The 71,337-nt window shown below is 45.8% G+C and overlaps 2 protein-coding genes across 2 annotated transcripts in view; one reads left to right on the forward strand and one right to left on the reverse strand.

Moving 5' to 3' along the window:
* The first annotated feature begins 2,365 nt into the window (after positions 1–2,365).
* GNAI3 (G protein subunit alpha i3) lies at positions 2,366–55,931 on the forward strand. Its single transcript, XM_073320293.1, has 9 exons — positions 2,366–2,599; positions 39,719–39,761; positions 39,879–40,020; positions 41,712–41,869; positions 49,256–49,384; positions 52,691–52,820; positions 53,414–53,567; positions 54,446–54,644; positions 54,753–55,931. Exons 1-8 carry the CDS (start codon positions 2,482–2,484, stop codon positions 54,634–54,636), a joined length of 1,065 nt encoding a protein of 354 aa, XP_073176394.1. The 5' UTR covers positions 2,366–2,481; the 3' UTR covers positions 54,637–54,644; positions 54,753–55,931.
* Positions 55,932–59,831: 3,900 nt separating this feature from the next.
* Positions 59,832–71,337, reverse strand: part of GNAT2 (G protein subunit alpha transducin 2) — a 20,360-nt gene continuing 8,854 nt past the window's right edge. Inside the window, exons 4-8 of the mRNA XM_073320361.1 lie at positions 70,173–70,330; positions 68,471–68,599; positions 68,021–68,150; positions 60,545–60,698; positions 59,832–60,022 (exon numbers count right to left, since the gene is read on the reverse strand). Coding sequence (XP_073176462.1) covers positions 59,832–60,022; positions 60,545–60,698; positions 68,021–68,150; positions 68,471–68,599; positions 70,173–70,330 — 762 coding nt within the window. The remainder of the gene's footprint in view (positions 60,023–60,544; positions 60,699–68,020; positions 68,151–68,470; positions 68,600–70,172; positions 70,331–71,337) is intronic.

Genomic DNA, 71,337 nt, shown 5'->3' on the forward strand with positions numbered 1-71,337 from the left:
AACGCTCCACAAGTTTAAAAGTGGGAGAAGACAATTGTACCTTCTCTGGGCACATGGTCCCCACCGCCACCCCCAGTCCTCCAGATGCATTTGCAGCCTGCTCCCTCTTCACTGTTGGTAAGGATCTGGCTGTGAGGGGTACCCTATAGGAGCTTAGCTAGATTGCCACAAATGGGGCCCTGCATAGCAGCCAATGTGCCATCAGCCCCTGGTGCTGTAGGGAGGCTGGGCCCAGCACAAAAGCGAAAAAGCGGCCTATTGGCAGCCCCGGTGACAGCTGCTCTGGCCCTGCAGTAGTCTGTCCATCTCATGCCCCCTGATCCAGCTTGATTACTCCTTTCTGTCCATCCTTTTCAGGGCATGTAGAATCCTGCAATGGGGTAGCACTGTAAGTTAGGAGATGGGCCTTCTGGGTCTTCCCTTGCCCAGATTTTTCCCTGTTCATGGGGAGGGTTTATGTCTGCTTCACTCCCCCCACCTTGGGGTTGGTAGGGGAACCCAGGCTATGCCAGCCCTCTTCACCAGGTTCCAGTCCAGGGAGGCAGCTAAATCCTGTGCCCAAAGTGCTACTCTGCTACCTCCCTGGGTCGCTTCCTCACCAGTCCCGTTTCCCAATGATAAAACAATAACCATGAAATAACTGGTTTCCGAGTGTTAACCGTGTTAGTCTGTATCAGCAAAAACAAGGAGGAGTCCTTGTGGCACCTTAAAGACTAACAAATTTATCTGAGCATAAGCTTTCCTGGGCTAAAACCCACTTCATCAGATTCATGGAGTGAAAAATACAGTAGGGAGGTATAAATACACAGCACATGAAAAGATGGGAGTTATCTTACCGAGTGGGGGGGGGTCAGTGCTAACGAGGCCAACTCAGTCAGGGTGGATGTGGCCCATTCCCAACTCACACCTTCTTGTCAACTGTTGAGAATGGGCCACATCCACCCTGATTGGCCTCGTTAGCACTGACCCCCCACTTGGTAAATTGGCTTGCACTAATCCTGGGCCATCTAGGCCCAGATCACCTGCTTAACCCCTTCCTTACCAGTGTGGGGTTTGTATACCCTTGTCACACACTCCAAAGGGAAACAATGAGCTGGGCAGACAAAGAGCAAGCAGCAGATGATGTTTTGTAGCTCAGAGCCCTACTTTGTGTTGAGTCCATGGCCCATGTTGGCCGCAGTGCTCGGTATGCAGGTGCCTGAGGTAAAAGGACTAATGCACATCCCTTGCCAGCTGAGTAGCTGGAGACTTCATACATTCCAAGGCCAGAAGGGACAACTGTGATTGTCTTATCTGACCTCCTGTATAACACAGGCCAGAGAACTGCCTCCAAATAATTCTAGAGCAGAGCTTTTAAAAAAAATAGCCCATCTCAATTTAAAAATGGGCAGTGATGGAGAATCGACCATGACCCTTGGTAAATTGTTCCACTGGTTAATTACTCTATTAAAATGTGTACCTTATTTCCAGTCTGAATTGTCTAGTTTCAACTTCCAGCCATCAGATAGTATTAGACAGTAGTTCTCAAACTTTTGTACTGGCGATCCCTTTCACACAGCAAGCCTCTGAGTGCAACCCCCCTTATAAATTAAAAACACTTTTTTATATATTTAACACCATTATAAATGCTGGAGGCAAAGTGGTGTGTAGGGTGGAGGCTGACAGCTCATGACCCTCCATGTAATAACCTCACGACCCCCTGAGGGGTCCCGACTCCCAGTTTGAGAACTCCTGGTGTTAGACTTTTCTCTGCTATATTGAAGAGCCCATTATTTGTGCAGTTTTACACCTATCCCCTAGCGGTGGTGTAACCATTGTAATGAACTGAGGTGGGTGCATGTACTGGAGTGAGCTACATTTAATATTGCCGTCTGCGGGATGGAATCAGCACCCACACTATTTGCCATAAGCTCCATGCTGCCAGCCGTCAAGGGCAATTTGCTATTAGCGCGAGCAGCAGGGATTTGGGCTTTTGGAGCTGGGTGCTGGCCCCACTGTCCCTGCCTGGTTCCAAGTGGGAGTGGCATGCAGCACAGAGCCACTGGTGAGTTCCCGGTGCCCGGAGTGTACAGTGGAAACCTAGTCCCACGAGAGACACCAGCCCACAGGGGCGTGCAGCCCCCTGCTTCAATCCTTTGCCGTGCACACAGGCCCCCAGTGCAGACCGCGGGCCGGGCCAAACGATGCTCCCATGCAGCACATAAGACTACAAGTCCCAATATGCAACGCGGCGGGGGCGTCTCCGGACAGATCCCAGCGTGCAACGCTCTAAACCCGTGGGCCGTGGCCGCTGGTGCGCATGGAGAACTACATTTCCCAGAGTGCGCCGCGCCCCCAGCCGCGGCTCGCGGCAGGCGGCCCCGGAGCGGATATCCGGCGCCGCCTCACACAGCGCCGCTCTCGGGCTGCCGGGCTGAGGAGAGCGAGAGGCGCAGCCCGGAGCCCCCCGAGCGGTGCGGAGCGGCCCGGCCCGGCCCCGCCATGGGCTGCACGCTGAGCGCCGAGGACAAGGCGGCGGTGGAGCGGAGCAAGATGATCGACCGCAACCTGCGGGAGGACGGCGAGAAGGCGTCCAAGGAGGTGAAGCTGCTGCTGCTCGGTGAGGAGGGGCCGGCGGGGGGGAGGCCGGGCGCTGCCGCCGCGGGGGGGGAGGGGCGCGGTCCCGGGGGGGGGGGGCGCCGCCGCCGCGCTCTCGGGCCGCGCACGGCGCTGGGCCTGCGGCCGAGCGAGCCCCCGGGGCGCGCTGCCGGGGCTGGCTGTCCCGCTCCCGGCCGGGGTCCCGGCTCCAGGGCTGGGGCGGGCGGCGGCGCGGGGCGGCTGGCCGGGGCGAGCTTTCTGGGCAGGCGGCGGACTTGGCAGCTGGGCTCGCTGGTGGAGCGCGCGGGCTTGGGAAACAGGCTCCGCTCCGGGAGGCGGCTCTGCCAGCGCCCCGCTCCGGGTCCGAGCGGCTCCTTTTCCCCGGCAAAGGTGCTCGTGCCCGGCAGCTGGTGGGGTCGCCAGCCCTTGTGGCTGGCGCTTGGTGCATCAGCCGAAACAGAGGCCGGCTCCTGTCGTGACTAAGGCTGCGTCTGCGCTCGTGCTTCTGTCCGCAAAACCCTGGTCAGGCGGGGCGTGAAAAACCCTCTCCCTGGCCGACACAACTGTCACCAACAAAAGCAACGGTGTGGCCGGGAGAGCGTCTTCTGCCGACACAGCTAATGCTGCTCATGGGGGATGGTTTAATTATGCCGCCAGGAGAGCTCTGCCCCGCCGGCATAGAGCGGCTACATGAGAGATCTTGCTGCGGCACATCTGTGTCGCAGTAAAGTCCCTAGTGGAGACATGGCCAGCTGGTCTCCACAGTGCTTGCAGGAGTGAAGTAGAATGTTTTCTTGTCACCAAAGTCAGCGCTCTGGACATGTGCAGGAAGCATATCCTCTGAGTAAGGAGATGCTATTTTTAAATATGGTCACTTTTGTGATGGTAACATTTTAAGGTGCTTCCATTCAGTATTTACTTATTGGAGATCGCTGATTTCTGTTTTTTCAATATAGTTCTTTGAATAGATAAATATTTTGGGGCTACAAATAAAGTGCCATGTTCTGTCTGGTTTTTATTAACCCTATTGGAGGCTTGTGCATAGGGGTGAAAGGAAGCAAATGAAAATTGAAGATTGCCTATTAGGGGAAAATTGCTGAATAGTGAGCTGTAGCTCACGAAAGTTTATGCTCAAATAAATTTGTTAATCTCTGAGGTGCCACAAGTCCTCCTTTTCACAGCGGCAGTCCCATTTCTTGAGTCATTTAAAATGAGCTAAAGAATCAAGTGTGAGGAACAACCTTGCATTTATTAGGGTGGAAGGTGGATTAGCTGATTTCTATATTTCATAATCAGTTGCTTTGTGAAGTTTGCAGTTCCAGTTAGAGACATGGTATAGCTCTGGTGTGTGTATTGATCTACTTAGCGTGTACTAAGTGAGCTTCTCTCATTTGTGTGGAAAATGTTACACTAAGATTTTTCAGTGTGCTGGCTGTGTTAGACTATATCAGCAAAAACAACGAGGAGTACTTGTGACCCCTTAAGAGACTAACAAATTTATTTGGGCATAAACCCACGAAGGCTTATGTTTTTACTAAGATTTCTGGTTTCCTAATGGGAGGCAGCCATGGGAATCCTAAGAGCAACATGTGTATTGCTTAACTTATTTTTCACCTGTATGAACTGTGTGAGGCACTGAGGTTCGTGGTTCTTTGTGTGCATAGAACATTTTTTTTGATTGGCTGTATGTGGTGATAAGTCTTCCTCCTTGAGGGTTTGTTCCTTTGTTAGTAAGTAGGAGTTTCAAAATGGGATTAGTAACCTTTTTGATACTAGTGGCACCTTAGAGACTAACCAATTTATTTGAGCATGAGCTCACGAAAGCTCATGCTTAAATAAATTGGTTAGTCTCTAAGGTGCCACAAGTACTCCTTTTCTTTTTGCGAATACAGACTAACACGGCTGTTACTCTGAAACCTTTTTGATACTGTGTACGTGGGGTTTTTTATGTGCCATGGTGCTGGAATACAGCTTACACTGAAATACCAAGGAATTTGCAATGATGTCAGCAGTTATGCCTGTACACAAGAGCCCTAAGTAATATACAGAAAAGCTGTCCAAATAATCAAAACACATAGCAATGTTCACACAGAGTGGAAGAGACTTTGAAAAGCATGAATGGTGGTTATGCACCTAATTTCTGTTGTCTTTCAGTGGCTGTTAATTGGCCTAACGGCAATTTGTGCTTTCAAAAATGTCTCGGTATAACTCATATTTTAAAAAAATCCGAGTTTAGTAAGGTCTCTGAATTAAAGGATTCTACAAAGATATTTGCTCTCTATGTATTTGGTAACATACAGCTAAAACAGATCAATCAATTGCTAGGATAAAATGCATGCTTTAGTCATTTCATTAAAATTTCAGAAAGCTAGATGAATCACATGTGAATTTTAAACAGTTTGAGATAGCATTTTTCTTTAAAAAATTAATATAAAAATGTCTAGGTTGAAGCAACGTAGCTCATTTCATTAAATTGTAAGAGACCTTTGGAGTGTTTAATAACTGGAGCAAGGCACTCAGTGCCGCTACAGAGTAGTTGAGAAGAAATGTTGCTTTATGTAAAGTCCAAACCCACTCTGTAATCATCTTTTTAAAATTCAGAAATACTTTGAATGAAGGTGAGAACACTCCATATACATCTTCCCAGCATCTCTTCAAATAAGTGGCCTAGTTTTGCTCTTCTCTGCAGAATTATGTAGGTTGGGAAAGCTCACATAGGCAAGGTCTAGTCATTTTCCCCTCCCTCAGTCTTTTAACAGAATCTTCAGTATTATGACACTTCTAAATTACTACATTGTTCAAAATGTGGGTTACACCATATCTCAGGATTCTAAATGCATTTGACTTCTTCCCCGCCCCTTTTGAAAAGAGTGATTCTAGAATTTTTGGACTAGCCTTTTTTCAGCTACACATCCTGTTACTACAGGCCCTTTTTGTTCTTCTGGGTTTCTACTTTTCTTTTTTGCAGTTGCTTTGGTTTTGCCCTTCTTGAGAGCAGCCCAGAACTGGAAGAAAAATAGGGTTCTAGGTTGTCTGGTCTTGCTCACTAAGCCCTTTCACAGCTGAATTATATAACTCTCTCACAAGAGACTATATAAGACTATATATATATATATATATATATAAGACTCTCACAAGTCTTGGGAGACAGGCCAGTCCTTGCCTACAGACAGCCCCGCAACCTGAAGCAAATACTCACCAACAACCACATACCACACAACAGAACCACTAACCCAGGAACTTATCCTTGCAACAAAGCCCGTTGCCAATTGTGCCCACATATCTATTCAGGGGACACCATCACAGGGCCTAATAACATCAGCCACACTATCAGAGGCTCGTTCACCTGCACATCCACCAATGTGATCTATGCCATCATGTGCCAGCAATGCCCCTCTGCCATGTACATTGGTCAAACTGGACAGTCTCTACGTAAAAGAATAAATGGACACAAATCAGATGTCAAGAATTATAACATTCATAAACCAGTCGGAGAACACTTCAATCTCTCTGGTCACGCAATCACAGACATGAAGGTCGCTATCTTAAAACAAAAAAACTTCAAATCCAGACTCCAGCGAGAAACTGCTGAATTGGAATTCATTTGCAAATTGGATACTATTAATTTAGGCTTAAATAGAGACTGGGAGTGGCTAAGTCATTATGCAAGGTAGCCTGTTTCCTCTTGTTTTTTCCTACCCCCCCCCCCCCAGATGTTCTGGTTTAACTTGGATTTAAACCTGGAGAATGGTCAGTTTAGATGAGCTATTACCAGCAGGAGAGTGAGTTTGTGTGTGTATGGGGGTGGGGGGGATGTGAGAAAACCTTGATCTATGCAGGAAATAGCCCGACTTGATTATGTAAAGAGTTGTCACTTTGGATGGGCTAGCACCAGCAGGAGAGTGAATTTGTGTGGGGGGGTGGAGGGTGAGAAAACCTGGATTTGTGCTGGAAATGGCCCACCTGTTGATCACTTTAGATAAGCTATTACCAGCAGGACAGTGGGGTGGGAGGAGGTATTGTTTCATGATTTCTGTGTGTATATAAAGTCTGCTGCAGTTTCCACGGTAAACATCTGATGAAGTGAGCTGTAGCTCACGAAAGCTCATGCTCAAATAAATTGGTTAGTCTCTAAGGTGCCACAAGTACTCCTTTTCTTTTTGCGAATACAGACTAACACGGCTGTTCCTCTGAAATAACCATATTTGCATTTCTGTAGCACCTTTCATACAAGGGTGTCCAATTACTTTACAAATAATGCTTGTTTCGCAACCCTGCCTGTTAGGTAGCAATGTGTTACACCAATTTTAGACATAAGGAAATGTGAGAAGCGTAGTGACTTGCCCAAGATCACACAAGACCTTGTCTGCACTAGGTAATTGTCCTCTTGCTGACTTACTGTTAATGGGTCTTTTTGAACCAGTGCTGAAAATGGCTTTAACTGGTGGTGGACACCAGTCTTCAGCAACATTATAGAAAACATTGTTGACATCTATTGTCGACAGCTGATCAGTCTCCTAGCATATGGGAGACTGTGGAGAACCTGTGGGAGAGTAGGGAATAGAATCAAGGAGTCCTTGCTCAGACCTCTGCTCTAGACAACACTCCCTCCTTTCTATTAGTTTGTAACCAGTTCCTCCAAGAAAATGCTACTGTGCAGGAACAGACATACAATTTAGCTGCCGTATAATTCTATCGGATTTTCCTGTGATGATGAGCAGCAAAGTGTGGGAGGGTATGGAAATTGTATGTTTTTTACCTACTCAGTGTAACTCCTACCATGTGCTGTAAGTATGGCCCTTCATTTTCAGTTTTTGTTTTATTTAATTTTTCCTGGGAATTTATCAGTGTCTATTACCACAACAACAAAAACAGGTGAAAATGTGTGTGAAAAACTATTTATTTTTGGGGGAGTAAATATCAAGGTTTATTTTGGTGTATGGAAAGTATTCAGTAGATTAATGCTTTGAATTCCATTCATCAGTGTGGTTTGCTGCAGAACTAAAACAGAACAAAACCTGAGTTTAAGAAAACAATGTATCTCTAATCCACAAATAAAACTTTTTATTTGAATAAATAGTTTATTATTGTAGACTTAGAAGTATTAGCCTATAAATATTTACATTTAATAATTGGGTCACACCATTTGCAGCACATACACTCAACTTCATCCTTTTCTCATTTTGTGTTTTTAAAACTTTTGAATAATTCCTTGAGTTCTGAAACTTATTCCAATACAGATTTTTGTTTTCTTTCCATTTTAGTGTGTCAGATCTTTAAATCGTTACCTGCTAACAACTTGAAATGTGGATGTGGTGAACATCAGATTCATCAGTATTTTCAGATGCGCACGCACTTCAGAGCTTGCGTGTGAGCCTGTTTGTTGTGTGTATCTTCTAAACTAATACATAGCCTTCCTTCAACAGGCAGCTTTGCATATACTAATATATTATCGTAATACAGATATCTCATGCAATATATTATGTTCCTAATAAAACAAGTTTATTATATTTGAATGACACAAGAGTATGGTGAAGATTGGAAAAAACTGAATACTTTTTGTAAAACCTGTGAAATTTTCAGTAAAAATGGGTTTATACTGAAAATGAAGGGGCTTAGCTGTAAGTTATGCCATACTGTACATTTCAACACTTTAAATTTACTGTATTGCTGCTTTTTTTAGGAAAAAAAGCGTTCATGCAATATCAAGTGACAAATACATTACTGGCTGTAGAAGGCAGTTCCATTGTTGAATCCAGTCAGTATCACTTCTCTGAATGGAACATTCTGCTAGATGGCATCTTTGCCAACGCATCCCGTTTGAACTGTTCATACATAACATGCATTTTACCCGTCTTTTTTCCCCCTAATTCCGTGGTACTTGAACATAATTTAAAAACACATACAAAATAATTGAAACAGAAGCCCATCCTAAAAAACCCTGACCTACGTAACCAGTTAACCAAAGAGACATCCTACAAAACACCCCCCACCTTCTCTAGGGACCTGAGCCACCAGTTATTTCTTAGCCCTTCCCTGAGCTCAAGGTAACAGGCTTTGTGTTGTGCCATGAAGTTCAACAAGTTTGGGCTATTTCTGACCAAAGGGCTGGAGGATGAATTCCAAGGGTGAGGGCCATTCGTTGAAAATGCCTTGCCACTACTTCCATGTAAACTAGGAAGTCAAGTGCTTTAGTGCCACAGCTGATCAGCTCTGGACAGTACCTCAAAAACAGGGTGTCTAGGGTTTCACAGGGCAAAATTCTCAAACTCCGCCTAAAACTGGAGGGCAGACAGTGGAAATTACAGTGCACTAATGTAACAAGGTCATCTAATACAAGTTGGGTTTCTATACAATACCTAAATCTCAACCCAGATTGTGAGGAGGCTTGTCTAAGGCATTCTGTTTCATGAAAGTTCTTCTTACACCTCCAGAACTTCGTTGAGTGACCCAGGGAATTGTCATGTCCCCTCCATATTCTCTCTTCCACCCTCTCCCGCCAAAAGAGCTGAAGTATTTACCTACAAAACATTTACTCAGTCATCACAGTGTGAAAGGCTTTAATCCTCTTGAGGTTGAGGAGAAAGCCCTGATCCATCAGGCTATCTGCCAGTCAGAGTAAATCTGCTGTCAGAGACTTTATGGCATAAGAATAAAAAAAGTGGTGATCTGTGAGCTTTGGAATGAGACTTGTGCCCTGGTGCTTTTTAGTCTTCTCTCTTGCTTCTTGGGTCATCTGTAGACCATTTGTGTGGAAGAGCTAAGATGGACATTTCTGGGGTCATCATCATATTAATAGCTGAGGACAAACAATTTGTAAAGTACTGCTTAACCATTGGTAGATCGATATTTCCTGCCCCTCAGAAGCTTTCTGAGCATGCTTGCTCCATTAATCTTCGAGGCATAGCATCAAACAGGTTTTGTTCAACTAGAAAGGGGTGCCCCAAAGACAAGTCCTCTTCTCTGTAAGTTAAACAAATTGCTACCAAGTTAATCCCCTGACAGAAAGCATTTTATATTCCTTGTGTATGTAAGATTCAAAAGCAATCTCATAATGATTTTAAAAGTGTCTACAATTTAAATATTTACAGGTAGTTGGTATGCATTCTGTTCTATAGTGACTTTGCTATGTCCCATTTCATAAGTAGTACAATGGGGACATTCCTGTTGCATCCAACTTCCTCAATTTTTAATGTCATAACTTTCTGCTGTTTGCATCTGATTTCTAATCTTATTTCAGTGGTTAAACTGGTCACAACCCCCAGATTGGCTCGTGAAAGATAATCCGGGTGGGGAAGGTCACAAGCACGGAACGCTTCATTAGTCTGTGGCCATTACACTGGGATGCTGTAAGAGTGCTCATGTAGCCATGTTATGCCAATGGGAGAGTGCTCTCCTGTTGATATAATAGCTACCACCGATCATTGAGCTGGTTTTATGTCCACAGGAGAGCTTTTCCTGCCAACATAGCGCTGTGCACACGAGAGCTTATACCAGCAAAACATAGGTCACTCAGGGGTATGGTTTTTTCACACCCCTGAGTGACAAAAATTTTGCCAACATGAGCGCTAGCGTAAACATGGCCTAAAGCAAAGAAAATCTCCCTCCTTTTCACACCATGCCCTAGTACCTTTTTAAGATCAAGTCTTCTGTCTGCTCTTATGACAGACACAAATTATATAGGCTTAGCAATGCATTGATGATTTTGATGCCATTTATTATAAAAATAGAGTAAAAAAATAAGGGGCTTGTGTCATAAATATAAAGGGAAGGGTAAACCCCTTTGAAATCCCTCCTGGCCAGGGGAAAGCTCCTCTCACCTGTAAAGGGTTAAGAAGCTAAAGGTAACCTCGCTGGCACCTGACCAAAATGACCAATGAGGAGACAAGATACTTTCAAAAGCTGGGAGGAGGGAGAGAAACAAAGGGTCTGTGTCTGTCTGTATGCTGGGTCTTTGCTGGGGATAGACCAGGAATGGAGTCTTAGAACTTTTAGTAAGTAATCTAGCTAGGTATGTGTTAGATTATGATTTCCTTAAATGGCTGAGAAAAGAATTGTGCTGAATAGAATAACTATTTCTGTCTGTAAAAAGAAAAGGAGGACTTGTGGCACCTTGTGTATCTTTTTTGTAACTTAAGGTTTTGCCTAGAGGGGTTCTCTATGTTTTTTAATCTAATTACCCTGTAAGATATCTACCATCCTGATTTTACAGGGGGGATTTCTTTATTTCTATTTACTTCTATTTTTTATTAAAAGTCTTCTTGTAAAAAACTGAATGTTTTTTCATTGTTCTCAGATCCAAGGGTTTGGGTCTGTGGTCACCTATGCAAATTGGTGAGGCTTTTTATCCAACATTTCCCAGGAAAGGGGGGGTGCAAGTGTTGGGAGGATTGTTCATTGTTCTTAAGATCCAAGGATCTGGGTCTGTAGTCACCTAGGCAAATTGGTGAGGCTTTTTACCAAACCTTGTCCAGGAAGTGGGGTGCAAGGTTTTGGGAAGTATTTTGGGGGGAAGGACGCGTCCAAACAGCTCTTCCTCAGTAACCAGTATTAGTTTGGTGGTGGTATAGCGGCCAGTCCAAGGACAACGGGTGGAATATTTTGTACGTTGGGGAAGTTTTGACCTAAGCTGGTAAAGATAAGCTTAGGAGGTTTTTCATGCAGGTCCCCACATCTGTACCCTAGAGTTCAGAGTGGGGGAGGAACCTTGACAGCTTGTGAATTTTTTTTACCTCAAATGAGGGGTTGCCAACCTGAAAAGATTGAGAATAACTGCTTTATTAGATAGGCTGTTACTCTGAAACCTTTCTTTTTGCTTTATTTGATCTGGCTGTCAGAGTATGAGTGTATGTGACTACTACATATGGCATGTTTAGGTTACTTCAAGAATGAATATTTTTAATTTAGTTCTTATGTCATTCAATAGAAAAAAGCCTTTGTAAAAGGACATTAAGAGGAAGACTTTAGTCATATGATTGGGTAGATGTTTGAAGTGCTTCCAACTAAAAGATTGACTAGGGAATGCTGCAACATTTTAGTCCCTTTCATTCTCCTGCATATTTAAGTATGACAGCAGGGCTTGATGTAAACCTGTGTAGGTGAGAAAGAGGTAGCTAAAGCAGTTTACCTGGGAGATGTTTGTTTGCTCGCTCTTTTGTCAAACAATATGTTTAGTGCTTTTCATGACTATTATCAATAGGTGTTTTGTGCTCCATGTTGGTAACATGGGTTTAATGAGCTTTAAATGCTCCCAAGGCTGTAGTGTGAAGTGCTGCAAAAACAACTACAAAACAAAAAGGCAAGGATGATGGTGGTATTATGCATAGTTCAAGATATGTAGAAGTGGTCTCTAATGCTTTAGTTGTATTAAAAAAATCTTTCTCTGGAGAGGAAATGAGACCCTGCTGAGATTTTGCGAGCTTATGGATTTGCTGTTATCGACCAGGGACATAACTGTGCTCGTGCAAGCCCCTAGTATAGATGGATACAGCTAGTATTTGCACTGGTGGAGCTTATGCCAGTTGGCCACTGATGGCTGGAATTAGAGCAAACCCTGGTGTGGATAAGGCCCTGAAATCCCACGCACTTGAGTAATAAGGCTTTGAGCAATCTATCAGGTTTGTGAAGGCCATTCTTTACGTTTGGGCTTAATTTTGTGTGCTGAAGATGTGCTCCATTGTCAATATTCATGTGGAAACTAACAATTCTGCTATAAATCAAGTTTTATCTATTTTCTACTACTATCTGTTGGATTCAATCTTCTTGCTGCCCATACCTAATCATTATGGTGTGTTGCTAGTGATGGTTAGTAACAAGTTCATACTGCTTCAGTGATGAATGCTGCAATTTGAATAATATTGCACATAGTTTTTGAATGCAGAGAGCCTTCCAGCATAATCAAATATCCTGTTTTTGCTGATATGCTCATAGGCTATAAAGGGAATAAGCAACTTTACTATGTTGCAGAACTTTAGAGTGATCCTCTGAGAATCATGGAAGACTATCTACATCGGAGATCCTGTCTAACTGTAAAGCTGAACTGGTTACAACACAATTGTTCCTTAACCCCATTACAACATGGCCAACAAGTTGTAATGGAGCTAAGACCTTACTTTATTCCCGTAACCATGTTGAAACCTCTAGGCTACAACTTTTAGTGCTTTTATAGCTGAATCTGGAGATGGACAGTTCTGATCCAGTTCCGAGAATTGGTTAAAGCAGTTCCACAGAAGACTTAGGTTTGAATTAGGGATAATGCATCTTGTTTAGACACCCACCCACCCCAAAATAATTAGTTTCCTCTTCTGCAGTTTATCTAAAAATCTATTTATAATGTTAATTCCATATACCAATATTTCTTTGCCTGACCTTTAGTTAGAGAGTAGGTTCTCTAGTCCACCCTTGTATTTTCTAATTGCTAAATCAAGTTTCCTAATCTGTAATGTCCTGATATGTCTGTTGCCTTTTTTGAAAGGCTTCTGTGGATTTTACTTAAACATTATGAAAGGTCACAAGTTGTAATATTTTTCACCATGTATAAAGTGTAAATTTTATCTATATCTTTGAATTCAGCATTTTTCTGCTTCCCATTGGCCACCCTGTCTTAAAGTGACCTCATTTGTGAAATAGTATTACATGGAACTCTTAAATAAGTTTCTAGCCTGTTTTTATGCTGCCCTGGACAGATTGGCTCTTGTTCCATTTAGTTTATTTGGGTTTTTTTTGATTGGCAGGCATGACCATTGCGCTCAAATATAATACACAATAACTATGCCAAGTACTTCCCAGTTTTCCTACAGGGCACCCTCTCAAGTATAATGTCAAAAGCCTTGAGGCAGTTGTTACACATTCAGTCCCTTAAGTAAAAAGTAGGTTAATAAAACAGTGCCATGAACATTTTAAATGCCCAAAAGTAACAGTATTTTGAATGTTAACTTTAATGTCTTTGATACATATACAGTGTAATGGTTCCATAACCTGGTTTGTGCAATTAAAATTGAGATGGATTGGATGACCTAATACTATATTGCTATATTTAACTTCTGTGCCTAATATTAACTCTAATTACTTTGCTGCTGTGAATTTTCAATGTGTTATATGAACTTAAATTATTGTATTTAATTTCCTATCTTTGAAAAATCTGTTTCCTGCAGAAATAAATGCACATGATTATCTGCTTCAATAGTTAGTAATAGGGGAGATGCACAAACTGTTTGCATTGGGCCATCTTTTAACCTAACGCTTTTACAGAAGAGGAGGCGGTGTCTTGTTATCCCACAAGAGGTGGATGTAATATTTTTGCCTTTGGCTTCTGACTTAAGAGGCTATCTGACTTAGAGATATGTTGGTGTGATGAATGCATCCTGTTATATTGTGATTAACTTCCTTCCTTCGTAACAACCTCAGCTTTTAATGGAGCAGCATGGGTGTTAGTTTGACACAGTGGCCATATGATTAGCCCTTTTTCTAAGGGTATGTCTACACTACAAAATTAGGTCGAATTTATAGAAGTTGGTTTTTTAGATATCGTTTTTATATAATCGATTGTGTCCCCCCACACAATCCTCTAAGTGCATTAAGTGCACTAACTCGGCGGAGTGCTTCCACAGTACTGAGGCTAGCATCGACTTCCGGAATGTTGCACTTTGGGTAGCTGTCCCACAGTTCCTGCAATCTCCGCAGGAGCCAACTGGGGGGGGAGCTTTTCTTGACCTGCTGCTCACAAACTGGGAAGAATTAGTGGGGGAAGCAAAAGTGGACGAGAATTTGGGAGGCAGTGACCATGAGTTGGTTGAGTTCAGGATCCTGACACAAGGAAGAAAGGTAAGCAGCAGGATACGGACCCTGGACTTCAGGAAAGCAGACTTCGACTCCCTCGGGGAACGGATGGGTAGGATCCCCTGGGGGACTAACATGAAGGGGAAAGGAGTCTGGGAGAGCTGGCTGTATTTCAAGGAATCCCTGTTGAGGTTACAGGGACAAACCATCCCGATGTGTCGAAAGAATAGTAAATATGGCAGGCCACTAGCTTGGCTTAACGGTGAAATCCTAGTGGATCTTAAACATAAAAAAGAAGCTTACAAGAAGTGGAAGGTTGGACATATGACCAGGGAAGAGTATAAAAATATTGCTCGGGCATGTAGGAATGAAATCAGGAGGGCCAAATCGCACCTGGAGCTGCAGCTAGCAAGAGATGTCAAGAGTAACAAGAAGGGTTTCTTCAGGTATGTTGGCAACAAGAAGAAAGCCAAGGAAAGTGTGGGCCCCTTAATGAATGAGGGAGGCAACCTAGTGACAGAGGATGTGGAAAAAGCTAATGTACTCAATGCTTTTTTTGCCTCTGTCTTCATGAACAAGGTCAGCTCCCAGACTGCTGCGCTGGGCATCACAGCATGGGGAGTAGATGGCCAGCCCTCTGTGGAGAAAGAGGTGGTTAGGGACGATTTAGAAAAGCTGGACGTGCACAAGTCCATGGGGCCGGACGAGTTGCATCCGAGAGTGCTAAAGGAATTGGCAGCTGTGATTGCAGAGCCATTGGCCATTATCTTTGAAAACTTGTGACGAACAGGGGAAGTCCCGGATGACTGGAAAAAGGCTAATGTAGTGCCAATCTCTAAAAAAGGGAAGAAGGAGGATCCTGGAAACTACAGGCAAGTCAGCCTCACCTCAGTCCCCGGAAAAATCATGGAGTAGGTCCTCAAAGAATCAATCCTGAAGCACTTACATGAGAGGAACGTGATCAGGAACAGTCAGCATGGATTCACCAAGAGCAAGTCATGCCTGACTAATCTAATCGCCTTCTATGATGAGATTACTGGTTCTGTGGATGAAGGGAAAGCAGTGGATGTATTGTTTCTTGACTTTAGCAAAGCTTTTGACACGGTCTCCTACAGTATTCTTGTCAGCAAGTTAAAGAACTATGGGCTGGATGAATGCACTATAAGGTGGGTAGAAAGTTGGCTAGATTGTCAGGCTCAACGGGTAGTGATCAATGGCTCCATGTCTAGTTGGCAGCCGGTATCAAGTGGAGTGCCCCAGGGGTCGGTCCTGGGGCCGGTTTTGTTCAATATCTTCATAAATGATCTGGAGGATGGTGTGGATTGCACTCTCAGCAAATTTGCGGATGATACTAAACTAGGAGGAGTGGTAGATACGCTGGAGGGCAGGGATAGGATACAGAGGGACCTAGACAAATTGGAGGATTGGGCCAAAAGAAATCTGATGAGGTTCAATAAGGATAAGTGCAGGGTCTTGCACTTAGGATGGAAGAACCCAATGCACCGCTACAGACTAGGGACCGAATGGCTAGGCAGCAGTTCTGCGGAAAAGGACCTAGGGGTGACAGTGGACGAGAAGCTGGATATGAGTCAGCAGTGTGCCCTTGTTGCCAAGAAGGCCAATGGCATTTTGGAATGTATAAGTAGGGGCATAACGAGCAGATCGAGGGACGTGATCGTCCCCCTCTATTCGGCATTGGTGAGGCCTCATCTGGAGTACTGTGTCCAGTTTTGGGCCCCACACTACAAGAAGGATGTGGAAAAATTGGAAAGAGCCCAGTGAAGGGCAACAAAAATGATTAGGGGTCTGGAACACATGACTTATGAGGAGAGGCTGAGGGAACTGGGATTGTTTAGTCTGCAGAAGAGAAGAATGAGGGGGGATTTGATAGCTGCTTTCAACTACCTGAGAGGTGGTTCCAGAGAGGATGGTTCTAGACTATTCTCAGTGGTGGAAGAGGACAGGACAAGGAGTAATGGTCTCAAGTTGCAGTGGGGGAGGTTTAGGTTGGATATTAGGAAAAACTTATTCACTAGGAGGGTGGTGAAACAGTGGAATGCGTTACCTAGGGAGGTGGTGGAATCTCCTTCGTTAGAAGATTTTAAGGTCAGGCTTGACAAAGCCCTTGCTGGGATGGTTTAATTGGGGATTGGTCTTGCTTTGAGCCGGGGGTTGGACTAGATGACCTCCTGAGGTCCCTTCCAACCCTGATATTCTATGATTCCGCTGCTCATTGGAATTCTGGGTTGAGATCCCAATGCCTGATGGGGCAAAAAACTTTGTCGTGTGTGGTTCTGGGTACATGTCATCAGGCCCTCCATCACTCAGTGAAAGCAACGGCAGACAATCGTTTCCCACCTTTTTTCCTGAGTTACCTGTGCAGATGCCATACCACGGCATCCATGGAGCCCGCTCAGCTCACTGTCACCGTATGTCTCCTGGGTGCTGGCAGACGCAGTATTGCATTGCTTCATAGCAGTAGCAACTCATTGCCTTGTGGCAGCAGACGGTGCAATAGGCCTGAAAACCATCGTCATCATGTCTGAGGTGCTCCTGGCTGCCTCGGTAAGGTCGGTCAGGAGCACCTGGGCAGACATGGGTGCAGGGACTAAATTAGGAGTGACTCGACCAGGTCATTCTCTTTAGTCCTGCAGGCAGTCCTATTGCACCATCTCCTGCTGGGCAGGCAGGAGATGAGGATGGCTAGCAGTCCTACTGCACCGTCTGCTGCCAGCCAAAGATCTAAAGGATAGACGGAGTGGATCAAAATAAGAAATAGACCAGATTTGTTTTGTATTCATTTGCTCCCACCTCCGTCCCTCCATGAAATCAACGGCTGACAATTGTTTTGGTGAGGTCTGTCAGGGGCACCTTGAAAACTTTAATGGAGATTCAGTCCTGCCTGAAATACCAGAGGGAGGGATAGCTTAGTGGGTTGAGCATTGGCCTGCTAAACCCAGGTTTTTGAGTTCCATCTTTGAGGGGGCCATTCTGTGTGACAGTTTTTGTTTCTCCTTGATGTAAAGCCACCCGCTTTGTTTGTTTTAATTCCCTGTAAGCCATGTCGTCAGTTGCCCCTCCCTCCGTCAGAAAATTGTTCCGCGCCTTTTTTCTGTGCAGATGCCATACCATGGTAAGGATGGAGCACGCTCAGATCACTTTGGCAATTAGGAGCACATTAAACACCATGCGCATTATCCAGCAGTATATGCTGTACCAGAACCTGGCAAAGCGAAACTGGGCGAGTAGGTGACGTCAGCGCGGTGACGAGAGTGATGAGGACATGGACACAGACTTCTCTCAAAGCACGGGCCCAGGCAATGTGGGCATCATGGTGCTAATGGGGCAGGTTCATGCGGTGGAGCCCTGATTCTGTGCCCGGGAAACAAGCACAGACTGGTGGGACCACATAGTGTTGCAGTTCTGGGACGATTCCCAGTGGCTGCGAAACTTTCACATGCGTAAGGGCACTTTCATGGATCTTTGTGACTTGTTTTCTCCTGCCCTGAGGTGCAAGAATACCAAGATGAGAGCAGCCCTCACAGTTGAGAAGCGAGTGGGGATAGCCCTGTGGAAGCTTGCAACGACAGACAGCTACCAGTCAGTCAGGAATCAATTTGGAGTGGGCAAATCTACTGTGGGGGCTGCTGTGATGCAAGTAGCCAATGCAATCAAAGATCTGCTGATTTCAAGGGTAGTGACCCTGGGAAATGTGCAGGTCATAGGGAATCCCATTGCAGCAAAGCCATCCACTAACTGTGGTGGCGCCATAGACGGAATCCATATCCCTATCTTGGCACCGGAGCACCAAATTGGCGAGTACATAAACCGCAAGGGGTACTTTTCAGTAGTGCTGCAAGCACTGGTGGATCACAAGGGATGTTTCACCAACATCAACGTGGGATGACTAGGAAAGGTACATGACGCTCGCATCTTTAGGAACGCGGGGCTCTTTGAGCAGTTGCAAGAAGGAGCTTATTTCCCAGACCAGAAAATAACCCTTGGGGATGTTGAAATGCCTATAGTTCTCCTTGGGGACCCAGCCTACACCTTAATTCCATGGCTCATAAAGCCGTACACAGGCAGCCTGGACAGTAGTCAGGAGCTGTTCAACTACAGGCTGAGCAAGTGCAGAATGGTGGTAGAATGTGCATTTGGACATTTAAAAGTGCGCTGGCGCAGTTTACTGACTCAGTTAGACCTCAGTGAAACCAATATTCCCATTGTTGTTACTGCTTGCTGTGCACTCCACGATATCTGTGAGAGTAAGGGGGAGACGTTTATGGCGGGGTGAGAGGTTGAGGCAAATCGCCTTGCCGCTGGTTACGCGCAGCTAGACACCAGGGTGGTTAAAAGAGCACAGGAGGGCGCGGGGTGCATCAGAGAAGCTTTGAAAACCAGTTTCATGACTGGCCAGGCTACGGTGTGAAAGTTTTGTTTGTTTGTTCTTGATGAAACCCCCCGCCCCTTGGTTCACTCTACTTCCCTGTAAGCTAACCACCCTCCCCTCCTCCCTTCGATTACCACTTGCAGAGGCAATAAAGTCATTGTTGCTTCACATTCATGCATTCTTTATTAATTCATCACACAAATAGGGGGATGACTGCCATGGTAGCCCGGGAGGGGTGGTGGAGGAGAGAAGCACTAGGAGGGGTGGTGGAGGAGGAAAGGACAAGGCCACACAGCACTTCAAAAGTTTAAAACTTATTGAATGCCAGCCTTCTGTTGCTTGGGCAATCCTCTGGGGTGGAGTGGCTGGAGGGCTCCCCACCGCTTTCTTGGGCGTCTGGGTGAGGAGGCTATGGAACTTGGGGAGGAGGGTGGTTGGTTACACAGGGGCTGTAGCGGCGGTCCGTGCTCCTGCTGCCTTTCCTGCAGCGCAACCGTATGCTGGAGCATATTGATCCTCCAGAAGCCTCAGCACTGAATCCTGCCTCCTCTCATCATGCTGCTGCCACCTTTCAGCTTCAGCCCTCTCTTCATCCCGCTACTTACTCTCTTCAGCCTGCCACCTCTCCTCCCAGTCATTTTGTGCTTTCCTGCACTGTGACATTGTCTGCCTCCACACATTCGTCTGTGCTCTGTCAGTGGGGGAGGACTGCATGAGCTCAGAGAACATTTCATCGCGAGTGCGGTTTTTTTCGCCTTCTAATCTTCACTAGCCTCTGGGAAGGAGAGGATCCTGTGGTCCTTGAAACACATGCAATTGGTGGAGGGGAAAAAAAAGGGACAGTGGTATTTAAAAAGACACATTTTATAGAACAATGGGTACACTCTCTCATGGTAAACCTTGCTGTTAACATTACATACATAGCACATGTGCTTTCATTCCAAGGTCGCATTTTACCTCCCCCACCATGTGGCTAGCCCCTCTCCCCTCCCCATGGCTAACAGCGGGGAACATTTCTGTTCAGCCACAGACAAACAGCCCAGCAGGAACGGGCACCTCTGAATGTCCCCTTAAGAAAAGCACCCTATTTCAACCAAGTGAGCATGAATGATATCACTCTCCTGAGGATAACAGAGAGATAAAGAACGGATGTTGTATGAACGCCAGCAAACATACCCTGCAATGCTTTGTTCTACAATGATTCCCGAGTACGTGCTACTGGCCTGGAGTGGTAAAGTGTCCTACCAGGGAATAAGGCTGCCCTCCCCAGAAACCTTTTGCAAAGGCTTTGGGAGTACATCCAGGAGAGCTGCGAATGCCAGGGCAAATTAATCATTAAACATGCTTGCTTTTAAACCATGTATATTATTTTAAAAGGTACACTCACCAGAGGTCCCTTCTCCGCCTGGTGGGTCCGGGAGGCAGCCCTGGGTGGGTTCGGGGGGTACTGGCTCCAGGTCCAGGGTGAGAAACAGTTCCTGCCTGTTGGGAAAACCAGTTTCTCCACTTGCTTACTGTGAGCTATCTACAACCTCATCATCATCTTCCTTGTCCCCAAAACCTGCTTCCATCTCCATTGAAGGAGTCAAACAACATAGCTGGGGTAGTGGTGGCTGAACCCCCTAGAATGGCATGCAGCTCATCATAGAAGTGGCATGCTTGGGGCTCTGACCCGGAGCGACTGTTTGCCTCTCTGGTTTTCTGGTAGGCTTGCCTCAGCTCCTTAAGTTTCACGCGACACTGCTTCAGGTCCCTGTTATGGCCTCTCTCCTTCATGCACTGGGAGATTTTGACAAATGTTTTGACATTTCGAAAACTGGAACGGAGTTCTGATAGCACGGATTCCTCGCCCCATACAGCGATCAGATCCCGTACCTCCCGTTGGCTCCATGCTGGAGCTCTTTTGCGATTCTGGGACTCGGTCATGGTCACCTCTGCTGATGAGCTCTTCACTCCCCTGCAGCTTGCCACGCTGGCCAAACAGGAAATGAAACTCAAAAGTTCGCGGGCCTTTTCCTGTCTACCTGGCCAGTGCATCTGAGTTGAGAGTGCTGTCCAGAGCGGTCACAATGGGGCACTCTGGGATAGCTCCTGGAGGCCAATACCGTCTAATTGCATCCACAGTACCCCAAATTCGACCTGGCAAGGCCGATTTCAGCGCTAATCCCCTTGTCAGGGGTGGAGTAAGGAAATTGATTTTAAGAGCCCTTTAAGTCGGGGGAAAAAAAGGGCTTCGTTGTGTGGATGGGTGCGGGTTAAATCGATTAAATGCTGCTAAATTCGATCTCCACTCTTATTGTAGGCCAGGGCTAATTGACAGTAGGTCTGGCTATCTGACCTGCTTTGCTCTCTTCCTGATGGCCTCACTTCCTCTTCCCTCGACCTTGTCTGCTTTAGCTGCAGTCCTTAAGTAGCACATGGTTTCTAGTTCTGTCATGGAAGAGTTTATAGCAAGTCACACTGATTCTAAACGCTGTCATTGATTTAGAGAAAAGAATGCTGCTTCTAAACCTTCAAGTATTTTGGGGACTTAAACCTGGAAAGTAGTGTACTAGAAAGTGTAAGCCTTTCTGTGTGTGAAGGGAAGTATTCAAGTTCAGTTGCTGGGGAGAAACATCAAATAAGGGATGAGAAAGGGAGATAACATCCCTTTGGGTCTGAAGACTTGACTTAAGTTGCTCCCACTCCAGTCATAACTTTTCTTCAGCTACTGTCGAAAGACACACATTACTCTCCAGAGTTATTGGAAATCTTGTTACAGAAATATAAGGCTGACTTTGGTCTCCCTTAGCATACCAGAAGAAAGATTGTGCATTTTAGATCGTGCGTGTGGCCTGTGACCAAAGCAGGGGAATTTGACAAAATTTGAGGCAAATAAAATAAGCTGTTTCTCACCTATGGACCTTAGAGGAAAAATGATGCCATGAATTTTTTAAAAAGTCTAGCACTTGACCTCTTAACTCCAATACAACTAGGCCTTGACATTTCAGATTTATTTAGGAGCCCTTGATGAAATGGAATGCATAGGATTATTCATGCAAAAGTTTATTCATGGTGGAAATAGGAACCTATGAACATTTTGTCAACTTTCAGTGAACTTCACCAAATTTTCCAAAGGTTGCCGCGTCTGCCCCTTTCTGGAATGGTCTGGCGCACTTTGCAAAGTTTGGCCACAGGAGTCCTGCAGAGATTATAAACCAAATATGGACTGTTGCTGCGGTAGAAACTGTGCTCGGACTCCTATAGAATTTAAAGACCTCCTAAGATCCCTTGCTTGGCTGTCATGGTGCCCACCTCCACCCCTCGGTATTCCAGGTGTCTTTGCAGTTTCTAGGAGGAAGTGGTCTCAACAAGGACCAGATTTCTCTGTAGAAATTTTCCAACCCTGTCCAGCTTTTCCCACTCCCTTTCACAGCCCAGGTTAATGCAGTCTTGAGTTGGTTCCCAAACAAAGACTTTAGACTAATGATTGGTCACTGCTTCCAAAACAATGATGATGTTTACTGGGTAAAAAGTGCCAGTATCTAAAAGGCATATTTAATTTCTGGTCCAGGACAATGGGGTGGCTTCAAATTTTTTTTTTTACTATTGCATTCATTTAATTTTCTGTACCCAGAATATTGAAACACCCAATCATCTAATTGCTATCCAAAGCTGTTTCTTGGCAGTTTACTGTTTGGCTGTCGCTTCCCAGTTAACTGATCAATTTTGACTTCTTGTGAGGTTTGGATTTTTCTTCGTTTCAGGAAGGCATCTGGCTTCCTTTAAGGAAGTGAATGGTTGATGATGTCCCCTTTGCATAAATGCACTCACTGATGACATTACTAATGTGGAGCTCATCACAAAGCTGCAGTGTACAGTGCTCCCCACTGAAGCCAATGAGAGTTCTGTGCCTGGGCTTTTGTTTAGCCTCTATGGGTATATCTACGCTGCTATTAGATACCTGCACCTGGCCCGTGCCTGCTGGCTCAAGCTGTGGGCCTGTTTAATTGCAGTGTAGCTGTTCAGGCTTGGGCTGAAGCCAGTGGTCTGGGACTCTCCTACTTCACAGGGTCCAAGAACCTGGACATCTACACCGCAATTAAACGGTCTCTTAGCCTGAGCTCCGTGAGCCTACCTGAGTCAGCTGGCATGGGACAGCCATGGGTTTTTAATTGCAGTATAGACATACCCTGTGGGATCTTAAATAACTGTTACAGAAATGTGTAACTAGGGATAGACTTGCTGTTCTACCCCTCAGCATAATGGTGAAAGAAGCCCTACAATACAAATTCTAATAGTTGACCATGCATGAAATATCCCTTTTAAAGACCTTGATGCAGGCTCTTGGGTTTTTTGTGGATAGGGGTGGAGTGGATGTCTGCCTGTGGGAGCACCTGAGATTTTGGCCTGGTTTCCATAGGGAGCTAAAGCAATTCTGTCACAGGCTTCCCGATTACCTGATAACCTAGCAGTGAGGACTCTGGTTCTAAACAAGCTACCCTTTGGTGTGAACCTATTGCTATGGTGGCTTTTTTCACATTGCTTGGTAATTTGAGTTCTGTCTCATTTTGAATCATCTCTTCTTTGCACTTTTGCATGTATGCAAACAGAGCGCTGGGGTTCATTGTCCTCATACTGCTAATTTTGAAGAAGGGAATTGAGACTTCTGTTCTCCACGTAATTATAATGTCCCTGCTCTGAAATTGGTTAACCAGAGTCAGCTTAGATTTCTCATGCTGAAATGTGATCTTGTGGGTAGCTGTTCTAATCAAAGCAAAAGGAACAGCCTCACTTACATTTTTGCTCGTGAAAATGTCTAAATAATGCTTCTGAATTCCAATTATTTTTGAGCCCAGTAAAATACAGACTCTTATTTTCTGAGCTCTAAGCTTTTGAAAGCTTTATAATTTTTACCTCTGTTCGGGATCTGTCTCTGATCCCTAAGTAAGAGGATGCATGCAGAACCCACAAGAACATCAGATGTAATGTTATCCAATCACACTAGCCTACTCGAAAAACTGATATTTGGCAAGAGAGATCACAGTAGAAAAGTTTTTTCTGTTTGTATTTAAATTCCTACTTAGTAATCTAGAGGTGGTTGTCTTGTACTTTAGGGTTAAGTTTTCAAGTCACGTTTAAACAGAATATACATCATAATAACTGAAGCTGGCTGAAAGCAGTAAATAAAGGATAGTGATTAAACATCAAATTATTGAGTTGGTTGGGACAGTCTTGGTACAGAATTGGGTCCGCTTGTAAGTGATCTGGAAAAAGAAGGAAAATTGAAATGTGAGGACGACGAGAGGACCAGGTGGCCTAAGATGTTTTCTCTAACTACTTTTTCGATTTAAATTTCTACCTTCTTAGAAGGAATCAGATAATGAGATGCGCTCTCATCTGATAGTTTGAGGACCACTTCTCCCCCCTCCCCTTTTGAGATACAATGGGGGCTGACTTGCGATGAGGGGAAGATTTAAACAAAAGGAAATATACATTTTTTTAAAATTAGAATGTCCTTATAGCCTATCCTGGAAGTTATTGATACCTGTTATTTCACTGACAAAGTGTCATAAAATTATGCTATCGCATATTCAGCATTGACTGTGCTGCAGAAATAGATAGCTTTAAGATAAATTGAGGAAACTTCAATAGCAAACACAGCAATGGGAAATGTGTCATTTGAGAATGCACCTGAAAGTAGTCTGCATGAGAATTCCTGCTGCCAGAGCTTTTTGTGGTGGGGATAGTCTGTTTTTTTTTTTTTACAAAACTGTATACAATGCAGCTCAAAATACATTGAAGCTATTCTTCAAATATCCCCTCCGTTTGTAAGGGGAATTTAGAGGATCACTGTCAAAATAAAATGAATTTGTGTGTCCCCCTGCGCCCAGTGTGGAAATTCCAAAAGGGAATATACAGAATATTGGAACCACTAAATTCTTAGGCCTAACCTTAAATATTTTTCTTTATTGAAAGCATGAGAAGCAGTGGAAGAAGAGCACAGCAAAGTTCTCAGAGTGATAGACATTCCTGATGTCATCTCTGTTGAAATGCACACAGCTCAGAAATGATGGGCAGCCATTTTGGCAACTGAAGTACAGAGGGAAGAGAACCAGAGAGCTAGCTTACTAAATGGAAGATATTTTTGTAAGGAAAAAATCACATTGATTCTTAAAAGAGCATTACTAAAGTCATCTGTGAAAGCTGAAGTTTTTGAGTGTTTCATTAGCCTCATTGCTTTTCAGTCTTGGAGTATCTTTTGTGGCAGATGTCTGCTCATAATCTTGAAGAAAAGAAACTTGCTTTGAGACCTGATGTAAAGTCCTCTTTCTGTTTCTGTTGTTTGCCTTAGCAGCAGGCTCCAGATAGATATCCTATACTGTCTGAGACTGAACTGGAAGTACCTCCGTATTTGATGTGTAAGTGATGAATGAGGCTGAGTCACATGAAATACTGTTTAAAATATTGAACTGCGTTTCATTACTTCTCGCCTTGGGTTGGGTCAAAGACAGAACAGCTGAAAACTCATTGCTGGTACTTTGCCTCAACAGCACAGAGCTGCTCTTGATGAAATACATCTCAGGGTATGTCTACATGATGAAATTAGGTCTATTTTATAGAAGTCGATTTTTAGAAATTGATTTTATACAGTCGGTTGTGTGTGTCCTCACTAAGCGCATTAAGTCCTCAATACCGTGGCTAGCATTGACTTACAGAGTGGTGCACTGTTCCTGCAGTCTCCACTGCCTATTGGATTTCTGGGTTAAGCTCCCAGTGCCTGATGGGGCAAAAATATTGTCGCGGGTGGTTTTGGGTACATGTCATCAGTCGCCTCTCCCTCCGTGAAAGCAACGGCAGACAATCGTTTTGTGCCTTTTTTCCTGGGTTATCCATGCAGACACCATACCACGGCAAGCATGGAGCCTGCTCTGCTCACCACTGCTGTTGTGAGCATCGTAAACATCTCGCGCATTATCCTGGAGTATGTGCAGAACCGGGCTAAGAGACGCCAGCACGAAGACGATTGATGAGGACATGGACACAGATGTTCCTGAAAGCACAGGCTGTGGCAATTGGGACATCATGGCGGCAGTGGGGCTGGTTGATACAGTGGAACACCGATTCTGGGCCCGGCAAACAAGCCCAGACTGGTGGGACTGCATAGTGTTGCAGGTATGGGATGATTCACAGTGGCTGCGAAACTTTCACATGCATAAGGCCACTTTCCTTGAACTTTGTGAGTTGCTTTCTCCCGCCCTGAAGCACAGGAATACCGAGATGAGAGCTGCCCTGACAGTTGAGAAGCGAGTGGGTATAGCCCTGTGGAAGCTTGCAACGCTTGGCTGCTACCGGTCAGTCGGGAATCAATTTGGAGTGGGGAAGTCTACTGTGGGGACTGCTGTGATCCAAGTAGCCAGTGCAATCACTGATGATCTGCTATCAAGGGTAGTGACTCTGGGAAATGTGCAGGTCATACTGGATGGCTTTGCTGCAATGGGATTCCATAACTGTGGTGGGGCAATAAATGGAATACATATCCCTATCTTTGCACCGGATCACCTTGCCAATCAATACGTAAACTGCAAGGGGTACCTCTCAATGGACGTTTCACTGAAATCAACATGGGTATTGGCTCCAGGGTGATGAAAAGGTCCTGGCTGCTGGGGAGAACGGATTCACCGCTTGCCTGCTGCAGTCTCCTCCTCCTCCTCCTCTTCCTCATGCACAAAATCCTCCTCCCTGTTGTGTGAGACTCCCCGCTTGCAAGTGTCCACGGACAGTGGTGGGGTAATTGTAGGGTCGCCCCCTAGAATGCTATGCAGCTGATCACAGAAGCAGTTTGTATGGGGCTTGTACCCGGAGCGACCGTTTGCCTCCTTTGTCTCATTGGAGCACTCTGGGATAGCTCCCAGAGGCCAGTACTTTCTATTTGCATCTGCACTACCCTAAATTCGACCCAGCAAGATTGATTTTTAGCGCCACTCCCCTCGCCGGGGAGGAGTACAAAAAGTCGATTTTAAGAGCCCTTTACCGTGACAGAACAGCGTTGGTTGTGTAGATGTATTCATTTTAGATCAGCCTAACGCGGCTAAATTCGACCTAACCCTGTATTGTAACAAGTAGCATCTTCTGATCAGCTCTGAGCATTTTAGGGAGTTTACACTCTAACTTGGTATGGCCTCAGGCAGTAAATCTGAATTAAATCAACATATGTGCTCAACAGCAGAACTTGTACAGAACGCATGTACCTGAACTACCATATGGATTAAGGCCGTGGTTTTGTATTACAGAGGTGCCTAGAGGCTCTGTTGTGCAAGGCACTCTGTAAGTGCAAGCAATAGATGGGCCTCGGGAGTTTATAATCTAGATAAACTAGTCACCCGAAGAGTGGGAAAAGGAAGTGGTATGCCCATTTTTCAGGTGGGCAGCTGAGGCACAGAGATGAAGAAACTTGCCCATGGACACACGAGCTGTGTAGCAGAGCTGCAGATTGAACTAGATCTCTGGAAGCTCAGTGCCTTAACCTCGAGCCATTCTTTCTCTTGATAATTTTATACACCATTAATTGAAGCCTTAGGCACTGAATCAACCTACTGTCAAATACACTGAGGCATGAAGAAGCTGGTCTGTACCTACTGTGTTCAGCCACCCAGGGTTTTCAAGCAATACTAGGACAACTTGTTCAGTCCAAAACAATCTAAACTACAATTGGGAAATATAAACTTGAGTATAAAGTTACCCTGGCAGATAATGAGAAACATAATTTTGTAGTGAATTGCTATTGTACTGCCTATGGTAGACTTTAATAAAGCGATTGAATCCAGGGATAAATTTCAGTTTGTCCTGTTGCGAAGGGCACACATGGCAGAAAAAAATATATCTATTTTTTATCATCTAGAAAGACTGCAGGTATCGTCTCATTCAATTTCTGGCATAGTTATTGTCTTGTTGTTCTGCTTCCAGGGTGACAGCTGTTTTCCCTGTTCAAGTTTGCACAATATTTCCATAACTAATGAATAGCTGCTTGTATTTGGCTATTGCGTAAGTTTAGAAAATCAGGTAGTTGTATGTTTGCTCTTTCCATTTCTCTCTAACTAATCGCCATTTGTATCTTGAGACTTAACATTCTCATGAAGTACTCTTAGTTCTCTTCCATGCTAGCCCAACGTTTTATCCTGGTTTAAACAACTGTTCGGAATGATAAAGGAACTGGAAAAAGTTCAGCAAAGTTGAAACACATCTGTAAAATTCAAAACAAAGTAATTTTTATCTATTATACAGAAGTTGTTATAACAAAGTCACCTCTCTAATCTTCAGAAGTCCAAGCTGCAGATATCCTGGTTTCTCTGGCAGCTTGTGACATCAAGGACCATGAACAGACGGAATGTACAGAGTGAGTTTCAAACCTTGTTCGTGGTTCTTTCTGGGAGTTCAGGTTTCCTGACATCTTAAGGATGTAATAACTAAACTTGAATACAGCAGTTTCTCTATCAATGGCTGTCCTCCTTATCTCTATTTGAATCTAGCAAAAGATTTTTGGAACTTTAATCTGGAGAACATGCCTCCCAGAGGAGGCATTAGAAGCTTCTGCTATATCGATAGTGACAAGAACATATACCAAAGCCCAGATTTCACTTAACATAATTACCAAGATTCTAGAGACCAGATACTCATGCTAGAAGTGAACAGGAGGTCGGGTCATATAATCATCAGTCTTAAAATACTTAGAATCCCATGAGCCACAAGTCCAAACCTAGGAATGCTTCTCTTCAGCCTTCTGTGCATAATCAAATTCTACAGTTTACTGAGAGCTTCTTTTAGATGAGACCTTAAACTGATGTCCTCTTTGCTCTTAGTGAATATTAGAACCCTTGGCACTCTTTACTGAAGAGTAGTGTTTGCTCCAGAGTGTTTGTCTAAAACATACCTGTCACTCCACTTCTGTGCCCTTTGCTCTGAGAGTTGGTTACCACCTCCACTTTCCAGGGGGCTGCCTTTCAGCAGGGTGCGTATGTCACTCGTAAGTAGGGTGACCAGACAGCAAGTGTGAAAAATCTGGTCGGTGCTCGGGGGTAATAGGCACCTATATAAAACAAACCCCCAAATATCAGGACTGTACCTATAAAACTGGGACATCTGGTCACCCTACTTGTAAAGCACTGTGGGATGCTCCAGAATGAAAAGCAAAGTATCTAAGGGTATGTCTACACTATGAAATTAAGTTGTTTTTATAGAAGTAGATTTTTAGAAATCGATTTTATACAGTCGATTGTGTATGACCCCACTAAGCGCATTAAGTACCCGGAGTTCGTCCTCAATACCATGGCTAGGATCAACTTACAGAGCAGTGCACTGTGGGTAGCTATCCCACAGTTTCCGCAGTCCATTGGAATTCTGGGTAAAGCTTCCAATGCCTGATAGGGCAAAAACATTGTCACGGGTGGTTTTGGGTACGTGTTGTCAGTCGCCCCTCCCTCCCTCCGTGAAAGTCTTTTTTCCTGGGTTACCCATGCAGACACCATACCATAGCAAGCATGGAGCCTGCTCTGCTCACCACTGCTGTTGTGAGCATCGTAAACATCTCGCGCATTATCCTGGAGTATGTGCAGAACTGGGCTAAGACGCCAGTACGAGGACGATTGTGATGAGGACGTGGACACAGACGTTCCTGAAAGCACAGTCTGTGGCAATTAGGACATCATGGTGGCAGTGGGGCTGGTTGATAGTGGAACACCGATTCTGGGCCTGGCAAACAAGCCCAGACTGGTGGGACCGGATAGTGTTGCAGGTATGGAATGATTCACAGTGGCTGCGAAACTTTCGCATGCGTAAGACCACTTTCCTTGAACTTTGTGAGTTGCTTTCTCCCGCCCTGAAGTGCAGGAATACCAAGATGAGAGCTGCCTGACAGTTGATAGCCCTGTGAAAGCTTGCAACGCCCGACTGCTACCGGTCAGTCGGGAATCAATTTGGAGTGGGGAAGTCTACTGTGGGGACTGCTGTGATCCAAGTAGCCAGTGCAATCACTGATGATCTGCTATCGAGGGTAGTGACTCGGGGAAATCATAGAATCATAGAATATCAGGGTTGGAAGGGACCTCAGGAGGTCATCTAGTCCAACCCCCTGCTCAAAAGCAGGACCCATCCCCAATTAAATCATCCCAGCCAGGGCTTTGTCAAGCCTGACCTTAAAAACTTCTAAGGAAGGAGATTCCACCACCTCCCTAGGCAACGCATTCCACTGTTTCACCACCCTCCTAGTGAATAAGTTTTTCCTAATATCCAACCTAAACCTCCCCCACTGCAACTTGAGACCATTACTCCTTGTCCTGTCCTCTTCCACCACTGAGAATAGTCTAGAACCATCCTCTCTGGAACCACCTCTCAGGTAGTTGAAAGCAGCTATCAAATCCCCCCTCATTCTTCTCTTCTGCAGACTAAACAATCCCAGTTCCCTCAGCCTCTCCTCATAAGTCATGTGTTCCAGACCCCTAATCATTTTTGTTGCCCTTTGCTGGACTCTTTCCAATTTTTCCACATCCTTCTTGTAGTGTGGGGCCCAAAACTGGACACAGTACTCCAGATGAGGCCTCACCAATGTTGAACAGAGGGGGACAATCACGTCCCTTGATCTGCTCGCTATGCCCCTACTTATACATCCCAAAATGCCATTGGCCTTCTTGGCAACAAGGGCACACTGCTGACTCATATCCAGCTTCTCATCCACTGTCACCCCTAGGTCCTTTTCCGCAGAACTGCTGCCTAGCCATTCGGTCCCTAGTCTGTAGCTGTGCATTGGGTTCTTCCGTCCTAAGTGCAGGACCCTGCACTTATCCTTATTGAACCTCATCGGATTTCTTTTGGCCCAATCCTCCAATTTGTCTAAGTCCCTCTGTATCCTATCCCTGCCCTCCAGCGTGTCTACTACTCCTCCCAGTTTAGTATCATTCGCAAATTTGCTGAGAGTGCAATCCACACCATCCTCCAGATCATTTATGAAGATATTGAACAAAACCGGCCCCAGGACCAACCCTTGGGGAACTCCACTTGACACCGGCTGCCAACTAGACATGGAGCCATTGATCACTACCCGTTGAGCCCGACAATCTAGCCAACTTTCTACCCACCTTATCGTGCATTCATCCAGCCCATACTTCCTTAACTAGCTGACAAGAATACTGTGGGAGACCGTGTCAAAAGCTTTGCTAAAGTCAAGAAACAATACATCCACTGCTTTCCCTTCATCCAGAGAACCAGTAATCTTATCATAGAAGGCGATTAGATTAGTCAGGCATGACCTTCCCTTGGTGAATCGATGCTGACTGTTCCTGATCACTTTCCTCTCATGTAAGTGCTTCAGGATTGATTCTTTGAGGACCTGCTCCATGATTTTTCCAGGGACTGAGGTGAGGCTGACTTGCCTGTAGTTCCCAGGATCCTCCTTCTTCCCTTTTTTAAAGATTGGCACTACATTAGCCTTTTTCCAGTCATCGGGGACTTCCCCCATTCGCCACGAGTTTTCAAAGATAATGGCCAATGGCTCTGCAATCACAGCCGCCAGTTCCTTTAGCACTCTCGGATGCAACTCGTCCGGCCCCATGGACTTGTGCACGTCCAGCTTTTCTAAATAGTCCCTAACCACCTCTTTCTCCACAGAGGGCTGGCCATCTATTCCCCATGTTGTGATGCCCAGCGCAGCAGTCTGGGAGCTGACCTTGTTAGTGAAGACAGAGGCAAAAAAAGCATTGAGCACATTAGCTTTTTCCACATCCTCTGTCACTAGGTTGCCTCCCTCATTCATTAAGGGGCCCACACTTTCCTTGGCTTTCTTCTTGTTGCCAACATACCTGAAGAAACCCTTCTTGTTCCTCTTGACATCTCTGGCTAGCTGTAGCTCCAGGTGCGATTTGGCCCTCCTAATTTCATTCCTACATGCCCGAGCAATATTTTTATACTCTTCCCTGGTCATATGTCCAACCTTCCACTTCTTGTAAGCTTCTTTTTTATGCTTAAAATCCACTAGGATTTCACCGTTAAGCCAAGCTGGTCGCCTGCCATATTTACTATTCTTTCGACGCATCGGGATGGTTTGTCCCTGTAACCTCAACAGGGATTCCTTGAAATACAGCCTGCTTTCCTGAAGTCCAGGGTCCGTATCCTGCTGCTTACCTTTCTTCCCTGTGTCAGGACCCTGTGTCAGGATCCTGAACTCAACCAACTCATAGTCACTGCCTCCCAGATTCCCATCCACTTTTGCTTCCCCTACTAATTCTTCCCGGTTTGTGAGCAGCAGGTCAAGAAAAGCTCCCCCCAAGTTGGCTCCTCTACAACTTGCACCAGGAAATTGTCCCCTACGCTTTCCAAAAACTTCCTGGATTGTCTATGCACCCCTGTATTGCTCTCCCAGCAGATATCAGGAAAATTAAAGTCACCCATGAGAACCAGGGCATGCGATCTAGTAGCTTCCGCGAGCTGCCGGAAGAAAGCCTCATCCCCCTGGTCCGGTGGTCTATAGCAGACTGCCACCACTACATCACTCTTGTTGCTCACACTTCTAAACTTAATCCAGACACTCTCAGGTTTTTCTGCAGTTTCGTACCGGAGCTCTGAGCAGTCATACTGCTCCCTTACATACAGTGCTACTCCCCCACCTTTTCTGCCCTGCCTGTCCTTCCTGAACAGTTTATAACCATCCATGACAGTACTCCAGTCATGTGAGTTATCCCACCAAGTCTCTGTTATTCCAATCAGGTCATAATTCCTTGACATCACCAGGGCCTCCAGTTCTCCCTGCTTGTTTCCAAGGCTTTGTGCATTCGTATATAAGCACTTGAGATAACCTGCTGATCGCCCCTCATTCTCAGTATAAGGCAGGAGCCCTCCCCTCACAGACATTCCTGCCTGTGCTTCCTCCCGGTATCCCGCTTTCCCACTTACCTCAGGGCTTTGGTCTCCTTCCCCCGGAGAACCTAGTTTAAAGCCCTCCTCACTAGGTTAGCCAGCCTGCTTGCAAAGATGCTCTTCCCTCTCTTCGTAAGGTGGAGCCTATCTCTGCCCAGCACTCCTCCTTCATGGAACACCATCCCAAGGTCAAAGAATCCAAAGCCTTCTCTCTGACACCACCTGCGTAGCCATTCGTTGACTTCCACGATTCGACGGTCCCTACCCAGGCCTTTCCCTTCCACGGGGAGGATGGACGAGAACACCACTTGCGCCTCAAACTCCTTTATCCTTCTTCCCAGAGCCAGGTAGTCCGCAGTGATCCGCTCAAGGTCATTCTTGGCAGTATCATTGGTGCCCACGTGGAGAAGCAGGAAGGCGTAGCGATCCGAGGGCTTGATGAGTCTCGGCAGTCTCTCCGTCACATCGTGAATCTTAGCCCCCGGCAAGCAGCAGACTTCTCGGTTTTCCCAGTCAGGGCAGCAGATAGATGACTCAGTCCCCCGGAGTAGAGAGTCCCCAACCACCACCACCCGCCTCCTTCTCTTGGGAGTGGTGGTCATGGAACCCCCCATCTCAGGACAGCGCATCTCATGCCTTCCAACCAGCGGAGTCTCGTTCTGCTTTCTCCCCCCAGACATATCATCTGGTCCACTCTCCGCAACGGTACCTGTGGAGAGAACATGAAAGCGGTTAGTTACCTGTGTCCGCGTTGCAGGTGCAGGTCATACTGGATGGCTTTGCTGCAGTGGGGTTTCCTAACAGTGGTGGGGCGATAGACGGCATGCATATCCCTATCTTGGCACCGGACAACCTTGCCAACCAGTACGAAAACCGCAAGGGGTACTTTTCAGTGGTGCTGCAAGCACTGGTGGATCACAAGGGACGTTTCACTGACATCAACGTGGGATGGCCGGGAAAGGTGCATGACGCTCGCATCTTTAGGAACTCGGGGCTCTTCGAGCAGTTGCAAGAAGGGACTGACTTCCCAGACCAGAAAATTACTGTTGAGGATTGGCATTTCAGCCAATAGTTATCCTTGAGGACCCAGCCTACCCCTTGCTCCCATGGCTCATGAAGCCATACACAGGCAGCCTGGACAGTAGTAAGGAGCAGTTCAACTATAGGCTGAGCAAGTGCAGAATGGTGGTAGAATGTCTCTTTGGACTTTTAAAAGCTCACTGGCACTGTTTGCTGACTAGGTTAGACTTCAGCGCAACCAACATTCCCATTGTTATTGCAGCTTCCTGTGTGCTCCATAATATCTGTGAGAGTAAGGGGGAGACATTTATGGCGTGGTGGGAAGTTGATGCAAATCGCCTGACAGCTGATTTTAAGCAGCCAGACACCAGGGCGCTTAGAAGAGCACAGCTATGTGCGCATCAGAGAGACTTTGAAAACCAGTTTCATGACTGGCCAGGCTACGGTGTGACAGTCGTGTGTTTCTCCTTGCTGCAAACCCACCCGCTTTGTTGATTTTAGTTCCCTGTAAGCCAACCACCCTTCCCCCTTCGATCACATCCGGCAAAGGAAATAAAGTAACTATTGTTTTGAAACCATGCATTTTTTCTTTCTTAATTTAAAAAAAAAAGGCAGCGAGATAACTGACAAGGTAGCCTGGGTGGGGTGGGTTGCAGGAGGAAGGAAAGACAAGGCCACATTGCTTATTGTAGCCACATTGCAAATCAAAACTGTTTGAATGACAGCCTTCTGTTGCTTGGGCCATCCTCTGGAGTAGAGTGGCTGGGTGCCCGGAGCCTCCCCCGTGTGTTCTTGGGCATCTGTGTGAGGAGGATATGGAACTTGGGGAGGAGGGCAGGTGGTTATACAATGGATGCAGCTGGGGGTCTGTGCTCTTGTTGGCTTTCCTGCAACTCCAACAGATGCTTCATCATGTCAGTTTGCTCCCCCATTAGCCTCAGCATCGCCTCTGTCTCCGCTCCTCGCGCTCACTTAATGCTTTCCTGGTCTCTGCCACTGAATGCCTCCATGCATTCAGGTGCACCCTATCAGTGAAGGAGGACTACATGAGCTCGGAAAACATGTCATCGTGAGTGCGGTTTTTTTCGCCTTCTAATCTGCGATAACCTCAGGGATGGAGATGATAGGGGGAGCATAGATACATTTGCACCTGGGGGGAGATAAAAAGGGAGTGTAAAATTTAAGATGATACCTTTCTGAGAACAAAAAGGAGACTTTCACAGTGAATCAGGTAATTCACAGCAGACAGCGCGTGTGCTTTAGGTACAAGGTCGCATTTTGCCTTTTATATTGAGCGTCTGCCTGTATGGTGACACATAGCAAACAGCTGGGCAACAGAATTCGGTTTCCAGGCAGCCATGGTAAGCCTTTTGGTATGCAGGGTTGGCTTCTTATGCCTTCATATCATGTGGGAATGGTTTCGAACTGCAGCGCCATCCTTTCCCATAGCAAGCAATGCCGGTTGGGTTTCACATTTAAAAGGAGGAGCTGCGGTTTTCAGGTGGATGTGCAGCACACCCCTCCCCCACCCCACTGCGTGGCTATTCCCCGGGGTGGTCCCTTTTAGCCAAGCACAAACAACCCAGCATGAATGGGGTCCTTTTACTGTTCCCTTACAAAAATTCCCCTATTTCAACCAGGTGACCATGGCTTGTGCTGCAGTGATTCCAGACTACTTGCTACTGGCTTGGCGTGGTAAAGTGTCCTACTGTAGAGGACAAAATAAGGCAGCCCTCCCCAGAAACCTTCTGCAAAGGCTTTCAGACTACCTCCAGGAAAGCTTCATGGAGATGTCCTTGGAGGATTCCCGCTCCATCCCCAGACACGTTAACAGACTTTTCCAGTAGCTGTACTGTCCGCGAATGCATCCCAATTCTTCTGGGCAAATCAAACATTAAACGCTATTGCTTTTAAACCCTGTACTGTAGTTACAAATGTGCATTCACCAGAGGTGCCTTCTCTGGCTTCAGGGTTGGGGATCCTACCTTGGGAGGGTATTGGCTCCAGGGTGATTCATAGATACTAAGGTCAGAAGGGACCATTATGATCATCTAGTCCGACCTCCTGCACAATGCAGGCCACAGAATCTCACCCACCCACGCCTGTGAAAAACTTCTCACCTATGTCTGAGCTATTGAAGTCCTCAAATTGTGGTTTAAAGACTTCAAGGAGCAGAGAATCCTCCAGCAAGTGACCCGTGCCCCATGCTACAGAGGTGAAAAACCTCCAGGGCAGATTGGAAGAGGCCCTGGAGGAAAATTTCTTCCCGACCCCAAATATAACGATCGGCTGAACCCTGAGCATATGGGCAAGATTCACCAGCCAGATACCCAGGAAAGAATTTTCTGTAGTAACTCAGATCCCACCCCATCTAGCATCCCATCACAGGCCATTAGGCCTATTTACCATGAATATTTAAAGATCAATTAATTACTAAAATCATCTTATCCCATCATACTATCTCCTCCATAAACTTATCAAGTTTAATCTTAATGCCAGATAGATCTTTTGCCCCCACTGCTTCCCTTGGAAGGCTATTCCAAAACTTCACTCCTCTGATGGTTAGAAACCTTCATCTAATTTCAAGTCTAAACTTCCCGATGGCCAGTTTATATCCATTTGTTCTTGTGTCCACATTGGTACTGAGCTTAAATAATTCCTCTCCCTCTCCGGTATTTATCCCTCTGATATATTTATAGAGAGCAATCATATCTCCCCTCAACCTTTTTAGTTAGGTTAAGCAAGTCAAGCTCCTTGAGTCTCCCTTCATGAGACAGGTTTTCCATTCCTCGGATCATCCTAGTAGCCCTTCTCTGTACCTGTTTCAGTTTGAATTCATCCTTCTTAAACATGGGAGACCAGATGATGAAAAGGTCCTGGCTGCTGGGGAGAAGGGATTCACCACTTGCCTGCTGCAGATTCTCCTCCTCCTCTTCCTCCTCCCTGTTGCGTGAGACTCCCCCCTTTGCAAGTGTCCACGGACAGTGGTGGGGTAGTGGTAGGGTCTAGAATGCCATGCAGCTGATCATAGAAGCAGCTTGTATGGGGCTCATACACAGAGCGACCGTTTGCCTCCTTTGTCTTTTGATAGGCTTGCCTGAGCTCCTTAACTTTCATGCAGCAGTGCTGTGTGTCCCTGTTATAGCCTGTCTCCACCATGCCCTGTACGATTTTGGTATATATATTAGCATTTCTTCTTTTTGATTGGAGTTCAGCCTGCCCGGTTCTTCTCCCCATACAGTGATCAGATCCACTGTCTCCCTTTTGGTCCATGCTGGAGCTCGTTTGCGATTCTGGGGGAATTGCATGGTCACCTGTGTTGCTGAGCTCGCCACACTGACCAACAGGAAATGAGATTCAAAATTTCCCGGGGCTTTTCTGATGTACCTGGCTAGCACTTCGGAGTTCAAAGTGCTGTCCAGAGCGGTCTCATTGGAGCACTCTGGGATATTGGCCTCCAGGAGCCACCATTGAATTGCGGCTGCACTACCCCAAATTCGACCCAGCAAGGTTGATTTTAGTGCTACTCCCCTTGCCGGGGAGGAATACAGAAATCAATTTTAAGAGTCCTTCAGGTCAACAGAACAGGGTTGGTTGTGTAGATGTATTCATTTTAAAATCGACCTAACGCGGCTAAATTTGACCTAACCCCGTAGTGTAGACCAGGGCTAAAAGTACTGCGTTCTAGAGGCAAATAGTTAAGATGACTCTGGTCTGGGTCTGTGAACTTCTGGCAAGGTGGGGCTTCACCCCACTGTAATCAGCAAAATGATTCCATATGAAGACAATTTCTTGAGGAGGGGTGTGCGCCAAATGGTACAGCTGGGAGGCCTGCTATCTAGCCAATAAGATCATCTTGATGTAAACTTTCACTTCTCATCTTTGGAACCTTCTGTCCTAAAAGTTTCCCAGACTGCTACCCTAAAATGGGGAAAAGCCTTCCTTGCTTGAGACTGCTCTAGGCAAAACAAGATTATGATCTGACATGTAAGGAATTCTTTAGTTCAGTCCTATCCTATAATTACAACAAACATAGTGTTACTGCTATTTTAGGTTAGGTTTCCATAAACTGCTGCAGAATAAAATCTGGATGAGGGCTCCAGTCGACTCTTCCACTTCCAGGAAGACAGGCCGCTGGGGCAGAAGATGGGGATGCTGGAACTTGCCACTAGGCTGGGTTTCTATCACATCTTGTTTATAATCCATCATTTTGACGATTCAGAACTTGCAAACAAAGGGAATCTAGGCGTTGGTTTTAAGATCAGACAAAATGTTAATTAGCACGCTGGACTATTACTGTGGCTATTTGCCATCTTCTTTCCCTTGGTGCAGTGGGTTTTTTCTGTTCTCCCCCACCTGCACTGCTAGGAATTATCCTCAAGACCAAGTGTAGTAAAGTCAGAGTACAGTCGTCTTGTTCATATTGGCTTCTGAACCACAGAAGATCACGCTGCTGGAAACATATGGCCCAGACTGGCGTGCAAAATGAAAGAGAATTCAAACATTTCAAACTTTGCTGTCTCATGTTCTGTATATAATGGGAAGGTGCAGGTATATTTGCCGTAGTGAAAATCTTGAACTTCCTTGGGGTGCCATCTGCACTTGGGGAACAGTATTGACTAATAGTTAGATGGCTAGAGCAAGAGCCTAGGAGTCAATTCTCTGCTGCCAATTCGGTGAGACACCTAGGTCATTACTTAACCTCTGTCCTCGGCTGTCTCGTCATTTAAAATAGTAAGATAGCGATCTACCTCTCTAGGTAGTTGTTTCGGCTTACTATTTATAAAGTTGTCACGGAGTCCCCGGGCGATGCTCTGGAACTGCTCACTACGAAGCCAGTCAGGACTCTGGGGAAGTCTCCTTTCTGTGAGCAGACTGTCTGCAGGACACACGGCTCACACAGCTTCCACCTTCCTGGGTCTGACCTCAGAGCATTCAGCATCCTCTGCCCCTCCATGCGCTTCCCACAGCGAGTCCGCCCAGGCAGGGTCCTGGGGAAGCCAGAGGGTCCTGCACCCCAACTTCGCAGTCAGACGGGACTCTCAGCCAGCCAGTAAAACAGAGGTTTATTAGATGACAGGCACATGGTCTAACACAGAGCTTGTAGGTGCAGAGAACAGGGCCCCTCAGCTGGTCCATTCTGGGAGACAGTGAGCCAGACAACCACGTCTGCCCTTCACTCCTCGTCCCCAGCCAGCCCCAAACTGAAACTGTCTCCAGCCCCCACTCCTCTGGGCTTTCCCCTTTCCAGGGCCAGGAGGTCACCTGATCCCTTTGTTCTCCAACCCTTTAGCTCTCACCTTGCAGAGGGGAAGGGCCAGGCCATCAGTTGCCAGGAAACAGGGTGTTGGCCATTCTCTGTGTCCAGACCCCTGCACACACCTGCCCTCTAGGGCTCTGCAATGATCAAACACCCTTATCCCACCACCTAGATACTTAAGAACTGCCTAGGGGAAACTGAGGCACTTCCACAATATTCAGAGGAAACATTAAGAGCAGTCCTGCTTCGTCGCAAAAGTGTTTTGAGATCATTGGCTGAATGGTATCTTAGCAGTTAAAAGTGTTAATGCCTGTTACTTACACTGCTCTGTATCCTTCAGATTTATGTGCGTAATGGAAACGCTGCCTTGGGAGATCATTAGTGTACTATTGCAGGAAGAGGTGATGGATCGGCCGGTGTACAAACTGAAGTACCTTCGGCCCCTTCCCCCCCCCATTTTACAGTCCTTTCTGCTTGGAAGATAGAATAAATGAGTAGTCAGAACTTTGGAAATTCAGAAGTATAACCTTCCTTGTTCTGTGATTAGATGATCACTTGGTTGTCAGCATTCATAAACTGAGAATACAAACTGAGCATTGTGTACTGGTGCCTAGTCTCTCTAGGGAGCCACTGTCAGAGGCGGGTCACTGCGGGGAATAGCTGATGTGGAGATCTTTAACTGATGAGTTTGCACAATTAAGTTCTTTACTTCAGTCCCAATCAACATCTAGATGTGGGGCTACATCTCACTTTGGCTCTTAGTTTTAACTTCAAATTAAAACTAACATGAGTTTATTGGTACTTTTCAGGTGCAGGAGAGTCTGGTAAAAGCACCATTGTGAAGCAGATGAAGTAAGTAGAAGCCCAGATATTCAAATTGGTATAAATTGCATTTTTGTATTGGACTGAATAAGAAATCAGCATTGTCCTCCTGGTTTAGCTTGTGATTATGGCTTGTTTTTGTTCCAGGATCATCCATGAAGATGGCTATTCAGAGGAAGAATGCAAACAGTATAAAGTGGTTGTCTACAGCAATACTATTCAGTCCATCATTGCAATAATAAGAGCCATGGGGAGGCTAAAGATAGACTTTGGGGAAGTTGCCAGAGCAGTGAGTATTTCACTCATTTCCTTTAGCTTGCTTCTATAATGTAGATTATGTTAATGAAGATCTGAAGTTCAGTCCATGGAACATGTGGTGGAAATATTTTTAAGCCACAAGATAGCAGTAGTGGAGTACATCTGAAAATCTGTAAAGTATTAGTAACACTCGGCCTGGAGTATCTTATTCTAGATACAGAAAGGAGCCCTTGACAGCTTTTGAACTTTTCTAATACAAAATACTTGGATTCAGATCAAGTTGCTACATTTTTAACAAGACCGTTACGGATTAATTTAAAATACTTGGCCTCCTGCGTCAGTGTTCAGTCGTACTTCAGAAAGTTACGCCCCTTTACATTTTTAATCTAAATCAGATGCTAGTGAGTTTTTTTTTCACAATTTAAAAATGATTAAGAGCATCACAAGGATAACTCTTTGACTTTCTCCTTTCCAAATCATATGGTTTCCTCCTCTGTGATATCATTAACATTTCCCCTCTCGGACTCCCTCCTATCTAGCAAACTTTCTGGCATTTCTTCATTCTTTCTTGATTTTTGTGGGTGGGGAAAGCAATAAGACCAAAGGAGGGAAATTCCCAGGAGACACTTGAAAAGGTGGCACATTTTGATCATTTGGGCTAACTCTGCAGTGACATACCCTTAGAGGTGGCACCCTGGGCATTACCCTACGGGCTACCTTGGTTGTTCATTATTTCCATGCCCTGCAGCAGCATTCTGAGGACTGATTTCAGGAGAAAGTAAGTATCAGGAGCAGACAGGCTCTTCAAGTTGGTGGACTTGCTGGGAGAGTAAAAGGGCCTTGCAACATTACCCCTTAAATAGAGCTGACACAAGTTGCATCATCACAGAAACCTCAAAGTAGGTCAGCCTATTTCTCAGTTGCAAATCTGGCTGATAATTTCCCTATTGAAAAGCGAGAGTCTATATTAAATTTTCTGACAAGTGTTTCACGTAATCTAATGCAAACAAACACTGGAATCCTGAGTGGTCCCGATCCTTCCTCCCTGTAAAATGTTCCCATTAGGAAATTGGAATTCCCCTTTCTTTTGACAGTCCTTATGGGAGATGGCAATTCTTCAAAGCTCTAAAACCTTTAATCACCCAGTATTTGCTTTTGGTGCTGGATTTTTCCCTGCTGGGGTATTGTACAGTATGGCCTCTAATAAACTGTAAATTGTAGTTTTAGACAGGAAAAGCTTTAATTCCTTCAGTAGCTTGTTGTACAGAACAGGTATTCTGAAAGCCAGCAGCACTTCTGAGGAGATGCGCCGTGCACAAGATATAATGCTGAAGGTTCATATTGCCCTATGTATCTCATTAAACCAGCTAAACATTGCCTGTTAAGTTGGAACTATGATCCTCCTCTACAAAGAGAGGGTTTGTGGTACTATGGGTGTGCTGTATGCCACAGATGACCACCACCTCCCTCTGATTAATGCATCCTGCTTGCCTGACACGAGATGCTCTTGAGCAGTTTGCTTCTTGCTCGGTCCGTGTGTTTCTGGACGAAGGAGGAATATTGATAGACTGGGGAGGGGAATCTAGCTATGCCAGTCAGGAACCTATCACTGGTGCCACTGCAGGCATTTGTGGTTTAAGTGGTGGTTTAAGCCTCATTTTAGCTTGTAGTGGTGTTAACTGTGGAGTATGACTGAATCTTCCTTTCACCCTCTTCCTGCAGGACGATGCCCGTCAATTGTTTGTGTTGGCTGGAAGTGCTGAGGAAGGAGTGATGACTCCTGAGCTAGCTGGAGTGATTAAACGATTATGGCGAGATGCTGGGGTCCAGGCCTGCTTCAGCAGATCAAGAGAGTATCAACTTAATGACTCTGCATCCTAGTAAGAGACCGTTACTGCCCCCAGTGTTTTGTGTAGTGAGCACACCACTTACGACTGTGTTGTGGTCAGAGCAATGGGTATGTCCAGTGCTTAGGTGCTCCTTTAAAGGACAGTCGGAAAGCGTTTAATGGGAGTACAAGTCACACTTCAGGAAGTGTTTACCTAAGCTGGGTAGATTGGCAAAATGGGATATCCTAAGCCAGGAGGGGATTGGCTCTAAATACTTAATCCTGCCTCAGGTCATCTAGTCCGGTCACCTGCTCTATTGAGGGCTCTTCAGTCCCACGTGTCGGATTCTGTGACTCCATGCTTTAGCTGATCAAAGTAGATCTTGTAATGAAAAGGAAAGGGATCAACTGCCTCCATTATAGAATTTATTGCGGTCTTCCCCTTATCACATGAAAAACTTATTTGTGTTTCTAATGTCATGAATAAATTAACTTGTCAATTTGCCTTCCCAGTGTAAAAGTAACTGTCTGTTTGTAAATGTCAGTGTAGTGAGACAAGTTGTAGCTTCTCTGGAAGGTGACTTGAGGTCTCCTCATATTAATGTAAGGATTAATATTTCCTGGAAACTAGACTCATAATTAAGCTACCAAATATGTAATGAACAACATTTAACTGTGAGGTCCTAAAACCAGTATAGGAAAATCCGTTTTCTTGCCGTTCTTCATTTTTAGTAATTTTCACCAGGTTTCTTCTGGTGGTGCACCAGATGGGAAACAATTTCAGGCAAAAATGGTGGTTATGTATTTTAGCCCGGGCTGGCAGCCTCGATGCTTCCCGTTATGAGAATCTGTTTTCGGTTGCTTACAACTTTGCCAAACTTTAGCTGTTTGGGTTTGTTTTCCATGCTGGGTGTCTGGAATTTTTGGTGACCTTTTCTTTGGAAAGCTCTTGTCAGGGTTCCCTCCCCACTCTGAACTCTAGGGTACAGATGTGGGGACCCGCATGAAAGACCCCCTAAGCTTATTTCTACCAGCTTAGGTTAAACTTCCCCCAGGCACAAATTCTTTCCCCTTGGAGGGTATGCTGCCACCACCAAGTGATTTAACAAAGAATCAGGGAAAGAACCACTTGGAGTTCTTATTCCCCCAAAATATCCTCCCAAGCCCTTAGACCTCCTTTTCTGGGGAGGCTTGAGAATAATATCCTAACCAATTGGTTACAACGTGATCACAGACCCAAACTCCTGGGTGTTAGGACATTAGAGAAATCAGTCGGGTTCTTAAAAGGATTTTATTTAAAAATCACTTCTGTAAAATCAGGATGGAAAATAACTTTACAGGGTAAAAACGATTCAAAAACACAGCAGAACTTCCTCTAGGCTTAGTTTCAAAGTTACAAAAAACAGGAATAAACCTCCCTCCAGCAAAGGAAAAATTCACAAGCAGAACAAAAGATAATCTAACACGCCTTGCCTGGCTTTTACTCTCAATTTTTGTAATATGAGAGACTTTTAGGATGGTTTATAGGAGAAGGAGTTTTCTGACCTGATGCTTCTCTGCTTCCCAAGAGAACACACACAAACACAACCTTCCCCCGCCCAAGATTTGAAAGTATCTTCTTTCCCCATTGGTCCTTTTGGTCAGGTGCCAACCAGGTTATTTGAGCTTCTTAACCCCTTACAGGTAAGGAGGAATTCTAGGCTACCCTTAGCTGTATGGTTATGACAGCTCTACCGCCCCCTTGCTTTTTGCAGGGACTTGAAATTTGGCAGGGCTCTGGCCTTTGTGTCAGGGATGTGGCTTTTGCCAGCCCTGTGAAAATCCATCAAAAATCCACCAAATTATAAGCCTTTGAAAAATTGCAGTTTGCACATGCTCACTAGACTCCTTTTAGCAGCCAAATTCCCTGAAGATTCTGTCCATGCTGAGTAGAAGTTTCCCTGCAGTTGCAGTTTTGGGCTGCTGGGGATCATGTTTTGGTCCTGTGAGCAGGGAGCGCCTTTCTCTCTCCTGTGCTCTCATTGACCTCCTCTTCGGGGTCAGCATACCATGGAGGAAGCTGCCTGATTTAAAGGCTAGAGCTGGATTTTTTGGGGCTGGGACGGCAGGGAAGTAGTTTGGGACAAAGAGGTGGGGTGGATGTGGACTTGGAATTAGAGTGAAGGGAAAGACAGATGATAAAGGCAAGGGGACTAAGTCGGTATGTTGGGGTCGGGACGGGGGAGACACTGAGATTGAGTCGCAGAGAGGGGTGATGATTAGAAGTGACTGGAACTGAGAGGGCGGGGAAGAAGTGTGTGTGGGTGTTGGGGGAAAGGGGATGACACTGATCTGATGAGGAGCCAGGTTGCTAGGGGTCAACTGGGATTGTCTGGGCAAAGAGAGGGACAAGGAGCTGGGAGGGTGATGACTACTTTGGGAGTAGACAAGAAGTCTGGGTAGGGAGATGGGCCGGGGGCCAGAAGGGGGAGACATATTGGCTGTGGAGCTGAGGTGTGGGGAGTAGTGGGATTGGCTGTGGTGGGGAAGAGACAGAACTAGAGGACAGGGCCAGGATGGGGTGGGAGGAGAGGAAACTAGCTGAAGAGTCTGTGCCCACTGGAGCACACTCCCCTCCTGAGCCTGGATTGGAACCGAAGGTTCCTGAGTCTCACCATTCATCTGCTATCAGTAAATATCTGGAAGCCCTCTAAATGGCAGCTTTCCATCCTTTTCTAGTGCTTGTCATTTTAGTGGATGACAATTTAGTCCAGCTATCAAGTGTCAGAAGTGGATCTAATGGTTCCAACCCCGCTGATGACCTCTGTGGGTGTCCGTATGATCCCACATGATGATGGAATTTTTGTTTTCATAAAAATTACAAAACAAAAAAACCTAGGAAATTACACAGAAAAATTACAAGAAATGAATGCTAATGTTGCAAAGTTAATCACCCCAAAATTGGGAAACGCTGGAATTAAGATTACCTGTGCAAACTTAATCCAGTCTCATTGTGCATATGCATTATGATGCAATCTAATTATGTGATCACATGCCATTATTTTCTACACTTCAGCCTCATTCAGTTCACAGGATGAATCTGTCCAGCAAAAGGTGGGTGTTGTCTAATGCTCTCTGCTTCAGTGGTTGCAGAAGTTGGAAGATGTGTAGTGAATGAGGCAGGGGATTGCGGAAAGAGAAAGGATGGGCTCCTGCGTAAAGCAGTCGAATGCTGCCCTGGGGAACTGGATTGTATCCCCCCCCTCCCCCTCCGTGCCAGAGTTCCTATGTGGTGCTCAACAAATCACTTAACCCAGACTTTTCAGAGGTGGTTGCTAATTCCACGTTCCTATCTTGCCATTTGTGCTGTTGTGCTTCATGTACAATGGACTTTGTATTGTGTAAAGGCCCATTGAAGCAACAGCACTTTACCTGGTCGGGTGCCAGGCTATTCACTGCCTCGGCTTCCCCTCAGTCATGCACCTGACCTTCCTAGGAAGGACTCGCTGCCACATCCAAATCTTTTTTTCAAGCAGTTTTATTCTTCATACGTAAAATGTAGGTGAAACAAAAGCAGATCCTCCACCCAGCTCCCAGGGGCTTTCCCCCTGGTGCTGAAAGAACACACCTTCCCTTCCTTCCCCCTGCTGCATGGCCTAGTTCAGGAACCCTTCCTCCCTCCTGCAGCTCCTCTCCCTTCCCAGCTGGGCCTGATAGCTGAAGGGACATATTCAGTTTGACAAAACTAATTAAAATCCGCCCTTCCCTTCGTTGGGGATGCTGGAGGTTGTGTTCAGTTTGGTGTATCTGTTTCTACCTTTACCTAACCACAACACCTCCCTAACTTCAGCTAACCACAGCAGGGAAGGCACAGCCTATTTCTGCATCCCGGGAATTCGGTCTCCGATCTCAATGCCTGGGTCATCAGAACTTTGTCATGGGGCTGTTTTCCCTAACATCTTCAGTTCAGGAAGGACTGGCTCCCAAGAACTGCATAGGAAGGGATGAATGGATATTCTTTGGTTGAGAGTCAGAGGAGCTATAACTAGAGCAATAGCTAGGACTCCTGTGAAGGAGAACTCCTAGTCAGGCCCTAGAAGATAGTGTACCTCTCTGGTTCTCGTATCTTATGGGTGTTGGCCTTTTGGTACAGCCTTTCCAGAAAGCTTGTAGTTCAGTGGTCCTAAATACAGAACTGTCTGAATACTGTTATGGGGATTTCATGCCCTCTTATACCCTCTCCTCAGTATGGAGTCAAAAGGCAGTCATCTGTGTTCTCTACTTTTCCCTAGAGATGTTAGTGACAACTCCTTCCTTAGCTCAGGTTGTGACTACTCAGTATCCTACAGCCTCTTCCATAATAAATGCTTTGTATGAATCTTTTAGAGCTTTTAGCTGTTTGGCCTAGTAACCGTTCTTCCCAGTAGTTAAAGGAAACATGACTGCATTGTTAGGAAAATACCACCCTGGTGAACATGTGGAGGAGGGAGAACCTATTGTAGCCACCAACTGAATCCTGTCCAACTCATTGACGACATCTGCCAAAATCTGCCTGTCTCCTGAGCAGCTCTGTGAGAAATCAATGTTCTGCTTTGTACTGCGAGGTTCCTCCTGAGTTTTGGATTCAGAGTAACCTGAAGCTGCCAGATTTTATTTGATTTCAAGTTGGAGGTATAAATCTCTGGACATGCGAGCGTTGGGGAGCTGCCCCAAAACTACTATGGGTTCTCCTGGGAAACCTCAATGGTCAGCCAACTCCTTGGCTTAATTATGAAAATGTCACCCCCTCTGTAGCTGAAATCTTAATTTTAGGATTTCCACTTTTACAGGCGATAGTTGAAGCATGAAAACAAGCTTCCTCCACTAGAGAGGGTGTGGGGTAGGGAGCAAATGTTTGTGTCAAAAATAGTGAAAAAATTATCTAAGAAGGTGAGGGAAAACCCTGGGCGGCACTCAGCCAGGAAGGGAACATTGTTAAACCAGGTAGGATATAGGAAGACTCTCATGTTAGGATAAACACATCTGTTCTTTGAATGGTAGATAAATTTGTCTCCTCTTAGTTTGTCTTAACATCTATCCACATAGTAATGGGAAAACTGGATTATTAATATTAAGTCTCCTAGTGTGGTCTCTGCGTCATTCTCTTGTCCCCCACTTTCTCTTCTTGCATTTCTGCTTTTTTTTCAGGCTGACATCTTTTACATGGTCGTGTTGTACAGAAGCTGTGCACACACAGATCTAGTAGCAGCTTGTAACTGATTAGGATTCTGCAGCTTCCCTATGTAGAAAGCACTTCTTTGCAGGACAGTGCTGTATGGGTGTGGCTGCAGCCACTTCCCACACAGAGCAAACCACATCTGTCAAGTCATGACAGATAAGGAAGTGTGATGAGGGAGCTTTTGTCGCAGATCTACAAGGCCTACGTGCGTATGGGGAAAACTGAAGAGCGAAGGCTTACTTCCTGGTGTCAGGAGGTTCCTTTTGATGCTGCCAGTGTTATGATCATTTTAAAATGTATTTCTTCTGACCAGGGAGGGTCAGATGATTATTGGCCTATAACGTTGTTCATTTCCACCTTTTCAAATGACTTGGTTAAGGTCTTTCATGGACTCTTACTATATTATTTTGTAGATTCTCTCTCCAATCAATTGGGCCAGGTTTGTTGTAAGAGTCACACTCCAAACACTAATGGAAACAAGGTGCTTACTGGACTAAAGTAGCTTTGTGTTGTAAGCATGTGTGGGATTTCTCAATTCATTTGGTGGTAGATATTGACTGAAGTTATTTATCTCCTCCATCTGCTGTGGAAAGAGCTGATGAGAGAACTGAACCAGTTTTGCTTTCAATAGGTCTTGTGCTGAATCCTGACAACGTAGTGAGTAGATTACACGTGTGCTAATGGAGGAAGCCGAGCATCTGTTTAAATAATTCACTAGTTAGTCACGTGCTTGTTATCAAAGCCAAGCTGTTAGTGCCAGCTCTTGAGGTAGCATTTGCATTCTTCTACCAACAGGACACAGCTTGTTTAGAGTTTAATACTTATTGCCAGTGCTGTTACTTAATTCATTTGGCTTTGCTGTCTGGTTTGTGTAGCTGCTTTTCCATTAGTGCGTTGTCGCTAAATTAGCTGTGTTCTGGTGTGTCTGACTAGAGCAGTTACATTTCCCTGTGGTGTTAGGCTACTCAGGACTAGAAATTCCAAGGATCTTTATTTCCTAACAGAAATATACTTTTATCACAAGACTAGTACAGGTAATACTACCTGCACCAAATGCAGTTACATAGTTTTTCTAAAAGCTCATTAAAAATATGCCAGGGCACAGAATAGGGTCTCTTGTAGACGGTTGAGAAGTTTACTCTTTGAATTAGTTGGCAACTTGTCTGTTATGCTAGTGAGTGGAAAGAAGGACTGTGTAGAACCAACCCATGACAAATTATCCATTGGAAGGGTCTAGCCATAAAATGTGTCTACCAAGAGTCAGAGAACTGGCAGGGCTAGAAGTGGGGGCAAAGGCTAAAGCCTGCCAGTTCAAAACCTACAGTTGTTATAGATTACTCTCAGGTTGCCAAAGATAGAGGAGCTTGCTCTGAAATGGATGAAAGGCAGGAGCATGATTTGTGGGTCCAGACTAGAAGAGATGCACCCATTACATGCCTTGGAGCTCTAAAGGGGATGTTTGTTTGAAGCTGGGAGTTGAAGGTGGTCTCAGTGGCTGTGATGCTGCAGAGGGGAAAGGATTCCTCCCAGCAGCCTCTGAGGTGCATAGCCCAGCTATATGGGCGGGGTGCTGGAGCGAAGAGTTGGGCCTTGGGCAGTTCAGAATTCTGGTCTCAGAGGGCCTGGAGGCACAGGAAGGCAGAAGTGTATCAGGTCACATGACAAGTATTTTTGCCCCATAAAAGCTAGAGATTGAGAGTTTGTTCTCCAGACATTGGTGGGTAAGGGTTCCCAAGTTGTCAGGGAAAAGATTCCTGCTTGCTTTTGCCTGAGTGGATGGCTGGATTTGTCATGCTTTGGACAGGGCTATGAACGTGGCTCACTGTTCTGCCACTTTCTGCCTTTTACCCTTTACAATGAGCAGAAACCTGGGCTTTATTCACTTCTCTTCTGGTACGTTAGTGTTTGTCTTTGGAGGCCTCCAGGTGAATTTCTTTAGCAAAAGGTATTAATTACAGAGGGAATTCTATGATCATTTTTCTGCTCTGTCTTCCACACTCTTATTCTATAGCCCAGCTTGTGTTTGACTAGCTGAGCACCATCTGTTACTGACTGACTGCTGTGTTAGGCTGGATAGTACATGGCTATAGGAAACTCTAGAATACAGGTATATGTTGGAGGTCTGGGATGTGCTAATGGAAATAATGCACTTCACCATGACTTTCTTCTGCGGTTTATAAAAGATTCATAGCAAGGAAGCAGACTAAAAAAAGCATGTCTTGGATTGTCTCTTTGGTTTAGTTACCTAAATGACTTGGATAGAATATCCCAGCAGACCTACATTCCAACTCAGCAAGATGTTCTGCGGACCAGAGTGAAGACTACAGGCATTGTGGAAACTCACTTCACCTTCAAGGACCTGTACTTCAAGTGAGTATGGTGCAGGCTGCTGCAGGATGTCATTCCTCCCTGCAGATTGCACTGCTTTCTTCTACTGAGTGCTGTGGTGCTTGATGATGGTTGGTATCCAGTTTTCCCTCATGCACATATTGTGGAGCCTTGTTCTTATTCAGCACTTTCAAGTAAATTGTGACTATACTCCCTTGTCATTAATTACTCTGTTCTTCCTGAAATTACTCACTTGGGGTACCTCTGACTTTTTTATTTACATTCTTTTGTTCTTTTCAGCTGCTTTTCTGTTGGAATCGCAAACACAGGTACTGAATGCTTGTTTACAGGATCAAAAACTACTAAAAGGACACTGGCTACTGGTTTTAGTTTGCATTTAATCCCTTCATTTGATAAGATAAGTGCCCTTCCCTATAGCCTTGGTCTCCTGTCATTTGCAGTGCATTGTTTTCCTGTGTTCCTAAGAGAACTGAAATTAATTTGGCTCTGACTGGCCTGCATGGCATTGTTAGCAAAACTCGAAATATTATAGTGCTGACTAACCCTGCTGCAAAGGAGCAGGGGGCATAGAATAGAATATCAGGGTTGGAAGGGGCTTCAGGAGGTCATCTAATCCAACCCCCTGCTCAAAGCAGGACCAACCCCAACTAAATCATCCCAGCCAGGGCTTTGTCAAGCCTGACCTTGAAAACCTCTAAGGAAGGAGATTCCACCACCTCCCTAGGTAACCCATTCCAGTGCCTCACCACCCTCCTAGTGAAAAAGTTTTTCCTATCATCCAACCTAAATCTCCCCGCTGCAACTTGAGACCATTGCTCCTTGTTCTGTCATCTGCTACCACTGAGAACAGTCTAGAGCCATCCTCTTTGGAACCCCCTTTCAGGTAGCTGAAAGCAGCTATCAAATCCCACCTCATTCTTTCCTTCTGGAAACTAAATAATCCCAATTCCCTCAGCCTCTCCTCATAAATCATGTGCTCCAGCCCCCTAGCATGCATAAGTGTGGCAAAAATGGCTGCCTTTATTGTGCAAGAGTCCAGGGGCTGGGACTTGCCCTCTATTGTAATACAAGTAAAACCCTTTGAAGGGGTACAGATACTGAGCCTAACCTTGACAGTGTCCCTTTAAGTATGATAAATCAGAGTTCCCTCTTTATCCTCCATACAAGCTGTTGTACGGGGGATAGGTAGGATTAGCACAGGCTTCCCCAGCTTCCTGCTTACTCTTCTAGCTAACCCTTGCTTTGGACTCTGAGCGTGTTCATTGACACATGAGCTAGAATCCTATGTGGTGGATGTTAGTGCTGTGTAACATTGTCATAGGAAGCTGCTGTGTTTGTATTATGGGCCAGGTTCTCTTTCCTGTCAGGAATGCTGTCGTCAAGTTTTAGTTACATAAGGTCTTTAAATAAGCATTAATTTTCCAGCTATGATTTTGATCCTTTTGTGTAACCAGGTTTGAAAGGGACATAGGAAAAATCTAAACATTTTTGTATGAAATCCGACTCATTGCACACTTCTTGAGGATACAGTGGCAGCTTGGCTTCTGAGCTGTCTAACCTGTGACTTGTGAACAGAAAATGCTTGCGTAGTTTGCATCAGAGCTATTTTTATGGCTGTTGGTGAGCTCGGGGGAAATTTGTCTTCCATCACTGTGTACTGGGATTAACATTGCTGTGCTGTGCAGTGCTCTGACTCCTGGGACACTGAGCTCAACGTAGAAGACAGGGTTAAAATAAACATTTCTGTGAATAGGGAAGATAGGAAAAGTTTCCAGCTATCTGCTGTGCAACAGATAACAGATGTTGTCTAAGGCACTGCAACCCTTACCCAGCCTCCTGTTGGGGCCTACAAGCACGGCTATATCCCTCTCTGTATCCATATGAATGGGATATAGAAGTGAGAGTAGATACGTGATGAGGGTAGAAGGGCCCAGCCAAGATTTGGCTAAGGCGATTTCAGATCATGTGGGTTTGAGTAGAGATAGGTGTTATATTGCTAAATAGGCTTTTTTAATTAGATCATTAAGGCTGAGCATTCATACGTCCCTTTAGGAGACTGGCTTATACGGGGCTAATAAAGCCTGCTTAGGCTAACTGGGCATCCATAGAAACTGAGACACAAGGCATCTCGTTTCAAAGGGATGGGCCTGCTTAGGGAAATGCTTAAATAGATTTTAAACACAAAGCAGCAGTCTTCTCTCTTGCAACCTAATGTATCTTTCTTTCATACTGCAATGAAGTCACAATGTTGAATCTGGGACTGCACTTCCCTACTGGGCTGAGATGTTCTAAAGGCATGACTGTGAATTCAGGATCAGCTTGGAGAAGTGGGGTTGAGAGGCACTGTTCTTTTTTCAGATATCTTTGCAATAACCGCAAAAGTAATGGAGATCTTTACAAACTAACTAACCTGTATCTTTATACAAAATTCCCTCTTTCCTAGTGTGGTCCATTGGGACAGTGTGTTTTGAGTAAAAGCATGGAGCCACAATTCTGGCCCTTTTGATCAGAATAATTAAATTGTGTTCCTTTTGGCACACACTGAATAGTTCCTCTCTTTGTCTGACTGCCTGTTTGCTCTGATGATTGTCAACTTGGATTTTGGTTTTGTACCTCTTGGATATTGACTTGTATCTGACCCGATTTAATTAATGATTGCGGTCAGTCGGAAACCAGCAGGGAATACTGCCTTTCTTCAGAGTGCATTGTAACTTTCCAATAAACTTCCATATCTCTGTTTTCTAGCCAGAAATCTTCTAGCAAAATTTAGGAATTTTTTGCCCCAAACCTTCAAACTCCTGTAGCTCATTAATTATATATTAAACTGCTGCAACACCCAACTTCTTAAAAGTTCCATCAGCATCCCAGTAGGTACAGGTCATGTTACCTCAGAGAACCAAGCACAGGTAATTAGAAGAACTGACTTATGCAAAGCGGGTGCTTTGTATCCAGTGAAGCCAATGGGTTACTGCTGCTGGGAATGTGAGATAACAAACAAGGAAGAGTGCCAAGGTGAAGCAGCAGGCCCTATTCTTTCCATTCGAGATACTGTTGCAAACAAGCCCTTGAGGGTTATTTCCAACTGGAAGGCATAGAATCTTCATATTTTAAATTAAAACTTGAGTTTTAATTAGAAAAAATAATTAAAATCCCCTAAATTGGAGGATTTGAGTTTCTGGCCTTATTTATGGTAAGGCTTTGTGTATCTGCATTTCCCTTGCTATCAGCTTGCTGAAAGTGCTGTGAAAAGTTGTTCTTCTCCATTTCCTGTGAGTAGGAAGGTGAGTGCTGCATAACATCTGAGCCACTTTCCCTTCACTCTTCCAGGATGTTCGATGTTGGTGGCCAGCGATCAGAACGAAAGAAATGGATCCACTGCTTTGAAGGCGTGACAGCAATCATATTTTGTGTAGCCCTCAGTGATTATGACCTTGTCCTTGCAGAAGATGAAGAAATGGTATGTCACTGTTGTTACTAACACCTGGCTGCAGCCAGGGGATTGAGGTGGAAGTTAGCTTCAAGCTGCCCTACAGACTTCATATCCAGGTTTTATGGGACTCTAACCATAACTAGTTCTGTGTTAGTATTAACTGTGTTTGAGATGGTGATAGAAAGCAATCTCTCCCCTAAGTCATCTCGCAATAGCACTGTGCAGAGAATGGGCTTGTCAAGAGCTGCCTCTAGCCTATTCCTCTACAAGAGCACATAATAATAAACACTGCAGGAAGTGACAACCACTACAAATACATGCTTTCTTCAGAACCCGTGCCTCCCTGACAATGTCAGAGAGATTATGGGGTGGGGAAATGCTGAGGAAAATTAAGACATGGGGAGTTTCAATCTTTCCTGGACAGACCTCTGATCAGGGTCAAGCACAGTGCAGAATTACCTGACCTCTGTCTGACGCAGCACCACTAACATTTGTGTGGTTGCACAGCAGTGACTCTTCACGTTTTGAACACAAGTAGCTTTGTTCTAAAGCTCATCAAAGAAAAAACCCTCCTCCCAATTTACCCCTGGAATGATGCATTGTTTTTAATTACTTTTCAGAACCGAATGCATGAGAGTATGAAACTGTTTGACAGCATTTGTAACAACAAATGGTTTACAGACACCTCAATCATTCTCTTCCTGAACAAGAAAGACCTGTTTGAGGAAAAGATTAAGAGGAGCCCATTAACAATCTGCTATCCAGAGTACACAGGTGAGCTGGGCTAACAGAAATGAAGAATTAGAGTGAAGGTGCCTCCCAGAGCCAGGCAGTTAAAACTCTCAGGAAATCCAAGCTCACTTGAGCCTGTCTTTCCTTGTCATTCCCGTCCTCTGGACTTCATACACGGGCAAGGGGAGGGCTCTGTCTTGTGCTGGGACAGTACATGTCTAATGATTTAAAGGTGGTCAGAAGGGCTAGCCCACCTGGGCATGATCAGCACTGGTTCTCTCTTCTCAGAAGCTTTGGCTCCATGTGGAACCCTTGTCCACATTTTCATATGACTTGGGGTATGGATAGAACAGATGTCTGGCCTGTTCATGTGCTCCTCATAGCTAGGTCCCGATGCATCTCACTGGTGGTGTAAGGATAACTGTGTTTCAGCTCAATGGAAATTCTGGAGACACAATAAAAGGAATCTCGGTGAATGCTAAAGCACTCATTTGCCCTAGCAACGAAAGTCCCCATTTCCTCCACTAGAGTACCCTTTGCAGCCACCTCCCTGTTCCAAATGGTGTGCAGGCAGTTCATTCTCCTGAATCTATCCCTCTATGCCTAGTCTTTTAAAGGTCAGACCCACATCTGCCCTCTAGTGTGATCTTCTTGGGGTTATGTCTAGTCATAGCCCAAATGATGGGGCCTCCATTCATGCCTGTCATTTGTTTCATCCCCTACTTCAATTTAGTAGTTTAATCTAGTGGGTGAAGCTGTACAGGTATTAAGTACTAGTGACCATTGTACCGAAGGGGCTAATGGTAAGACTGTAGCTTGCTAAAGCATATGGTTGCAAGAAGCTTAACTTCTGCTTGAAAGATTTGAATCAAGCTCTCTTCTGCAAGCTGCTGGGTAAAGTCAGGTGTCCTATTTTGCAGGCTCTAATACATACGAGGAGGCAGCTGCATACATTCAGTGTCAGTTTGAAGATCTGAACCGAAGAAAAGACACCAAGGAGATCTACACCCACTTCACCTGTGCCACTGACACAAAGAACGTGCAGTTTGTGTTTGATGCTGTTACAGATGTTATCATTAAAAACAACCTGAAGGAATGTGGACTCTATTAAGAAGGAAGGTAACAATGAGCTATCTAACTGCTCTGAGTTCTAGTAATATATTTACACTGACAACTCAATGTCGGGTTGCAATGTGCTTTTGCTAACACTTGGTGTTCTTCTTTCAGTTTTTAAAGACGTGGCGTTTTGAGAAGCAAACTTTCTTTGCTGCTTCATGGACAGCTGCAAGCATGAACAGGACCAGGGGAATGAAAACAGCATGCAAAATTCTTGCATTCCTTAGCACAATCTTCTGTATTAGGGACCTTTTTAATTGATATGGGATGTTGAAGTTAAAGTTCTCAAAATGGAACAACTGTTAAGTGTGATTTGATCATCTAGGCAGCAGTCAGATTGCATAATCTCAAATGTGTACAGCTGTTGTGAAATTGAGGTGCTGGATTCCAGAACTTCAGTGTGTAGCTTTTCTCTTTCTTTGACTAACAAGCCACCACTAGTCTGTTTTTAAGGTTTTTCCATCAAGAAAACTATATATAACTTTACTAAATTTTATTTCTTTATTTGCCAATGAATCTTGTTTAAAAAAACAAAACAAAAAATCACTTAACTATGCACATGATGTGACCAGATCATGCAGAAAGTATTCCTCTTAGTAGGAACTCTTTGTTTTTAATGCTTGGTATGGTCAGTTTAATATTTCTGCAGCTATTTAAAAGATCCATAGAATTCTTATGACTTTAGCTTCAGCTGCTTCTGATGTGTAATTTGTTACCATCCTGCTACAAATACCATAAGGCTTTTAAAAGAGGGAGTAGAGGTTTCTGCAGCAGGATAACACGTCTTAACTTGTGGTTGGGGTTTACCTGGGCTATGCTGGTCACCAGATTACTGAGATTTGTACTGGGGTAGTAAGCTTTAAAGACGGCTTCTTGGGTGAAAATCTACCTAGGAATGCTCCCATCTGAAGGGACAAATTGCTAAATTCCAAACTGGATGGAGCATACATGCTGCTACAAAGCTACTAAATCAACCACTTAGATCCTTGTATGTTTGTTTTTTTTCTTGGTCTAAAGCAGTGGTGAACCTTGTAAAAGATGCCTCTTGTTCTGCATTTTACCATGGCCTTTTATGTTCAGAGACTTCTAAACTGTATTGACAGCATGCCTTTACTTTGTAAATGTGGTGCCAAATTCCTGTTTGCCATTTGTTTTTACTGTAGTAATGTTCTTAACAAGTCAGTACATTCCTTTGCTGAAACCATTGCATTATGAGACTTTTCCCAATTTGTCATGTGTATGGTTTCAACCTGTTGTAGTTGTTGGCAGTATTAAAATGGTGAGGAAACAGTTTAGCCTTTTTCTCTAGTTTATTCCAGCTATTTCTGGAAATGTGGTCCCGTATTATGTGCTCTGTCCACATCTGTTTGTTCGCAAGAATGAGATGCGCAGCTAGTAGCAAATAGGGTGGGACTAAGCGGAGATCTACTAACTCTTGACTACAGGAACTCTAGACAGACTGGTGTCTTGCACAGTGCTGTCTTCCGCTGCCAGCAGCTTGGGCCTGGATGGAGATCAGCAGACATCCCATGTCACTCATCCCATGTACAGGTTGATGGCAAGTCTCTAGCTAGAGTCCTAGTTCCTCACTTGAATGCAATGGAAAAACTAATGCCCAACGCCACTCAACAGTTGGTGGATACATGCCAGCTTGAATGCTTGCTTGGGAAGTATGGCACCACTACCCTGCTAGCACTTGAAACTCCTGGGGGAAGAACCTCAGCTGGTCCAAGTTATCATTACCCCACACTCTGTGCCTTGCATAACATCCCTAATAAGTGGCAGCATTCAGTAGTTGTTGTAAATGACTTGTTTTGATGGGGAAATCCCCTTCAGTTGTCAGTGTGTATCTCATACTTTCCTTTTAACCAGACCGTGTAGGATTCACTACAGCTTCACAGTGATGCCAGGAGTAGCTCACTCCATTCTTAAAACATACATTCATGCTGACCCCTCCCGTAACATCGTACGCCAACATTGTGCCACCTGAAGGAACTGTTGAGTTAGGGCCTGATCCTGCAAGGGGCTGTGCCTATAAATGCTTATTTCTTTTTTCTTTCAGTGAGACCAAGGGTGCTCAGCACTTTGCAGCCTCAGACTATTAAAGGTAAAGAGGGGTCAGGAGGGAACTTGGCTGGTTGTGTGGGTGCCATTTACAGCCAAGGCAGCAGCGACTGGAAGTTCCACAGCGTGGCCAGACTGTCACTTGGCTTGACTCTGTGGCCAGTGTGCACATGGCGCTCTTGGTGGTTGCAGTGGGAGGGGTAGGGGTGGGGGTGAGGCTGGGGGGGGGGTGTGGGGGGGGGGGGTGCGCACGCACGCAGCTGTTACAAGACAAGGGCCAGTATGGAGAACGTAAATCAGCTGCGGCCTCTGAGCTCTACTGTGGTTCATGTTTTCAGAATCAAGAACTTACGCTCTGAGAAATCATCATTTTAAAACTGGCTAGCCCAGAACAAATGACAGCCAGCCATTCCATGCACATTTCTTTATTTTGGTTTTACTACACTTTCGTTGAAGCCATGTAAGTGATTCTCTGCAGTAAACATTGAGAAGATACAAGAAACCTTCTTGTCTACAGTAATAGCATAGACTTATTTACAAATGAGAGCAGATACAGCTCTAAATAGCAGAATGAGAATCTTTTCAAGTAACCATTTCCTCTTCATATCTGACCTGTTCTCCCCTCCCCCCTTCTAGATGTGAAATGTTTGCCAAACTCTAATAAATACAACACTGTCTCTTACTGTCCTGTGATTTTCTACAGTAGGCATCAATGAGACAGCATGCGCAAAAGTCTCAGCAGCCGCAGGTACCCTGTGAGCTGGGATCAGTACTCCTACGCTGTATGGATAGAGAGAACAGGTCTAGACTCATCAGCCTTCCAGGCTATCTAATACAGAGAGAAAGTTGGATACTAGAAATAGTCAATCAGCTGCTTAAGGCTGTAGGGACAAATTGCACCAGTTGCAGGGAACTGCAAATGTTAATTTGTCCAATGGAAGGTTTGAAAATTTCACATAATTCTTGGGGGCTTATTTACAACTGGTAAATTGGTTAGTTTCTAAAACATGAGGAAAGAGGGATTCGTTACATTTGAGTTAAAATTAATTCCATTCCATTGTCTTCTTTCAGCAATACCTTTCAGTCCATACCACTTATGGATTTTTTTGATGATTTCCACAAAATATAGTTGAGGGGTGGTTTTCTCTAGTATTCCACAAAGCATTGCTTTCACCACTTCCATTTTGGTTCATAATACATTTTTTACATGCAGCTGTGCAGAGATATGAAACTTCAGTATCAGTTATCCATTTGGTGTCCTGAAGACTACTTGCTCTTTGGGTTCAGATCACATTGGATCTCTTGTAAGCAGCAGTTTTAAAGTGCACACAGACTGCAGAGAAACTATTTTATTAAAAATGAGGAAATTACCCTGGAAATTACTGGGCTGCAGTAAGTTTAGCCTCGCTGGATGGCTTGTTCTTGGAGGCGTGCAGCCATGTGCTGGGCCGGTCTTAGAGTGTGGACTCTGAGTAATTTTTGCTTAGTCCTCTGGCTCTGCTCCTCAGAACAGTGATGCTAAGTGGAAGTCATTTTCTTTTCTTGAGGGAGGTGGCAGGGGAGAGAAAAAGTTAAATACCTTTAGAACTTTAAAATTAGGAGGCAATTTTAAGATAATCAAAATGCAATGCATAAATGTCTGCAGAATATCAATATTGAGGGCCAGATTCTGATTTACGTGAACACCAGAGCTGTATAAACATGCCTTGATCTAAATAAGAATCTGGCTCAGACAGTAGCAAACAAAGTGTGAAAATACAATGGTGGTAGTAAAGTTTACAACAATTATTCTCAATCTAATCAACCACTACTATAAGAGCTGTATTCATAGGTGTTTGTAACCCCAATACAGCGATAAACCTTCCAAGCTACTGTCATCACACAATATCTTCCTTTATGCTTAAAGTGGGTGTGCCTGTATTCACAGACTGCTGTGTGCTCTGATTGGAAAGTTGTTTTGTTTTGCAGCGAACAATGCAGAGGTGAAACAAAGTGGTTTTTGTCCTTCTGCCCTTCTGCAAGCTACTTTGTGCCTGCAGAGAAGCTGGCTGGCTGCCTTTAATTTCCCTGCTTTCCTATTCATGTGCATGGAGAGTGAAAGCTCCAAGATTGCTCATTTTGCTCCCCAGGAAACTGTTGGAGGATGCTGGCTGGATGTTGTTTTGGAGGCAGGGGGTGGACGGAGAATGCTTCAGAGATTTTCTGGGCAGTTGGTACAAACGTACATCAGAAACTGAAAATAACATTAGTGTTTGTTTAAAAACAGCATGGTGGCTAGCTAAAAGGCTGTCTAAAGCAGAACACTCTGCATAACTCATCTCCTGGACCCTCTAGCCCACTTTGGCGTACTAGATTCAGCTAAAAACCCCCTTCTACACGCCGAGTAGGGAAATCAACTGCTACAGGGGCTGGCAGGGTTTAAGTAGTTTGTTTCATGGGCTCTTCAAAAGGGTGGCTAGTGCTCACAACCACCCTGCTGTTCCCATACTATGAAGGAGGAGGAGGATACTGCCCAGATGGGGGAGGGATGTCCCCATATGGAAAAAGCTGAGAACCAGTGGCTTAGTGGTAATATTGCTGCTTACAAGGGCAAAAAAGCAGAGTTTTCCAGAGCGCGCGGTGCACTATCACTACCAAAGTCACAGTCCATTTTGGTCTATTTCACGGTCATAGGATTTTAAAAATAATAAATTTCACGGTGTCAGAAGGGCAGCTGCTGGTCAGGGGCCCAGCTCTGAAGGCAGCGCCACTCCCAACAGCATCACAGAAGTAACGGTGGCAACGCCATATCATGACACTGTCACTTCTGCGCTGCTGATGGTGGCAGCTCTGCCTTCCAAGCTGGGCTCTTGGCCAGCAGCCACTGCTCTCCAGCCGCCCAACACTGTGAAATCTGGTCCCGCACCTACAATAGCCAGATTTCATGGAGGAGATCCGATTTCATGATCCATGACGTGTTTTTCACAGCTGTGAATTTGGTAGGGCCCTAACTATCGGTGAGGAGTCAGACCAATTGTCTCCTACCCCTCACAATGTCCGTTTGGTAGTAAAAGTGGCTAAATTGTGACTTACAATGGGCTTTTAGTTCTCTGCTTGAAGTTTACAGTACCTGCAAAAGTTGGAGTTCTAGAAGAGACCACAGTCCTTGAGGTTCTCTTTGATGATGACATCTGTGACTGCGTCAAACACGAATTTAACGTTCTGTGTATCTGTGGCACAGGTCATATGACTGTAGATTTCTTTCACATCTTTTCGCATGTTGAGATCAAGGAACTGATTCTTGATGTAATTTCCTGCATCTTCAAATGTATTGGGACCTATTTCGGGGAAGGAAATAACTCTGCTGATAAGTGCTGCTGATTAGGAAGACTGTCCTAATTAGAAACTCCTCAAAGCCCATGGATCTGTGGCCAGCAGAGGAAATGTGATCCTTTGTCATGTTGTTTTGAGAGAATAAAATGCATGTTAAAGAACAGAACTGGAGTGACAGCCCTGGGCAATGACGTGTGCTTTCTACACAAAAGGTGAAGAGCAAGCAGACCTTTTTATTGGGGTGGGTCAGCCTTGTGTCAGAACCTCTTTGTTCCTACCAAATCACCCAAAGGTGGTAATGCTTAATACAGATCCTCTCCTTTTCCCAGCTGCAGAGACCTAGCTTGATCCTAATGACTTTTCCCAAGAGGAGAATTTTCTATCCATTTGTGCCTTTTGTGATTTTTCTTCCCACTAATTACTCAGGTTTGATTTTTTTTAAACTTGGGTGAGGATGATTTGGGCCTAAACACTACCATAAATGGGGGGGGGGGAGGGAGGTAGGTAGAGTTTTTAGACCAACTCACCATCGTAATCTGGGAAGCAAATGCTGAGGTGGACCTTCTTGATCTTTTCCTCAAAGAGGTCCTTCTTGTTGAGGAACAGAATAATGGAGGTGGCAGCAAAGAACTTGTGGTTGCATATACTGTTGAACAGATGCAGGGACTCATGCATGCGGTTCTGAAGACAGACAAAAAGACCATATCACTTGTAAAGAAATTTCAGAGGTGGGCTGTGTTGTAAAGACCCTGCTCATTCTGGTTTCAGAAAGTAGGGGCGGGCAGGTCCTTGCTTGGTCAAACACATTCTGAAAGTTCTCCCCCCACTCAAGTTTCTGTGGCTTAACATGTGCAAGTCCCGACTCCCACTCAAGCTTGTTCCTCACACAGGCTGAGGCTCTACAACAGCCATTGCCTGAGCTGCTGCTAATTGAACTTGCTTTTTGATCTCCATAGATTTTGCAGCTGTAAAAGTGAGGGCAGCACTCTACTGTTACAGTGGTGAAGCCTTTGCTGGTCATAAAGCTGTGATGTTTCCTGTCTGTCGTAGCCCAGATAAGGACTCTATGGCTAGGCAGAAGCTTTAGACCAACTGGATTTTAAACAAAGCGAATTGGCACCCTTCCATGGTGGCTTTTTTGCAGTTTCAACAGGACTTCAATTTTCAGATGATGCCATGACTGAAAATGTACAAGGGGGGCAAATTCACTTGACTGTTAGCTCATTAGAGCAGAGGCTGTTCTGTGCAAGCACAATGGGGCCCAGGTCCATCACAAGGCCCTCCAGCTGCTACCATAATACTGCTAATAAAGCCCTCTTGAGACACAAAGTGTTGAGAGATTCTGGTGCTGAACTTCAAGTTCTCCTGGCAGCGAGGAGAAAAGTACAGACTCAAATACAGCAGCTGGAAGCCAGCAGCCAAACCAACTGCATTCCAGCAAGTTGATTTACCTTTTGTCTTTTGCAAACTCTTCTGTTCTTTTGCTGTAATAAGCACAAGTGTTGCCAAAGAGAAAGTTGTGGGTGGTTTCTATGGGAGAATATTTATCAAAATGGCCAATGATAGGAAAGTCTTGAACTGCTTGGTTAGAGATGTTGGAGGATTCTTTTTGCCTTGAGAATCCTCACATTCCTGCTCCTCAAAGCCAGGTAGCTCGGTAGCCCTACTTCTTTCTATTGCCGCACCATAGGCGGCTGGCTGTTTTTATGGGTTCTCACAACAGTTACTGGGGAGTCCAGAATGAAGGACTTCTGTCACTCTACACCCTCAATGTAAATCTCTCCTAATGTCAGAAAGCTAATGCCAGATTCCTAATTGCTGCAAGGCAGGCTCTGTGTGTGGGAAAGAATCAGATGTGAGAAGTCACTGTCTAAATAACTGAGCTGAGACCCCATTACTAAAATGATAGCCAGTTCTTGGAGTGCTGTGGGAGATGGCAGTGGGTATGTGCTCTCTCTAATGAGCCATCGCCTATGGGTCTTCCTGCAGCAACCACAAGAGGAGTTGCAGGTGCTTTAGGATAGGCCAGCCCTGCAGAAATCATCCTCTGATCACTACAGTGCCCTTCACAAAGCAAGATTGTTCTTATCCTCTGGGTTTGCAAGTCAGCTGTGCTAGGAAGATCTTCCTTGAGAAAACTAGTACACGCTGGCCCAAATATCTGCTATGGCACTATCGCAAGCCACTTCCAACGCTACCCCCTGGTAGTATGAGCACCCCGCAAACAATGGATCACAACACACCCCAGAGGCAGAGAAGTCCTATCCCCACTGTATGGAGGAAACTGAGCCATAGGGTAGATTAGGTGACTTGCCAAAGGTCACACAAGGAATTCTGAGGTGAGAATTGAACCCAAGTTTCCCATGTCCTAGTCACTAGGCATGTCTTCCTCCTTCTCTTCTTGCTCCCAAGGGCTTGAACGTGCCCCTTGCTTGTCTAGAAGGGTACCAGAGTAGACTTGTTTCAGCATCTTGTGAAACAGTCTAAAATGCTGCCCCCTGGTTTGTCCCTTCTGAGTCGAACCTCCGAGAAGAAGAGAGGGAGGAGTTCAGTCTCCCGCATCCATAGTCTCTTGTCTTCTAAAAAGAGAACTCTCCACAAGTTGTAGACCATGTTCTCTGATTTGCAAATCTCCTCCAAAGCAGTTTGTTTTAATAACCTGCAGGGCCAGGGAGCCGTTCTGCATGAATCCATCCTGAGGGAGGAAGAGAAGCAGGTGTCCTGTTTGAAGGATAACCATCTGCATGCAGGAGGGCTACTGGTGTTTAATGGGCTAGCTTCCCTCAGACGGCTGCTCATAGCAGGGGGAGAGAGTACCAGAGGCATCTTGTTACTGTTTTCTGCCTCCTCGTCGCCAGCTTTCTCTGCTCTTCACCCTCTGTGTGGTGTTTGAAGGAGAGGCTGAGAGCCCCTATGGAGCCAGCGCCCTGCCTGACTAGCAGCATCCGAAACATTCCCCACAGGCTGCACTGCTCTGATTTTTCCCTTGATGCTGTTTTTACGTGAAATGGGGGCTCTGGAGAGACTCTTGGTCAAGGAAGCTGGAGGCTGAGTGGCATGTAAGGGGAGCTGCTGTGAAAGTCCACCAGCCCTCGGTTTGGCCTGCAGGAACCAAATGACTGGCACTGCAGGAACAAGCCTGGATCCTAGAGTTCACTCTCCTCTTGTCTTCTCTTTAAGGAAGTCCCAGAGCAAGATGACCTGGACGGATGCTCTGTGGGATCCCAGCAGTCAGAGATGGATAAATCCCTCTCCCTGCCAGGGGGGGCATCAGATCACCAGTGTCTGATGGAGCTGGAGTATCAGACCCTGGGGTGAAGGAACTAGACCACAACTGAGGAGATGTGGGTTCTGTTCTGTGCTCTGCCCCACATGCCCTCCCTGTGTGAACATGGGCAGGTCTCAATCTCCCTGGTTCTTAGGCCCCAACCTGTGCAAGGGGGAGGATGATCCGTTATTTCCGCCATGCTGTTTGTCTGTTCGGATGGTCAATGCTTTGGGTCAGGGGCTGTCGCTACTGTTGGTCCATGCAGTGTGTAGCACCATGGGTACCCTGGTCTTGGTTGGGGCTGCTAGGAGTTACTGAAATACAAATCATCCTAAGGGTGGTGGTGGTCTGATTTAGGAAGGCTCTCTGTTCTTTCATCTGTTATAAACCAAAACCAGAATATGCCCCTCAGTTCTCTTTGGGCCCTGTTTGAGTGACAAATCTCAGGCATTGTTCCACAGTGAGGTGTCGATAGAGGACATTTGGAACAAATTCACAAACTAAACAGTAATAAGTTACCAGGATCAGATGGGATTCACCCATGGGATTCACCCAGGAGCTCGAATATGAAGCTACAGAGGTACTAACTGAGGTATGTAACCTAGGGCTTAAATCATCCTCTGTACCAGATGACTGGAGGATAGCTAACGTAACACCTATTTTAAAAAGGTTCCAGAGGCAATCCTGGCAATTACAGGCTGATAAAACTAACTTCAGTACTGAGCAAAGTGGTAGAAACTATAGTAAAGAGCAGAATTATCAAACACAGCTGAACACGATTTGTTGGGGAATAGTCACAGGTTTTTGTAAAGGGAAATCATGCCTCCCCAATCTCTTAGAATTCTTTGAGGGAGTCAACAAGCATGTGGACAAAGGTGATCTAGAGGATATAGTGTACTTGGATTTTCAGAAAGCCTTTTGACCAGGTCCCTGACCAAAGGCTCTTAAGCAAACTAAGTAGTCGTGAGATGACAGGGAAGGTCCTCATAGAGCAGTAACTGGTTAAAAGACAGGAAATAAAGGGTAGGAACTGCTTGGCAACAAACTCATCGATTCCATGGCCAGGAGGGACCACTGTGATAGTCTAGTCTGACATCCTGTAGTGCACAGACCAGAGATCTGGCCCACATCGTTCCTAGAGCGGAGCTGTTAGACAAACAGCCCACCGGCGATTTACAAATGGTCAGTGATGGAGAATCCACCATGACCCTTGGTCAGTTGTGCCAATGGTTAATTACTTGCACTGTAAAAATTGTATGCCTTAGTTCCAGCCTGAATTTGTCAAGCTTCAACTTCCAGCCACTGGCTCATGGTAGGCCATTCACTGCTAGAGTGAAGAGCCCGTTATTAAATATTTGTTCCCCAAATTGGTATTTGTAGACTGTAATCAAGTCACCCCTTTACCTTCTCTTTGTTAGGCTAAATAGAGCTCCTTGAGTCTGTCATTATAAGGCACATTTTCTAACCCTTTGGTCATTCTTGTGACTCTTCTCTGATCCCTCTCCAATTTATCAACATCCTCTTTGAATTGTGATCTCCAGAACTGGACACAACGTTCCAGCACTGGTCACATCAGTGCCAACTACAGAGGGAAAATCATCTCTCTGCTCCTACTCAAGAGTCCCCTGTTGATGCCTCCCAGGACGGCATTAGCCCTTCTGGCCACAGCATTGCACTGGGAGTCAAGTGAAGCGGATTGGGATTTATGGTGGACAATCTTTTTCTGTCTCTGCTTCCCAGGGTAATGAGGGTGCCCCTTGGAGAGGGGCTCCAGCTGCAGTTGGGAGCCAGGTTCAGAGTGGTGGGGTGGATCGGGCCCATCTGTGGCTGCCTTCCCCTGCATTGCTACACAAAGTGAGCAAGCAGTGGGTGAATGGACAATGATTTTTCCATCCATCAGTTATGTAACTGCACATATAAGCAGCAGAATTATGAATAGCTTTTCATGGTAAAACTGCCAACTGTTCTAAGGGATTTCTTCAGCTATGGGTGCACCTGTTTAGCTGCAGCTTGCTGCCTGGCTAGTTCTGCAAGCCATCGCTGACTCTCTGATGCACTTACGTTCGTTACAGGTGCATCACTTCCTGTGGGTTGGTTTGTCACTCAAACTTCAGTTCCTCCCTACACTGACATCTGACCTTCAGCAACCAGGGCAACCACTGACTGAGGGGAACCCTAGCCCTGTGAAGTCAATGGGAGCTTTGTCATTGACGTTAGCAAGGCCAGGATTTCACCTGTTCTGTCCCCACACAGGATGTGGTAATTCTCCTAGAGTTTCTCAAAGCTGCAGTCTTGGCCATGCTGTTTGGCTGTTGTCCTTTTTCTAGTTCCTACATAGCTACATACCTTTTAAAAACAAAAGAGGTCATCTAGTCTGACCAGCACGGGCCAGAGAACCCCACCCAGGGATTGCTGCAGTCTTGGCCATGCTGTTTGGCTGTTGTCCTTTTTCTAGTTCCTACATAGCTACATACCTTTTAAAAACAAAAGAGGTCATCTAGTCTGACCTGCACAGGCCAGAGAACCCCACCCAGGGATTCCTGCACCCAGCCCCATAGCTTGTGGTTGAGCTATCGCAGAACTTGTAGGAAGAGATTTTGATTTAAAGACTCCAGGCTAGATCCACAAAGGAATTTAGATCCTCAAACCCCCACTCACTTGCTGATTAACCCTGCATGTGCCTAAATTCCTCAGCTTCCACTGGTGGACATGTGCAAAGCCGCTAATTCCTGAGACCGCTGAGCTGCCTGGCCCGATCCTCAAGCGAGGTGTTACCCCCACCTGCCTCGCTTGCTGTGCCCAATCTTACGGTCATGCTCGGAGCACGCTCACCCACACAACATATGGTTCCGATTCACCCTATATTCAGTCACTCAGTGGTTCGAGCACTCACCTGGAAGACGTAGGTTTGAATCCCCCTCTGCTTCATTCAGAGCAGGGACGTGAACTTGAGTCTCCCCGACCTCAGCTGAGTGCCCTGACTGTCAGGCTCTGGCATACTCTGGGGTGGGTGTCTCCGTTTCTTCTGGCGAAGCTGTTCTTTATGTGGAATAGTGAAATAGTCACTGATCCGGAGAGAGAGAGAGACTATAGCCCAGGGGTTAGTGCGCCCTCCTAGGAGACCCAGGGTCCCGTCCCTGCTCCAAGGGCAATTTAAATGTTTCAGACAAAGGAGAACAGCTTCAGCAGGAGAGGTCGAGAGAGACCTGCCCTGGAACACACCTCAGGGCATATAGTTGGGAGACGGATGACAAGGGTCCAAGTTCCTGCTCCGGATTAAAGTGGGGATTCAAAGCTGGATCTCCCACATGCCAGGTGAGTGTTCTGCCTATTGGGGATGGCATCCCAACCCCGTGGGGTTACCTCACTGAGGCAATGCCAAGCCCCTGCTCTTCTACTGGCCAGCTTAGGTGGCTCCCTGCTCAGGTTGCTGGGTTCTGTCAATCCCATTCTTACCCAGCTCTCCCGATGCATCGTATAGGGAGCCTGGGCTCCTGACCCAGGGCTGAGGGTTCCACTGAGCAGCTGTTAAGCACGGCAGCACTTCGTCTCTAAGCCCCCCATGCCGGCATGTGCCCAGATAGGTTGTCTTAACGGTTAAACATCCTGGCTGCTAAAAATGTGCACCTTCTGTCTAGTCTGCATGTGTCTAGCCGTTGGGTCTGTCAGCCTTTGTCTGCTAGATTAAAGATCCTCTGCCATTGGAAACCTCCTTGCTCAGGAGCTTCCGGGCTGGGATCAAGTCACCTCTTAACCTTCTCTCGGGCAAACTAAACACACTGAGCATCTTTAGTTTCTTGCTATGAAGCAGGTTTCCATGCTTGTGGCTCATGTCTGAGCCCTTCCCAATTTCTCCTCTGAACTTTCCACGTTCACTTCCTAGTTTACAGGTTCTGAAACCGATGTGCCGATAGGGCTGATTATAAAAATGCCACGCCGTCTGTCCGGGGCCCTCCGCTTGCTTTACAGATGTTCCATTGAATTCAGCCCTATGCTAACCCTGAGAGGTAGGGGCTATGATCTCTCACTGACAGAGGCGGAAGCTGCAGAACAATTGAGTGTGTGTTTCCAGAGGGGCCGAGCACCCGCCACGCCTATTGAAATCGGCGAGGAGTGCGGGTACTTCTGAAAATCCAGGCATCCGAGATCTGCCCAAGGTCACACACGGAACAGAGCTGGGAACAGTATCCTGCTCTCATACCTCATGCTTCAACCACAAGCCCATCTTCCTTCTATTGATTTCTCATGCCCTCTTGAAGGCAAGCCATTGGGCAGCCCCACTGAAATATCCTTTGTCTTAACCAGCTACGGGATGTCACTGTGCTACTTGAATTGGTTTTAGTTGCCAGCTGCACTGGCTGGAAGAGGGGCATTTATTTTCAGACATGAGTTAATCTGATGTCAGGCAAGTGCTATTTGCTTCCTGGATTTGCATCAGAGCAGCACAGTGTAAACCGCGAGCTGACGTTCAAGGCTCTTCATGGCTCTGTTGCCTGCCTGCACCTCCCTGTGTTCCGGGCAATGCAGGCACTTCACACCAAGCAAGTGTCTGTGCTGGGGAGATGCTATTTTCTTCAAATCTGGGTGGTGGCTCTCAGATGTCGCCCAGCTGAGCTGGGAGTTTTGTCCGTTTCCTGGTGCTCTGAAAACGGGGAGAGCAGCTGCCCAGCTGTGCTCTGGTGACAGAGGACAGAGGTCTCAGTGCCATCAGCAGCTAGGGATTGAGAGAACATACCACTTCATCATCCTCTACCAGCACCATGTCGTAGGCGCTGAGGGCTCCACAGAAGATAATGCAGGTCACGCCTTCGAAGCAGTGGATCCACTTCTTGCGCTCTGACCGCTGTCCTCCCACGTCAAACATCCTGTGGAGGGAGTAATTCTGCTGTTGTTAGATAGCCCCTTCCCAACCAGAGCACCGAACACAGAGGCAGTCGCAGCACCCACCGCAGAAACCCAGCCCCTGCCCGGTAGGATGTGGCAGCTCTGTATATGAGTGCAGAGGGCCAGATCCTTAGCCGCTGCCAACTGACAGCGCAATGGCGCTCTGCAGATTTACACCAGCCAAGAAACGTGCCATTTAGGAGAGGATGTAAGGAAGATTATCCCAGCTGGAATTTGGCCAGGATACCTGGGTCGGTGATGCCACCAAAGGGGAGAGGGTCACACGTGCGCCTATGCTCACCTGAAGTTAAGATCTTTGACGGCGAACTTGGTCTCTATGATCCCCGTGGTCTTCACTCGAGATCGTAGTACATCCTGTTCATTGGGCAGGTAATCCAGGGCTGTGATCCGATCCAGCTGGTTCAGGTAGCTAGGCAGGAATGCAGAGAGCTGTTGGGAGCAGCCCTAAGGGATCGGGAATATAGCTATCGTGCGTGGGGAAGGAGGTCTGGGGTAAGGGGTTATCAGTGAGCTAGTAATCATAGGAGAGGACAGTGGGAAGGTCCAAGCAATTCTACTAGCCTGAGGGAGAGGAGACTTCTTTCTAGCCCAACTGTAGAGCAAGAAAATCTCAGTTCATGACTAACCAGGGTCAAAACGTGCACATCCCTTCTCACCTGCATTGCAGGAGCACCTAGGAGCGTGGGCCATGACCCCCTTGTGCCAGGTGCTGAACACGCAGGGTCTGCTATGATCCAAAGAACTGACCATCTAACCCTGAGACAAGGGACAACCGACAGAGGCAGACAGGTGGACCCTGCTGGGGGGAGGTGATAGAGCAGCTCCGTTAATGCTGTGGTCTGGAAAGCCCGTAACCTTAAGTTCCAGCATCCACAGTTGCTCCTCCATCCTGCTGTTGAATGGGACGGTGCAGCTGCCGCAGCCTGCGAGGGAGCTGCATGGCAGGCCGGGGTTTATTAGGGCAGAGAGTGGCCACATTTGGATCAGCAGCGTGAAAAATGACGTGTGTTCCCTGCAGCATTGCCTGCAATGTGCCCACGCCTCCGCTCTGCAGCCGTTGTGCCAGGCCACGGCTCTGGGCCCTTGAACTATGTTTAACTAACCTGACGGGACAAGTTGCAATGGTGTTGACACCAGCCTGTGTCTAGTAACCACTGTCTTCGGTGGATTTACGCTACTGTGAGCAGAAGCAGCATTTGGCCCTGAGGCTCATTGGCCTCAGATAGTGCAGCCTGTATCGTGCATGAGACAGATTGGTGGCCTGACATACCCTGGCATGTGGCATCAATTAAGGGTACAGGAACTAGGCTGAATTCAGCATCGCTTGGTTGGCTGGGTTTAACAGGGTTTTTGCGCAGCGTCAAGTAATGGTGATGACGAGGGGCAGGCAGCCCCCCTCCGGCAGGCAGTGATAGTCACGTCAGTGGTGTTTAGGGGCTTTGTCTGACGCAGTAGCACTATCCAGGCCATGGGGGATAATCCCCTGTGTTCTCTCTCTCACCCGGAGCATTCTGGGCCAAGTGGGAGCACAGAGGACCTCACTTGTTACACAGTGAATTATGAGCGTGCATGCAACTCGATGCTTCAAAGCCATTCTGGTCTCTCTTGCTTGTCTTCTAACGCCCTTTAAGGGGCATGTACCCTTCCTTTGATGGACAAGGCTCTCCTTGGACTCAGTGCTAAAACTTCCACTGGCTTCAAAGGGAGCAGATTGGCCCCTTTACCTGGAATTTCTCCTTTCCTTCCCCTTGGCTGCTGGTGAAAAGCTGAGTCCAAGTTGCTTTACGTGGCAGTAGAGGGGGGTGGTACCTGCTCCATAAAGACATCAGTCCCTTCAGCATCAGCGAAGGGGACGATTCAAGGTACTAAGCTCCAACGATGGATGAGCCCTCTGTGTCCCAATAAGTGCGTGCCCATCCCTGGAGGGTCTCGCTGTCTGGCAGGTGCTTTTCCTAATGATTGGGTCATAGGGACAGACTTACTAGGAAGCGGAGTCGTTGAGCTGGTACTCAGCTGCTCTGTCAAAACAGGCCTGGACTCCCGCATCTTTCCACAGCTTTTTTATACAGTCTACTAGCTCCGGGGGCATGGTGCCCTCCTCGATGGAATCTGCCAAATTGCACAGCTGCCGCCCATCATCCTGTAAGAGACAGAGCCGGTGAGCAGGCTGGGGCCAGAGATGGGTGTGAATGGCAGACCTGCTTTGGGCCCATCTGAACAGGGTCATGTTTTGTGGGATTTTAATCTGGATTTTGAAATTTAAATTCCCCACTCAACCCTGCTGATTTTCAAGAACAGCTTCCCCAGAGAATGTGGGGAAACATATCCAGAATCCTACCGGCCCAGGAGTGGGGAACTCAAGCTGCTCCCAGAATGCTTTCCTTAACCAGTAGACGGCAACACACCATAGCAGCGTGGTGCCTGAAACAACGGAAAACCAAACTCCTCGTTCCTCTGCGAATAATGAAAGGAGCAGGACACTCATCTCTAGACTCTCCTTCCCCACAGCTCCTTTCTCCCACACTTGGAGGTCTTGCCCTTCCTTTTCGATCTCCTCCCCTCCGAATCTCCTTCCTTAGAAGTTTTTAAGGTCAGGCTTGACAAAGCCCTGGCTGGGATGATTTAATTGGGGATTGGTCCTGCTTTTGAGCAGGGGGTTGGACTAGATGACCTCCTGAGGTCCCTTCCAACCCTGATATTCTGTGATTCTATGATCTACATCGCGAGGAAGTGGAACCAGACGACTGCCACTTGCCCACCGAGTGGCTTCTAGCAGGCACTAGCAGGAGTGAATGAGACACACGGGCTCTGTCTACGCCACAGCCTCCCCATCCTGGTAGACAAACTTGAGCAAGCATGCTAAAAATAGCACTGTGGATGCTGCAGTTTAGGCTCGGACTAGCCCCCGACCTTAGACCCAGGGGGTCAGATGGGCTTGGACTTACACAGCTAGCCTGAGCATCCACACTGCTATTCTTCACACACTAGCTTGAGCGAACACCAGTGAACCAACCCCCACTTGTCCGTCCGTCCCGTCCCGTCCCCGCCCCCTCGGGGGCTCAGAAGGAACAAACTTCCTCTCAGCAGCAGCAGCTTCTCCCAGGACTCCTGCATATCACTGGGAACTGCAGGCATTCGAACAGACGA

This window comes from Lepidochelys kempii, chromosome 21 (genome assembly GCF_965140265.1).
Source record: "Lepidochelys kempii isolate rLepKem1 chromosome 21, rLepKem1.hap2, whole genome shotgun sequence".
NCBI classification, from domain to species: domain Eukaryota; kingdom Metazoa; phylum Chordata; order Testudines; family Cheloniidae; genus Lepidochelys; species Lepidochelys kempii.

Bases quoted from the DNA above. Each gene is read 5' to 3' on its own strand.
- GNAI3 (XM_073320293.1), top strand. From the start codon at position 2,482: ATGGGCTGCACGCTGAGCGCCGAGGACAAGGCGGCGGTGGAGCGGAGC. The intron at 2,600-39,718 runs GTGAGGAGGGGC...GGTACTTTTCAG, and splicing joins GGTGAAGCTGCTGCTGCTCG to GTGCAGGAGAGTCTGGTAAA. The intron at 40,021-41,711 runs GTGAGTATTTCA...CTCTTCCTGCAG, and splicing joins TTGGGGAAGTTGCCAGAGCA to GACGATGCCCGTCAATTGTT.